Below are 72,089 nucleotides of genomic sequence, written 5' to 3'. Positions count from 1 at the left end.
TGCCGAAACGTTTACAGGTCAAATTGAGGCCGCACCGCTCCACACACAACAGACGGCGCCTGGACCCAACCCCAGGCCCGGCGAGGGACACCGGGGCCGCCACTCACCGGCGCTGCTGATGGGGGCAGGGAAGGTTCTCCACACCGGCAGCGATCAGGCAATCCGGATGGCTCCTTGATGACACAGCCTTGGTGCTGCTAGATATGCGCCGCAGCTGCAGGCACCGGAGCACACGTTCTTTCAGGCCCCAGCTGCCGGGATTGTCATGCGGGTGTCAGGAGCCCCACGGATCAGCCAAATCTAGGCCGCACGCCGCGCCGTCAGAAAGGCGGTGCTTCCCCAGCTCAAGCACCGCGTCGGCAATTTCTCCGTGATCCCCGAGTGCAAAATCACGGGAATAGTCTTGATGGGTCATCAGCTGCACTCAGGTGGAACAATGCACCAGCTGCCGGATCAGTTTATACCGGATAGTTATAGAAACGGGCGCGCTCAGATCGAGCCGCCTCAAGAAGCAGCCATTTCCCCTGGCGGTTGGCCATGCCCCCCCACTCCAGGTCTTGGACCACGCTGCAGGAGCCCCGGGCCTCTGACTGTGGTTACAATGTTCATCTGGAGCGCTGTGCATCTCACGGGCTGCCATACACAGAGCGATGTGGTCTGTGCTTCCATCTTGCCTCCTGCCTCGTCTCTGGGGGAACCTTGCTCCACTGCTCACCAGGGTGCCCCCAGGCTCCCATGTTCACAGGAACCCACTCCCACAGCACAATACTGTGGAGGGCCGCGACAGGGCCTCGCACGTGGTGTCGCTAGCACTGCAATAATTGAGGCAGACACTGAGAGTGGGTGCTAGCCGGAAAGACCCCGAGCGGTCTTCAGCCTTCTTTATTTATACCCCGGCACGAGCCCGCCCCGGGGTATGCGTGGATGCGTTAATAGTCGCAACATAGTAGTGGAGAGTCCGGGTGGCTCTCTACATCCCTCCTTCAATTTAGTCTTTTGTTCTCTCTCTATCGCACCCGTCTATCTTAGGGTAATGTCCATGCAAAATCTCGCAGCCTCTGGCTGGGAACTGGGTTGGGTCGTAGATTATATCTTTGGCTGCTTGCAGCTGGAGATGCTGATGCTCTGGCCGGGGTTGACTCCACACCATCATCCCGGGAACCCACCCCTAAGCCGCTGGACTCGGGCCTGGTGTCTTGCGGCGCCACAGAGGGTGAGTTTTCACCATCCGATCTGGCCGGAGGTGATCTTGGAGGTGAGACACCGCCATCCTGAGCGAACTCCTCCGCAGCCTCTGGTTCCTCTACTGTACGTCGGACTCCCCGGGGAGCCTGCGCCTTCTTGAAACAACAGACATTGCGGGTGAACATTTGTCCTCCTCGCCGGGCGGTGACCATGGTGCCTTGAATCTTGTCTACTACCCATACTTCAGGTTCATACGGGGTTCGGAATTTCCAGCCTGGATATCGATCTCGAATCACCACGGTGTCCCCTACTTGCAGTGTCGGCTCTTGGGCATGTCTTGCTTCACTCTCTTTACGATTGGTGTTTTGCCTCCGAGCTTGAATGGCTTCTTCGTTCCTGTCTTCGGGCCTCCAGGAGTGGACCGTCGGGATGCTGTCTCGGGGCGCCCTTTTGAATAGCACATGTGCAGGGGCACACTTGGTAGTACTGTCGATATGCCCCTAGGAATTGATCAAGGGCTGCTTCAGGGTCTTCTCCTCCGTCTACGGCAAACCTCAGGGCACGGTTGAGGGTCCTCAATAATCTCTCTACCTCCCCATTAGCCTGGGGCCACTGCGGAGTGATCTTCCGGTGGGCGATCTGGAGGCTCTGAAGGTAGTTTTGAAACTCTCTCCCTTGAAAAGGTGGTCCATTGTCTGATTTGATTTCTTCCGGGATTCCCATGGTAGCAAATACGCGACTGAGAGCTTTCTTGACGTGGGGAAATGCCGTAGATGACAAGACTTCCACTACCGGGAACTTGGAAAATGAGTCAACTAGGACGAGGGTATGTCGGCCATCAGGGAAACTCCCGAAGTCGATACTGAGGTGAGTCCACGGACTCAAGGGCGCTTCTTCTGTGATTACCGGAGCCGGAGCAGGTTCGCTGCCGGTGATGGTGCAGGCATGGCAGGATCGCACCATTTCGTCTACCTTGCTGTCCATGGCAGGGAACCAGACTTTACTTCTTAGGCGTGCTTTCGTCTTGGCCATCCCTTGGAGGCCTACGTGCGCTATCGCCAGCATCCTTGCCTGGAGGTTTTCGGGGATCACGATCAGGTGTCCCCGCAAGATGACTCCTTCGTCCCCTACACTCAGCTCATTCCGGACCTGCCACAGCTGTTGGCGCATGTGACTGACTTACGCTCGGAGGTTTTGCCCTCCATCTAGGAAGTGGGCACACTGGTTCCCTTCGAGAGCATGGCGGACTCTGGATAGGGTTTCATCCGTTGCAGTTGCCTGTCCTATCTCCGCCAGTGTCATCGTTTCTGGACACGCAGCCTGCGAGATCATATGAACGAACGCCTCCGCTCTCATTCCGTCTTCCAGCGGGCTGATCGGACTACTGATGTCCGGGTACCGGGATAGGTAGTCAGCAGGGTTATGTGCTCCGGGCCTGAAAATCATCTTGAAGTTATATCCTTGCAGATGGACCGCCCAACGCTCTATCCGTGGGGGTGCGAGTCTGGCAGACCCCGCAAATAGTGCCAACAGTGGTTTATGGTCCGTCACTACGCTGAATTCTTGACCGCATAGATAAAGGTGGAAGTGTCGGCACGCCCACTTTATCGCAAGAGCTTCACGCTCGATTTGTGCGTATCGGGTTTCCGTATCGGACAGAGCCTTGCTGGCATAGGCTACTGGCTTCCATACTTCCGGTCCATGTTCTTGTAATAGTACCACCCCTAGGCCCACCGGGCTGGCGTCGATAATGAGCTCCGTTTTGCGACGGGGTTGGAAGTAAGCCATCACTGCCGTGTCTAGGAGGCTTGTCTTTATGTCTTGAAAAGCCTTGTTAGCCGCTACTGTCCACTCCCACTTATGGTCTTGCCTCGTGAGCGCTCTTAGAGGTTCCGCCAGGGCCGCTAAGTTGGGGATGAAGCGGCCACAGTATGTGGCCATACCCAGGAAGCTCCGCACTTCAGTGGGGTTTCGCGGTGTGCTGGCAGCCTTGATTGCCTCTGCCTTCTTGGGATCAACCTTCAGGCCTTCTCTCGTGAACGTGTATCCCAAAAAATCGATGGACTCTTGGTAGAAAGAGCATTTTGATTGGTGTAGGGTTAGGCCACAATCTGCCAGCCTTTGTAGGGTTGCCCTCATATGTGCATGGTGTTCTTCGAGGGTGGCAGAGCAGACCAGGATATCATCACTTCGGTTCATTACTCCACTCAATCCTGACAGCACTTCACGTATTGCATTTTGGAACACCTCTGCAGCTGAGGACACGCCGAAGCTCAGTCGCTTGTATCGACGCAGCCCTACATGGGTAGAGAAGGTAGTTATGTATCGGCTCGCTGGTTCCAGCTCAAGTTGATGGTACCCCGAGTTGAGGTCCAATTTCGAGAACCATTTGGCCCCATTTAGGTCGGCCACAATATTGTCCATGGTCGGGGTGATATGTCGCTCCCTTTTAACGGCCACGTTGGGTAGCCTCATGTCCACACATAACCTGATGGCTCCCGGTTGTTTTGGCTTAGGTGCGACTACGAGTGGGGATACCCACGGGGTCGGGCCCGATACCTTCTCTATCACCCGAGGTCTTCCAGGTTTTGGAGTTCCGCCACTACCTGGGGTCTCAGGTTGAATGGTACCCGCCTGTGCCTCAGGGCGACGGGTCGCACCGACGAGTCGATATGAAGCTTGACTTTCTTTCCTTTGAGTTTTCCCAGGCCGTGGAATAGTCCAGGGAACTCTTTCAGTAGAGTGTCTGCGTGGGCCTGATGTACCTGGTTCGCAAAGAACACAAGTCCTAAATCTTCTGCGGTGTGACAACTCAGCAGTGTGCCCTTCTTCCCTTCGGTGATGTGAAAACGTGTCTTGGTGGAGTACTCAGCAAACAAAGGTTGTCCCAAGGTTTCACATGCAGTTATGTGAATACAGTTTAACAACAGACATGTATATGCAACCACAATATAACAACTAAGAACTAAAAGAACTCTACTTGCATTGTGTCAGTCAACACTAGAATAATACACACGTATTCCAAAGTTTGATGTAACAAAATTTACAGATTATTTATTTGTACATACATTTTAAAAACAATGTATTATTAAAAAACATAAAAATCATAAGTAATTAAAATACAATTCATTACAGAAAACAGAAGTCGACGCAGCGTTTCGGTGATATTTGATCGATAGTTCACCTTCTTCATGAATTACTGTATTATTGAAGATTATACAGTGTTTTGTTCGCAGGAATCCTTTCTGATAGCGGAATCTCTGACGCTGGATATCATTTAAAATCTTTTCACTTAATGGGGACTTTGGGTGTAGCCACCGTAATTAATTCTTTAAAAAAGCCTTTTCTGGATGTAATCTAAAAAGCGCGGTGCTTGCACGTAGCCTGATGGGGTCTACTATGCAGTTGCAATTCGATGCCTCCAAAAATCGCGACACCTCAAGGGTTAATGTCAACCTGAGTATCTGATAGATTTCCTTCTCTCGTCACACTGGATAGATATTACTTGTTTATCTTCCTTTTGACTCTTTATAAAGTCTTCTTGAGTAGACCTTTTTGAAATAATGCGGCCTCCGTGTGCATCCAAAGTCCCAGAATCCTCGGTGGAGTACTCCCCATTCACAACCGTTGTCTCTATGACACCTTTTAGTGGCAGCGGGTCCGTACCTCCATAGGTGTATATCCGAGCATTGGAAGATGCGAGAGGGGGTTTTGGTGACATTTTGTCGTACTGGTCTGAGTCCATCACGTTTACTAATGCCCCTGTGTCGATGAGGGCTCTCACTTCAGTGCCATCTATGAAGACGGAGCACATGGGTGGCGGTCTTTTCCTCGTCGATACCCTGCTAACATATGAGATGACATATACCTCATCATCACTGTCATCCTCGTAGAGAATTTAATAAATAAAACAAATTTCGTAGCGCGCGCTGCATCGCATTTTGCGATGCAGGGTGCGCTACGAAATTCATTTCATTTATTAAATTGTTTACTTACCTGCAATTATCCATATTCCGTTGTTTACCACCCTCCAACCTGCCCCTCCCCTGCCTCCCTGCCCCGCTGAACTCCCTCAACGGGCCGCGGCTGCTAGGGGCGCAATGAAATCTGCAATTGTGTTGAAAAAACAGGAGCCACGGGCCTGGGGGATGGTATGTGAGGGTGCCTCTGATGGTTGTCTTGTCCACGTGTGGCTTGAAGTTGAGATGTTCCATGGGGTGGTGGTGTTGTACGTGGTGGTGGTACACTATATAGTTTGTTTGTGGATGATGGCTGTTCCTCCTTCAGGCTTGTTGGTGCGGTCCTGGTGAGTGATTTTACATTTGTCGGGGAACGCTGTGGCAATGTCTAGGGTGGATGTGGGGTTGAGCCAGGTCTCACTGAGGAAGGGACAATTAAGTTCCATAATTCAGTGTAATGCTTGCATAGTGAGTTTGTGTTGAGAAGGGCGAATGTGATTTGGCGTTTTCGTTCAGGCAGTGTCTGTGGTGTGTTTGGGGTGGGGCTGGTTGGTGGGGTGGTGTATGTGCAGTGGCAGGTGAAGTGGCAGTGGGTGCAGGTGAAAAGTTCTACCGTGGAGCATGGGTCGGCATGGTGACAGTGTTTTTTGTGGCGTCCAGGGTGTAGAGATAGGCGATGGTGGATCTTTTGAGGGTGGGAGGGCCGGGGGTTGTGGCACTGGGCGCAATCCAAGCACAGATGGGTGCTGACAGGCTTGCCTTTGGTAGGCCTTCAGCGCACCTGCAGCATGAGTGCTGTGATGCAGCCTGCATTAGCTAGGTCCTGGAGCGGGCAGGCCTTGTATTGGCAGGAAGAACGCTGAGTGGGAAAACCGGGTTGGGAAAACCGGGTTGCGAAAACCCCAGCGGGAAAACTCAGGCAGCTCTGATGCCACTGGATCAGTCTGGAACAAGCAGGAACTGGAGGCCACAAGCAAGTGGCAAGCTAAGTGTCCAGGTGCATCTGCTAAACTATATAAGGCAACAGCAGTTTCTTGTCGAGGGTATTGGGCTTAATTTCTCCCCCAGGGCATGTTAAATTGAAGGAAAATGTTAATGGTAAATTGCTCCTTTTTCGGAAAAAAACACATGCACACACTTTTTCTGTCTTGCTGGGAGCCGAGGCTGCAGCATGCTGCACAGAGCCACTCACTGTGCTTGTTGTTGCAGTGAGCGAGTTACATTCGCATTCATTAAAACTGCTGCCCCTGGGCAGGCCCAAAGTGTAGAGTATTTGTCAGGCTGACAGGCTCACAGCCCTAAAGCCTGTGAAGTCATCAGCTTGGCAAAGACATAACCTTGATGTCCAGTCTCCACCCCCTGATGACATGAGGTTAAAATTAAGCATGGGAGTACTAGACTGAAGCCCTGTAGTGTTGTGGCTTCATGTCAGTCAGGGAGTGGAGAGCATGGTACCCCACCCTTTCCTAACTCATCACAAGGTGGTGGGTCCCACCTTGTGACGAGTCGCGAAACAGTGGGGTAGAGGCTGCAGGTGGGAAGTGAAGAAATTGAGTCTGCGTAGTCTTTCATCAGCACTTTTGAAAATGCACTAGCAGTGTTTGCTTCCTACGCTGCAGTGAATGAAGGACGCCATTAAGCGCTGGAATTTCATTACGAACCAGCAGACTCATGGTGTGGAGCGAAGGTAGTGCATGTATCTGCGGTACGTCACAACCCCAAACATGTGAGGGAAGTAGTAAAAATACACTTAGCAGCTGCTTGGGTCCGGCCTAAGTGGATGTATGATGTTATAACGCATACTTTTACTCCGCAGACCATTACAACGCGACTTTTACACCGCATACCGTTACAACGCATAGCGCCTTGGGGCGCTGGATAGTGGTAAGTATAATTTACTATTCTAACTCCAGTCCCCGTGGACCCTAGGGAAGGTGTTGGATAGTAAATTATACTTATTCCCTATCCTAGAGCACCCCCCAGCGCAATGCGTTGTAATGGTATGCGGAGTAATGGTCGCGTTGTAATGGGTCTGCGGAGTAAAAGATCCGTTGTAACGGGTGTATACCGGCCTAAGTAAATAGCAATTCTGGGCAAATTATTTGATCACTCCATACCTAAAACCAAAATTAATAAATGCCTTGCATAATGTTAAGCGCTCAAAACCCTTTGGGTTGAGTTTGAGCTATATAAAACTGCAAAAAAGCTAAATATAATCTTTTGTATCAAGAGACTTTTAGGAAGGTGTGAGCATGGGCGTCACGATCAGTAGTGATAAGGCCTTGGAAATGAATCACCATTTTTATTTTGGGAGGGGAACACATCCCCTATTTTTTCCAAAGGATTGCTATTTGAAAAACGCTCTGTTTCTCTAAAAAAGGAAAAACTGGTCCGCTCAAGTCGTGAGCCTAAATTGCCACTGCAGCAGAAGAGATCACATGCTCTTTTGTTCAAGCTGGGGGGGGGGTACAGGGCCTTAAATATTCTCAAGTGCTTCTCCTTTACAAAAAGGGTTACTGCATTGTACTGATGGAGCAGATTTAATCTGCAGTCAGGCATTGTTTTATTTTTTGTGCTACAGACAGACTGCATTTAAATTGCCACGCACATTTTGGTGCAAGTTAAAAACATGGCACATGAAAAACATGAAAGTGAGGCCTATTCAGTCTGAAATGCTTTTGCTGAATTAACATATTTTTTTTTGCAATGTAGAGAAAAGTGACCTTTTTAGCTTTGAAGATTAATAGAATGTGTTTCTCTCTTCTCAGCTCATCCTTGAAATCTAAATTCACTATTCCTGTCTTAAAAGACTTTGACTTGTATATTTTGATAAACATTTTCAGTTAATAACACCTCTTTTTATAATGTGTGTGAATTAATAATGCACCAAACATTGTGCAAAGTACCGTATAGCAATCAATATAAAGGTTGGGGGAAAGGGAAACAGCTGCTAACTTTTGATGTTAGAAGGAATAAATACATGGCGTGAAGGGCCCAACACCTTTTTCAGCGGTAAATTAGAGGTAGCATGAGGGTTTTACATTGAGAAATTACCAGAAGAAATTACTGCTCCATCAGTACTATTAATAATAATGAGCGACCTAGTGCACCATATTTCGAACTTGACAACTATGGGCGCTATGACAACGGGCATGGTCTTTAACCCCCTGAGCTATCCTATCAGTAAGCAGGTAGCAGAAAGACAAACTGTACAGTGTGCCGGGCACGGCATGCTTGGGGACACTTTGAGAGGTGCTTCATAGACAGCTTTTTACAAGGCTGACAGTTCAACCACCTTTCGGACCCTGCTGACACAGCTGTCTGCGACAGCTGCACTGAGAGTACTTATGCAAAGTGATTGAATTTAACATGGACCATCAGTGAACTATGAGGCAAGGCAGTTGTAGCATAAACCCAGTATGTGGCCCAGATTCTTATAGAGTAACATTACAGTCTAATAAATCAATCACAATAGCTTTTTGTGCAATTGGTATTCTGAACTCATAATTGAAAGTCCTTTCATATGCGATAATGACGAAAAAGGAGTGTTGGTGAAATAAAATATTTGCCAAAGATCATGCAATTGACCGGGGATGCCCTGATTTACCCAGGTTCCTGGTTTCACTTTGTACAAATCAGCCAGTAAGCGGGTATCCATTTGTCCTTATTTATGTTAAGGCTTTGATTTTAACTTTTTGCACAGTTTTTATGTAGTGCAGTGTGTGAATCAGAAAGAGGAAGCCAAAAAGCACCTTGAATTTATGACACCTAGGGCCAGATGTAGGTAGGCAAATACCGGTCGGTAACGGACGAAATTCGGTCATTTCGGCCGTTACCGACCGGTATTTGGAAAATGAGATGTAGGTGGGCATTTTACTGATTCGGTAATTTACCGAATTGGTATTTTAAGGAATCGGTAAATTACCGATTCCTTAAACTACCGAATCAGTAAATTACTGATTTTGGTATGTAGGGAGCACTCAAATGAGTGCTTTCCCCCTTTTAGGATTCGTTATTTACCACCAACTACAAGTTGGTGGTAAATAATAAAACCTCTGAAAAAGCATTTTTTTTGCTTTTCCAACAGTGCCATGTTGCAGACATACATGCCCTTAGGGCATGTATGTCTGCAACATGTGCACCCATACACAATTGAGGGGTGCAACAGGGTGTCAAAGTGACACCCTGCCACCCGTCAATGTTTCCCCCTTTTACCGAATCGGTAAATACCGATTCGGTAATTGGCATTCATTCCTGTGGGCCTCTAGGCCCATAGGAATGAATGGCAATTACCGAATCAGTATTTACCAATTCGATAATTACCGAAACCTACCGATTTGGTAATTTTTTCGGTAAAATTACCTACATCCCATTTGCCTGTTCTTAAATACCAAATCGGTCTGATTCGGTATTTAGGAATCGGTAATCTGGGATTACCTACATCGGGCCCCTAGAGTTAGGGCCCATTGCAAACCTTCCGTGCCAAGTGGGAACTGACAGTTGTTTGTACGTGCAGGTGAAGGATAGCGGTGCGAGGGGCAGAGTGGTGCATGGGCAAGACAGATACAAGTATTAGCTACCCCTGGGGTGTGGCAGCCTGGTGCAGCTTTAACTCAGTTTTTGGTTGAGTGTTAGGGGATTAAATTCATGAGGACATTGGTGAAGCATATGTGCAACATGCTTGTCAGTGGATTAAATAACAAGGGAGCTGAATCAGTCATTATTTCTTGCTCAATAACCTTGTGCCGCCAAGTACAGTGAGAGCTCCCAAAAATGCTGTGTCCTAACAGGAACCCCCAATGGTCTGCCTCCACTCACCACCCCTTCCCCCGTAAGTCTAGCCCCACCTCTCTCAAACTGCACCAGGCACCACTGATATAAGCCTCATTGTAAGTCAACATTGTAAAACGGCTTTTTTTCTACTCATGACTGTTTAGATAGGACTCTCGGTTTCTGTGCAATTTGTACTGTGAAAACTGCTATTTTTTCCGCCCGTGACTGTTTGAATTTGTGTCCTAGTTTCCCCTGTACTGTGCTTAGGCCTGAAGAGGCGAGCCCATACCCCCCCTCTTTTTGATTTTTAAAGTTAAAAAGGCAAAGTACACCCTCATAGGCTAATCAGAGTGTGTTTCAAAGACAGCTTCATCTACTTTATGGTTTAAACTGTGTTTGGAAAGTGTATGTAGCACTCACTTTTGGCTACAAAAAAAGTGATTTTTTTATAAGTGCGCGAAAGCAGTATATTAAGTGGCTTAGATTTGGGATTTACCTGCCGAGTTAAAACCTGAACCTGCATGGATTGATCATGTCTGTATCCAAGGAGATTCTTGCCTTCAGGAGCAGCGTCCCTGCCCCCAAGCCATCAGCCTGTACCTTCCTGATTGGCCCTCTAGATCCCGGGCAACCCTGGGCCCTCCTCCTCCTCTCACACCTGCAGAAAGAAGCCTTTTTAAGGTCTGTGCAGGGTGCCTTAAGACTGGTACCTCAATCGTGTAGCCCCAGCCTCCCTGTGCCCTAAACAGCCAAGTTAACAAACAACCAAGAAGGTGGTAAGAACACAGACTTGTGCTGTGAATTTCTGAAACTTAAAAACTGTTGCTTTTCTACTCCTAACTGTGTAAATAGAACTCTTGGATTCTGTGCATTTTATACTGTGAAAACATATGTTTTTTTCTTCCTGTGTCTGTTTGAATTAGTGTCCTAGTTTCCCCCCCCTACTGTGCTTAGACCTGCAGGGGTAAGCCCCCAGCCCCCCCTGTTTTTTTATTTTTAAAGTTAAAAGGCAAAGTACACCCTCAGAGGCTAAGAGTGTATTTAAAAGACTACTTCAACTTGCTTTATGGTTTAAACTATGTTGTGAAAACTGCTATTTTTTCCACCAGTGACTGTTTGAATGTGTGTCCTAGTTTCCCCTCTACTGTGCTTATGTCTACGTGGGCAAGCACCCAGCCGAACCCCTCGCCTCCCTTTTTGATTTTTAATGTTAAAAAGGAAAAAACAACACAGATCGCCAACTCACTTTCAACACCTACACACGCAGACCCATCATAATACCTTTTAAGCCTGCTGGATGAGGAATATGGTATAAAAAAGCAACACAATTACTATCCTCTTGCAGCTAATACCAGCACTAATGACACACCTGCTACAAGTTCATAAAATACTGCTCACTCTTGTACAAATCAAAGCCACCCCATCACCAAAACACAATCTCTAAACTGCCTGCTAACAAATACTTGATCTCTCTCTAAAAACAAGCAACACATCTCCAACCTACTCACTGACACGCAAGTTGTCTCACTCTTCATAACTGAATCATGGTTGGGAGATCACATGGCTCTAGCATTGCACAAAGCCGTTCCCCTAGGCTGTCAAACTATCACACAAAATCGTATAGGCAAAAGAGGAGGTAGACTAGCTGTTATATTCAAGCAAACAATACATCTCACTAAAGCTGATGATGTTTTCATTCCAGATTATGAGACCCTCTTCTCCAGATGCAACCCTACACCAACTTCCTCCTGTAACCTTCTTCTCCTTTAAAGACCTCCACGTGAGCAATGCAGCATTCCCAGACACATTTCTAGACGTAGTTTCAAACCTGATAACACTACACTCCAACCTATGCATTATGGTGACCTCAACATTTGATTTGACAAACCTAATATGCCCCATCCAAAAGCCATCATCACTGGCCTTGACACACTGAACCTACAGCAGATCGTACAAAAAATCACATACATCGCTGGACACATCCTAGATGTCATTTCTGCAAATCCAGAACTAGTTACTTTTCAAACTATTACACCAGTCAAATGGTCAGACCACCATTTGCTAGCTTTCCAACATAAAACACCACAAACCAACACACCTAAAACCACATTACATGCATCCACCTATTGACTGTGGAACAAACTCAATTTTGAATACTTAGAAACACAACTAACATCCAACACAGATTAGACACAATAAATTCCGTTCAAAAACTATATGAGTGGCTCCAGGAAGCAATTGATATCCTGTTACCACTCAGGAAAACATAATAGGACAAAAGAAAACTGGCACCCTGGAGAAATACAGAACTAAAAGAGAAAAAGCAGCAAATTAGAAAACTGCATAGCCCTTAGCTCAAAACAATGAGCAATCAAGCAGTGGCGTCACTGGGGTTGGTGTCACCCGGTGCGGGTAACTCATGGTGTCACCCCCTCACGACTTAACGCATGGACCACCTCTGTCGGAAATGTACGGCGCTAGGTACTGTCTTACTCCCTCTAGCTCCCTCTCTCTGTCTAGCTCCCTCTAGCTCCCTCTCTCTGTTTTACTCCCTCTAGCTCCCTCTGCCTGTCTCTCTCTCTGTCTTACTCCCTCTAGCTCCCTCTCCCTTTGTCTTACTCCCTCTAGCTCCCTCTCCCTTTGTCTTACTCCCTCTAGCTCCCTCTCTCTGTCTTGCTCCCTCGAGCCCCCTCTCTCCCTCTCTTACTGCTTCTAGCTCCCTCTCTCTCTGTCTTACTCCCTCTAGCTCCCTCTCTCTCTGTCTTACTCCCTCTAGCTCCCTCTCTCTGTCTTACTCCCTATAGCTCCCGCTCTCTATCTCTCTTACTCCCTCTAGCTCCCGCTCTCTCTCTTACTCACTCTAGCTCCTTCTCTCTCTCTTACTCCCTCTAGCTCCCTCTCTCTCTGTCTTGCTCCCTCTAGCTCCCTCTCTGTTTTACTTCCTCTAGCTCCCTCTCTCTCTCTGTCTTGCTCCCTCTAGCTCCCTCTCTCTGTATTACTCCCTCTAGCTTCCTCTCTCTCTGTCTTGAGCCCTCTAGCCCCCTCTCTCTTACTCCCTCTAGCTCCCTCTCTCTCTTACTCCCTCTAGCCCCTCTCTCTCTGTCTTGCTCCCTCTAGCTCTCTCTCTCTCTGTCTTACTCCCTCTAGCTCCCTCTCTCTCTGTCTTACTCCATCTAGCTCCCTCTCTCTGTGTCTTACTCCCTCTAGCTCCCTCTCTCTGTCTAGCTCCCTCTAGCTCCCTCTCTCTCTCTCTCTTAATCCCCCTAGCTCCCTCTCCCTGTCTTGCTCCCTCTAGCTCCCTCTCTTTCCATCTTAATCCCTCTACCTCCCTCTCTCTGTCTAGATCCCTCTCTCCCTGTCTTACTCCCTCTAGCTCCCTCTGTCTCACTCTCTGTCTTACTCCCTCTAGCTCCCTCTCTCTCTGTCTTACTCCCTCTAGCTCCTTCTGGCTCGCTCTCTCTTACTCACTCTAGCTCCTTCTCTCTCTCTCTTACTCCCTCTAGCTCCCTCTCTCACTGTCTTGCTCCCTCTAGCTCCCTCTCTCTCTGTCAAACTCCCCCTAGCTCCCTCTCTCTCTGTCAAACTCCCTCTAGCTCCCTCTCTCTGTCTTGCTCCCTCGAACCCCCTCTCTCCCTCTCTTACTGCTTCTAGCTCCCTCTCTCTCTGTCTTACTCCCTCTAGCTCCCTCTCTCTCTGTCTTACTCCCTCTAACTCCCTCTCTCTGTCTTAATCCCTCTAGCTCCCGCTCTCTCTCTTACTCACTCTAGCTCCTTCTCTCTCTCTTACCCCCTCTAGCTCCCTCTCTCTCTGTCTTGCTCCCTCTAGCTCTCTCTCTCTGTTTTACTTCCTCTTGCTCCCTATCTCTCTGTCTTGCTCCATCTGGGTCCCTCTCTCTGTCTTACTCCCTCTAGCTTCCTCTCTCTCTGTCTTACTCCCTCTAGCCCCCTCTCTCTTACTCCCTCTAGCTCCCTCTCTCTCTTACTCCCTCTAGCCCCTCTCTCTCTGTCTTGCTCCCTCTAGCTCTCTCTCTCTCTCTGTCTTATTCCCTCTAGCTCCCTCTCACTCTGTCTTGCTCCCTCTAGCTCCCTCTCTCTCTCTTACTCCCTCTAGCTCCCTCTCTCTTGCTCCCTCTAACTCCCTCTGTCTCCTTCTCTCTCTGTCTTACTCCCTCTAGCTCCCTCTCTCTCTGTCTTGCTCCCTTTAGCTCCCTCTCTCTCTGTCGTACTCCCTCTAGCTCTCTCTCACTCTGTCTCCCTCCCTCTAGCTCCCTCTCTCTCTCTTACTCCCTCTAGCTCCCTCTCTCTCTCTTCCTCCCTCTAGCTCCCTCTCTCTCTGTCTTCCTCCCTCTAGCTCCCTCTCTCTCTATCTTACTCCCACTAGCTCCCTCTCTCTGTGAAGCTCCCTCTCTCTCTGTCTTGCTCCCTCTAGCTCCCTCTGTCTCCCTCTCTCTGTCTTACTCTCTCCAGCTCCCTCTCTCTGTCTAGCTCCCTCTCTCTCTTACTCCCTCTAGCTCCCTCTCTCTGTCTAGCTCCCTCTAGCTACCTCACTCTGTCTTACTCCCTCTAGCTCCCTCTCTCTCTGTCTAGCTCCCTCTCTCTCTGCCTTACTCCCTCTAGCTCCCTCTGTCTCCCTCTCTGTCTTACTCCCTCTAGCTCCCTCTCTCTCTGTCTTACTCCCTCTAGCTCCCTCTCTCTCTGTCTTGCTCCCTCTAGCTCCCTCTCTATTATTCCCTCTAGCTCCCTCTCTCTCTGTCTTGCTCCCTCTAGCTCCCTTTGTCTCTATCTTACTCCCTCTAGCTCCCTCTCTGTCTTACTGCCTCTAGCTTCCTCTGTCTCCCTCTCTGTCTTACTCCCTCTAGCTCCCTCTCTCTCTGTCTTTCTCACTCTAGCTCCCTCTCTCTCCGTCTTTCTCAATCTAGCTCTCTCTCTCTGTCTTACTCCCTCTAGCTCCCTCTCTCTCTCTGTCTTACTCCTTCTAGCTCCCTCTCTCTCTGTCTTACTCCCTCTAGCTCCCTCTCTCTCTGTCTAACTCCCTCTAGCTCCTTCTGGCTCCCTCTCTCTTACTCACTCTAGCTCCTTCTCTCTCTCTTACTCCCTCAAGCTCCCTCTCTCACTGTCTTGCTCCCTCTAGCTCCCTCTCTCTCTGTCAAACTCCCCCTAGCTCCCTCTCTCTCTGTCAAACTCCCTCTAGCTCCCTCTCTCTGTCTTGCTCCCTCGAGCCCCCTCTCTCCCTCTTTTACTGCTTCTAGCTCCCTCTCTCTCTGTCTTACTCCCTCTAGCTCCCTCTCTCTCTGTCTTACTCCCTCTAGCTCCCTCTCTCTGTCTTACTCCCTCTAGCTCCCACTCTCTCTCTTACTCCCTCTAGCTCCCGCTCTCTCTCTTACTCTCTCTTACTCACTCTAGCTCCTTCTCTCTCTCTTACCCCCTCTAGCTCCCTCTCTCTCTGTCTTGCTCCCTCTAGCTCCCTCTCTCTGTTTTACTTCCTCTAGCTCCCTCTCTCTCTGTCTTGCTCCCTCTAGCTCCCTCTCTCTGTCTTACTCCCTCTAGCTTCCTCTCTCTCTATCTTACTCCCTCTAGCCCCCTCTCTCTTACTCCCTCTAGCTCCCTCACTCTCTTACTCCCTCTAGCCCCTCTCTCTCTGTCTTGCTCCCTCTAGCTCCCTCTCTCTCTCTTACTCCCTCTAGCTCCCTCTCTCTTGCTCCCTCTAACTCCCTCTGTCTCCCTCTCTCTCTGTCTTACTCCCTCTAGCTCCCTCTCTCTCTGTCTTACTCCCTCTAGCTCCCTCTCTCTCTGTCTTACTCCCTCTAGCTCCCTCTCTCTCTGTCGTACTCCCTCTAGCTCTCTCTCCCTCTGTCTCCCTCCCTCTAGCTCCCTCTCTCTCTCTTACTCCCTCTAGCTCCCTCTCTCTCTCTTCCTCCCTCTAGCTCCCTCTCTCTCTGTCTTCCTCCCTCTAGCTCCCTCTCTCTCTATCTTACTCCCACTAGCTCCCTCTCTCTGTGTAGCTCCCTCTCTCTCTGTCTTGCTCCCTCTAGCTCCCTCTGTCTCCCTCTCTCTCTGTCTTACTCTCTCCAGCTCCCTCTCTCTGTCTAGCTCCCTCTCTCTCTGTCTTACTCCCTCTAGCTCCCTCTCTCTGTCTAGCTCCCTCTAGCTACCTCACTCTGTCTTACTCCCTCTAGCTCCCTCTCTCTCTGTCTCTCTCTGTCTTACTCCCTCTAGCTCCCTCTCTCTCTGTCTTACTCCCTCTAGCTCCCTCTCTCTCTGTCTTGCTCCCTCTCTATTATTCCCTCTAGCTCCCTCTCTCTCTGTCTTGCTCCCTCTAGCTCCCTTTGTCTCTATCTTACTCCCTCTAGCTCCCTCTCTGTCTTACTGCCTCTAGCTTCCTCTGTCTCCCTCTTTGTCTTACTCCCTCTAGCTCCCTCTCTCTCTGTCTTTCTCACTCTAGCTTCCTCTCTCTCCGTCTTTCTCAATCTAGCTCTCTCTCTCTGTCTTACTCCCTCTAGCTCCCTCTCTCTCTCTGTCTTACTCCCTCTAGCTCCCTCTCTCTCTGTCTTACTCCCTCTAGCTCCCTCTCTCTATGTCTTGCTCCCTCTAGCTCCCTCTCTCTCTGTCTTACTCCCTCTAGTCCCCACTCTCTGTCTAGCTCCCTCTCTCTCTGTCTTACTCCCTCTAGCTCCCTCTATCTCCCTCTGTCTTACTCCCTCTGCCTCCCTCTCTCTCTGTATTACTCCCTCTAGCTCCCTCTGTTTCCCTCTCTCTCTTACTCCATCTGTCTTCCCTGGATTTGCATAAACAAGAGTGCGAGCAACAGGTGGCACTGTAGTGAAGAGCAATCTGAAATTTGGAACTGGTTCACTGGAAGACTGAAGACTGTGCAAGATACTGAAAAATAGGAAACCATGCACCCTCAGGTGAGCTAGGCTGCTATAGAGTTCACTTGTGAGCAAAGAAAATTGCAGTCAAGCATTGCAGATCTCCTGCGAGACGCTGGCGAGGGTGAACAGCATGAGGAACAAGCTTGCACAGGGAGCGACAGTAAAGGTGAGAGCAGAGGCGAGGCTGCAGTGCAGATTGGTGTCACCCCATGATTTGGTGTCACCCGGTGCACCCCCCTAGTGACGCCACTGCAATCAAGACAAACTTCACCTACAGAAACCTAACAGATTATACAAGTCAGCTATCAAAAAAGCTAAAAAAAAGGTACTATTCAGACAGAATTCAAAATGCTAAATGTGCAAATAAAGAATTTTGCAACATAAACCTAAATGCATAGATAGAACTCACCCCATTACTCAAGAATTCGGGGACAAACTGGCAAATCATTGCACAACCAAAGCAGACACGTTGGACTCCTATTTTAAAAAAAGGAAAACAGCCAGCACCAACCCATTTTCTAAAAAAAACATCCAATAGTAGGTTAACCCAGCCTCTCCATTCCTTCAAACAAATATCACAAAGTGAATTTATGGATCTGGTAAAGCAAGGAGGCCGGCCGGCAGCCCTGCTGACCATTGCCCACCACAAATATTCAAGAACATTCTTCTAACAACCTCTGCCACGTATTAAAGAAAAGTAAACTGGACCCGCTTGAACCTAACAACGACAGACCAATTACAAATGGGTCTTTTCTGGGAAAACTGAGAGAAAGAGCAGCATTCGCCCAGATGTCACAATTAATTGAAGATAACTCCATACTTTCCAACTTCCAAACAGGATTCCTTCCAGGAAAAGGCACAGAATCTGCACTCTTCGCCATCTGGCATGAACTTAATAATACAGTAGATCGCCATGGGCTTGCTGCACTACTTCTCTTGGACCTCTCAGCCGCCTTCGACACAGTTGACCATAACACTCTAATTCAATGGCTTTACGAAGCCGGCATAAAGAGGACTTCCCTCAACTGGATCACATCTTACCTTCAAAACAGAACAAATGTCATCCATTCTCCACCTTTCTCATCCAAACGATACTTCCCAAAAGCAGGGGTCCCTCAAGACTCTCTCATCTCACCCATGCTTTTCAACAATTTCATGAAGTCATTACCGTCAATCATCAATGAATTTCATCTCACATGCTATAACTTTGCAGATGACACACAAGTACTTCATAAACTTGAAAGTCCCAAAGATATCGGAAACTCATAAATCTTCAGTTGCCTCAAAGCCGTTGACCAGTGGATGACATAGAGCCATCTCAAACTGAATGCTTCCAAAATGAAAATTGTCACCTGGAAATTGGAAAAAGTATGGCCCACTGGCCTGACGATCTGGGACCACTTTCTAAATATCTATGGATGTAAAAAAACCTTGGAATTACCATGGACTCTAAGTTATCAATGAATGGTCAAGTGGACAAATTCATTACTATGAAAACTCTGTGACACATCTTCCCCCACCTGGCATTTCCAAACAAGTTCCAAGCCGCAACGTCTCTTGTACTGTCTAAACTTGATTACATCAATAGCCTATACCACGGATCATCTTTACCAACTATGAAAAGACTACACTGGATTCAGAAATCAGCTGCCACGCTACTTCTACATGTAAAGCCACAAGCTCACATCTTCATTGCCTTGAAGGCTCTTCATTGGTTACCGGTTGCCGGAAGATCCACATTCAAGCTGCTTTTTATCACCCAAAAAGCAATACATGGAACAGTACCACTCTTCGTCAAGAATAAAATCACCAAATACATCCAACAAAGGACCCTCACTCCAGAATGGCACCTCGCCTAAAAATCTCACGATACAACAACAAAAAACATAGTTGGCACATCTTTCACTATTCAAGTAGCAAAACTATGGAATTCATTATCCCCTAAGATAACTATCTTATCTCCAGAAGACTATTCAAGAGTTGGATCTTTCCTACTTAACCACCATACTCAATACAAATGTAGAATATATCCCTTTGTATATAAATCTTTAACTTAATTATATGTATGTATCTAGATATGTGTATTTCTTGATGTAAAGATGTATATTAATATGTACTTATGTATCTATATATTTATTATTTTACTCCTACTGTGGACAAAACCTTTGACCCTCTTAAATGCACTACCCACTTTCTCACTTTAATTAGTCTTTATTCGATATATTTCAATCATAAAAGACATTTTTCAGAAATAAAAAGCGTTGTTTTTTATCCCACCCCACCCCCCCACCCTACAGAAATACAGAATCCACGCAAGTTAATACAATAAATAAGCAGAAAAAAGCAAAATAATAAAAAATCTTCATATCTCATACTATTTACACTACTACTATGTATTCTACTTACATCTTTACACAATCTTACAATATCCTATTTACATTTTTACATAACCTTAAAATATCCAGCTAAGTTCATAGAAGCCAATCAAATAAGGATAGAAGAACAACAACTATAAGTTGAAAATTACATATTTTCTCACGTAGAATACGACTTAAAAGAAGTTTAAATAAATGCAAACTGTACGACATTAAATAGAAATCCTAACTTATTCCAGACAGGTTTTGCGTGCCCGAATTATCCACATCCAGTGAAGGAACTTTGCCATAGCTATAACAACAGGCTGGGAGGAATCTGTTCTTAAAATCCTGACAGCCTCATTTGACGTCTTTATACCTAACTGGATGCAAATTGGTTTGAGCCATGATTGTCTCGGTATTCTATATTCAGGGCAGGCAAATAACACATGACCAATGTTTTCATTATGATCCGGACAGAAAGGGCACCTTGGAGTTTGTGCTTTATGCCATTTCACTGTTAGGGCATTCAACGGGAGTGTCCCCACCCTCATCTGATGATACCTCTTCCGGTCCCCTGGGACCGTAATCCAATCCCAGTATAGTTCGAGGGCCGGTGAGTGCTTGAGCTCCAAAAAATCATATGTAAAGGAACGGTCAATATGATTCCTAAAGCACTTGATCTCCACCATACTCCAGTAGAGTTCACGAAGTATCTTTTTTGGTGGAAAAGCACTATTTAGCGGATCATCCCACATTTGGGATAAACCCAATGCCCTATATAGAAGCTTAGCCTCTTTCAACCAGACTATCTTATTAGCAGTATCTAGGGATCTCACCTCCAGGAAGCCTTGGGCATACTGGGAGAGCTCAGGAGTTGTCCATAGCCTTCTCCAGTAGGCCACAATTCTATACTTGGCTATGTCACTAAAGCTATAGATTCCCAGATCATACTTTAAAGGTATCAATGGGGTTGACATTGGTAGCCCAGTAATGTTGCGGAGAAATTTATTCTGTGCTACCGTCAATTTATTCAGATTACTGGACCCCCATAGTTCTGCTCCATAAAGAACAGCTGCTCCGACCTTAGCATTGTAGATTTTTAAGACAGGTCTAATCGGTTTAGTGTGAGATGAAAAAAGCTCCTTTGTGAGAACTCCTGCAAGTTGAGCATGCTTTGTGTCTAATTCGTTTATATGGTGTTTCCAATCTAGATTGTATGACAGATTGATACCAAGGTACTTAAAGACCTGGGTCTGCTCAAGCTGGACCCCATCCATAATAACTCTGCCTCTAATGTGTTTTCGTTTATGCATAACCATAAATTTAGTTTTGCTGGTGTTAATTACAAGACCATGATCCTTGCAAAATCCTTCAAACACCCTAATGGCCTTTTGTAGCCCCTGCTGCGTCTTTGATATCAGCAGGGTGTCGTCCGCAAACATCAACAGGGGGATCGGTCTTCCTGCCAACCTAGGGGCATCCGTGGGCTTTTGTTCAAAATAACCGATCACCCTGTTGATGTATAGCGAGAAGAGTGTTGGTGCAAGCACGCACCCTTGACGTACACCCCTCGCTACGGGGAACTTCTCAGTAGTACTACCCCGCTGATTCCATCGGACTTGTGCAAAACTATTTTCATGCATCCTAATCAATAAAGAGAGGATTTCTATAGGAATGCCCTGATCATGTAGGATATTCCACAGTTTGTGGCGGGGAACTAAATCAAAAGCTGATTTTAAATCAACGAAAGCTGCAAAAAGCATCCCGCCCTCTAATAAAACTGTGCGCCAATATAATAAAACAAATCTAAAAATTTGATCAATAGTGCTGGTATGACTACGAAAACCAGCCTGCAGGGGAGATAATATATCATAGTCATCTATCCACCCATGAATTCGCTGTAATACTAGCCTTGCCACAACTTTTTGCATACATGCGATCAGGCTAATAGGCCTGTAATTGCCTGGATCCGAGCATGCCCCCTTTTTAAAGATGGGGATAATCTCGGCTCCTTTCCAGGTCTCAGGGATAGGCGAGCCCTTTGCAATAGCGTTGGCTAAAAGCTGAATATAGGTGGCCCATAGATCCTTGTCATGCATAAACAAATCTGCAGGGATAAAATCTAAGCCCGGGGCTCTGGCTTTAGGTATACAGCTCAGAGTTTTTAGGATGTCATCTTTTGAAAAGACTAAGGGGCTCTCGAGGATATCTACAGAAGCTAGACATTCCTCTTCAACTTCGTCCTCAGCAGAAAAGTGGGTAGAAAAATGGGATACCCATGCTTCTGGTAACACATGGTTAGTGGGTTCTCCTCTACTAGACCCCCTTCCCCATTTGACGATGTTCCAGAAGGGTGTCATGGATCTTTCCCTACTGGCATCCAGTAGGTCCCTCCAATAGCCTTCCTCCCAATCCCTTTTTGCACTAAGTTGCACTTTTTTGTACATAACTCGAGCCTCCCTTATTTTAATTTTGTCTCGAGTTTTAACCGCATCTGACAGTAGTCTATAGGCAGTCCTGCAGGACTTGTCATACCACTGATCCTCCTTTCTAATTGGTCTACGTGGCTTTTTCTTAGCTTTCTTTACAAAAAATAATTTTAAATTGTTAAAAAATTTATCGTGGATCCTGCTAATTTCATCTATCGGGGTATTATTTTCAAGTATATCCTGGACTTCTTGAATGGCCGAAGTTGTTAGATCCCTTATGGCTATCAAGCTTTCCTCATTTGCTGCACAAATTGCCCATCTAATGTGTCTTTGATCGTTAGAAAGGTTTATCTGGACAGTTTCCATCTCTTCCTCTTTTGCCATCAGATCGAACAATTTAAAGGTTAAAATCAGTGGGTCGTGATCACTTTCCACCCTAGTCTCAACCCTCATATCAAGAACTTTCCCCCAATTCTCTTTATTAGTTAATATATAATCAATACGGCTTTGCGTAGTTCCATTAGAGAAAGTAGGGGCGCCCTGCTTGTCCGATGGCGTTCTTCCATTAGTGGCCCTCAGCCCAGACTCAGCACATAATACTTTTAACTGTAATGCAGCCTCAGTCCATCTTTTGATGGGTATCAAGGAAAGCTGTGGGATTTCCCAAATGAAGTCCTCCTCAGTAATGAGGTCAACATCCTGGTTGTCAAGTGGTTCAAAACAACAATTAAAATCACCACCAATAATAATATCAGCATTCAAACAGTGTTGATTTAATAGTACATCCAATAGCTCAACCGCCTTGGTGGATTTACCACCCGGAAGGCCCCTTGAGTAGATGTTAAAAATAAAGATGTCCCTACTTGGCGGTCGCTGTAGTTTGACCAGTAATATATCAGAACTATTGGTATCTATTTGTAACACTGTGTAGTCATTCCTCTGCTTAATCCATGTAACCAAGCCACCTTTTGCCCTTCCCCTTAAGCTCGGGGTGGCTGGAATAAAATAATGTAGATATCCCTGAATTGGATCCGGTTCTAACTGCCAAGTCTCCTGTAAAAGGACTATATCCTTAGAATCCAGGAAATTTAGCAGATCCTGTGATAAAATCTTGTTTTTTTAACCCTGCCACATTCCAGGACAACAAGGTACTTTGTATGTCAGCATTGTCACTGGTAGGTTTTGTACTATTGGTTAGACCCTTACCATGTTGCTGAGTAGAAATATATTCACATGCATTACCTTCTATAGTACCCAGTTCAGGGGAGAGAATCTCATATGACTCGAGTATATCATTATTTGTAGTAAGTTTGGGACATTCGATACGCTGTTCGACATTAATCACATTACCAGACTCGACCTGAGTGCTACTTACATTGGTCAAAGCATCAGCTAGTCCAGTACTTAACCAAGTGCCCATTTCCCTAGCCTCATAAGTGACATCAGGAATTAGAAAATTTTCAAGACTATTACCCAGTCAATCACAATCATTTAGCCCTGATAGGGCATCATATCTATTACCTAGAACCATACCCCAGTCTTTTTGGGGAACACCTTGGCCTCTGTTGTTTCTCACAGTGTTCCACATAGGTCCCGGGGTCCTAGGAAAAGTCACATTCTTTTGCTCACCATAGAAGAATTTTAACGTAAGGGGAACGACAGATCCTGCTCTTCTTTGGGGGGGATTGATGTGTTTTAGGAGATTTGGCAGAACACCTGGATGAAAAAAAGTCACTATAACACAATCTCCCTTGAAAACTTTCGGTCGATTTCCAATCCACGCCACCCTCTTAGCGGATTTAATCTCAGATGCAAGTTGATGTTTACCCCCTGGTGCCATTTGCATGTTATTTGTTAACCAATGGAGGGCTTTACTGGACAAAGATTCCGGGGTTTCGAGTTGTGCATCTGCTGGCGCGGGAACATTTGCCAGAACCAGGACCACAGGAGACGCTTCCTCAATAAATTGGAGGGGATCTGTTTCCTGACAGTTTAATGGCAAGTTTTTGGGTCCTGATACCCCGGCAATGTTTGGAGGTCGATTAATAGGATGAGTTTCGTTCCCAACTGTACTTTCTGGGAGCATAGGACTAATCTCCTTTTCTATGGAGCTCTTTGCCTTAGGTTCAATTGATTTTGCCATTTGTGTCACTAAAGTATTGACCGTCTCAGCCCCTTCCACAGCTTTGATTTGAAGAATAGTCATCTTTTTTACCTCCGCATTCAGTTTATCAATCTTGGCGATCAAAGGCTTAATGATAGTTTGGATTTTAGAATCAATAATGTCTGCTATTTTCTGAAGCAAATCATCTTCGTTATAGCTTTTTTCATGATTGCTTTTATCAAGGACATTAATATCACCATCATCTAGAGTTTTTGACTTGTTTTGCCCTATTGGAGAAACATTTTTCCTCCTGTTACTGGAACGTAACCCCATCCGTTTTTGATGAGTTCTCCTGTTTTTTCTCGTAGGTCGAGTTTCCTGCTCAGGAGAAGGTAAGTCATCAATATTATGCACCAGAGCCTCATGGTCATGTTCAATATTTACTCCTTGGTCTAGTGGCATAGCATTAGCGGCATCATCCAGATTAAGACTAATCTGATCATCCAAATTGGGAGTAGGATGAACCGTGATGTCTATTAAGTTTGGGGTATCATCCAGTACTAGAGAACCTGAATGCTGAGGACTTTGAATTGGGCTTAATAACTGTAAGTCAGGCGACTGACTTAATCCCAATGATTCTCTTCTGTCTTTATTTATTTTAGTTATGACTTGAAGCATGTAGTTTTCAATGGGCTTAGAGTTGACTATAGGCTTAGAGCTAGCAGGAGGCTGTTTTTTAGAATTCTTTTTAGACATGTTGAGATTATATAATCGATTGACCAGGGATTATATAAGCTTTACCAATACACACCGGATACTTGAATAGAGCCTTACGTAATGACACTATAAAGTAAAGTCAGTAAAGAAAGGGATTTTCTTACTTGCTTGGGTTGCAGACGTTAGAGGGGTTGCCCAGTCCAGTCCCGGCCAGTCTAGGACTGTCTAAGACTGTCCCGCCCTTGTCCCGGGCTTCTCCCGCGCGCGACTCGCGTGTGCGAGAGGCGTTCCCTGCTGATAAGGCGCCTCCTGGCGCGTAGGCGTCGTCACCCCCGCCGCGTCCACCCCCGGGGCAGCTGGGTGATGTAGTTCCCCAGCTGCTGCTGCACCGGGTGGATAGCGGAGGATGGCGGTATGGGCGCTGCGTTTCAGGCCGTTTCCCTCACGGCGCGGTTAGGCAAGGTTTCAGGCTGTGGGCTTCTGCAACAGGAAACGAGATGGCCGTTTCCCTCACGGCAAGTGCTGCGGCGTTCAAAGTGTCCCAGGAGCGCTTCGGCGCTCCCTGCTGATAAGGCGCCTCCTGGCGCGTAGGCGTCGTCACCCCCGCCGCGTCCACCCCCGGGGCAGCTGGGTGATGTAGTTCCCCAGCTGCTGCTGCACCGGGTGGATAGCGGAGGATGGCGGTATGGGCGCTGCGTTTCAGGCCGTTTCCCTCACGGCGCGGTTAGGCAAGGTTTCAGGCTGTGGGCTTCTGCAACAGGAAACGAGATGGCCGTTTCCCTCACGGCAAGTGCTGCGGCGTTCAAAGTGCACTACCCTATATTTCACTGTATACCGCTCTCAATATATCCTCTACCTCCATTCTCTGACTCATCCCAAACCCATTCTACTACTATGATCTCCAAAGTAACCTTTCTAGACTCTCCCCTCCTCTATCCTCCCTGGACCACCACGAACCTCATTTTAATACTATAATCTACCATTTAGAATAAGTGGTTTTCCTAAAATCCAGTCTTGGAATTTAGCACAATGGCTTTCTTGAGATGTCATCAAGGTCAGACATTCACAAAAGGTTGAATTTGCACTCAAGGGGTGGCTGCATTAAAAAGGCAAGTGGGTGGGCTCTTACTATGCAGCTGCAGTGTACAAGATGCAGTTCAGCTAGGGTACCAGTTCTTGTTAACTGTTTTTGGTTCCTCCTTACCAGTGGCTTAGCAAGGGTGGAAAAAATCTATTGCAATCAAGGAAAATGTGACTACTGAATGGGTAGCAAATGACAGTATTAACTGGGTTGCAAATGAGACCCTCAGGTCCCTGAGTCTTGGTGCTACGGCACCTCATGCTGCAATGATAGTTATGTCCTTGCTCTTTGCATCTCTTTTCTGTGGAGCTATCACCATGTACCTAATGCTGACAGGTACCACTTACTAACCTGGTGACCCACTGGTGACATCCAACTACACAGGCGCTCTATTGTAGGCAAGAAGAGATGGAGCCAAGTGCCATGCATCAAGGGTTAGACTAACGTATTCAGTGCTGGTGCCCACATCACCGCACTAAATTAAAATGGTTACGCTAATTGAAGAGCTCCTCTCTGCCTTCCCATAGCTTGAGGGGCTCTGAGCATGGCAGTGTTGCCGCCATCACAAGCTCTACTGACTACGATCCAGGAGAGGTAGATTGATATCAGTGTGATCATTTTTATGTGGTTCCGGGCTGGCACCGGACTCCCTGTCATATACCACTACGAGCTAGGACCTACCCCTGACTACAAAAGAGCAAAACTCAGTCTTGTGATACTCATTTGAGCTCAGGCACTGGCTAACCCAGTCAGTTGAGGCTAAAATCCGAGAGTGGAGTGAGTAAGAGCAGGAGGTAGGCCAGGGCTGCAACCACCTCATATTGCAAAAAAAGTAGAGGCAATATTTGGCATATATTTCATAAGGTAGCGAAACATGTCTGGCAGGATGAAAGGTTAGAGGATGATTTGGCTGCATGGAGACGTATGCTTATGGATCTCCATGGGGATGAGACCGGTCCGACTTCACCAACTGGAGATGCCAGAAACATGCAAAATGATGATGTTTCAAGCTTGTCATCCCAGGACACCTGCCCATATGGGGCTGCTACGAATGTGATTGAGACTCTTCTTGATGCCACAGGATATCTATCTGAGATTTGACATGACCCCACGACTGCCATATTACTGTAATCATTTAGATGAATTGTAGTTTATCTACACTTCACTTGAGCTACTTGCAGGGTTGGGGGATTAGGGACTGTTGTTTATATTGAGTATTATTGAATTGGTATAGACACTTCTCCTCTGAGGTGTTGTGCAACTGGCGATTGTACGAAACACATAATTAATTCGTGAAAGAAAGTTCTAGAAGCCTCTCCACGTCGGTTGGCACCAAATGGTCCAATCAGTTACTGTCGTTCTCTGGGGGCAGGTAGACTCCCTTGTTTGCCAGCGCAGGACAAAGAAACACACATCTGCGCAACCTTGGATGTATCACAGGTCTGATTTGCACCACAGTCTTTATGTCCACGGCCAATCTCAAATTAATTCCCAGCTATCTAAAAGTTTCAGTACAATAACAATAAGTCTATTTTAGCTAACGAGAAGTTCGATAAGACACCTGCAGAATGGGAGAGAGAACATGAGACTTGCAGAGCATGTTATAAACGTGAAAGGCAGTGTAATCCTGGCTTGGTTTCAAGTTAGGCCAACTTTAGAAAAACATGGTTTCTAAGCAGTTGGCGTTAGTGTGAGGAAATGCACTGATTATATTTCGTTAATATATGTATGATTCTTCCCTAAGGCAAATACAGCCCTCTACTGCACCTGAATAATAATATTTGCACACACATTAATGTTGTTAAACACACATTGAGTATAATTTACAGATACATTCGTAGAGCACTACATTGTACATTCTATAGGTACGCTGAAAACTTTGCAGCTATGGGGAATGAGGCCAATGCTCGTGCCTTTTGTGGACTGCAAAGTTCTTATCTGAAGATACGTATGCATCGAAAGCACCTGCAGAAATCAAGGCTATAATAGAAAATTAGAAACTGTGAATTACAAGCGGTAAAAGCATGTACTCTTCAAATTGGTAGCCGCTTTACTTTCTAAACCACTCAATGGTATTTTCGAAACACCAGTATCCACCACATGCCTAATTAAGGGCATTTAACATGGGAAACTGTAATGTGTTTGATTTTAAATAGTACAGAAATATGCACAACACCAAGCAGAAAATAAAACCTGATTTCATGTACCTGATTTTAGGACCATCAATCGCCAGACATTACAGGGGCCTTGAAACTGTCATAATTTTCAAGATGAGTTTTGGTGGTATTGCAGAATTCACATTTCATGCGTGCCTGGATATACGTTAGGTAAACTTTAGAAAACCAGAGTTTCCAAGCAAGTGCAGTTAGCATGAGTAAATGCACTAACTACAATTCGATAATATGAGTGGTTCTCTAAGGTACATGCAGCCACCTACTACATTTGATTCATAATAATTAATGATAATTGAAACATTTACCTCAGAAGCATCTTATGTTGAACCCTAAGGTCTTCCACTGAAGGAGCATGCGTAACAGACCTAGGTGTGGAGCTAATGGGACCGGTGTCAACGGAAGAACTTAACCTTGGCGGCGCTAGGTGGCTCACTAGCGAGATGGTCACACTGGCGTGAGGCTCCCGCAGCCCAGTGAAATTATCCTGTAATTATCCTTCTTATTGACCCTGAAAATCAGCGAAAAAGTAGTCAGCAGGGTGAGTATCATCATATGCAGACTAGGCGAAAGTTTGTTGAAGATCGGACTTGGGATGGCCGAGTTGAGGCGAGTGGACTGCTGACTGACTGCAGATGTGGAAGCCCCGAGGTGTGTAGGCGAGGGGGCGCGGCCTACTATAGGCCGCGGCTGCACCAACGGAGTATAGGCCTGCCGGCGGGAACATCGTAGGAGGAGCGGATGTCTCTACTGCGGGAGTTATAGCAGTGGGCGCAGAGCGGAGCGACTTAGGAGGCCCCGGAGGAAGACAGATGCGAAAAAGAGGCACCGCACAGCAGAGAGAGGCGAACCGGGAATGCGGACGGACTGCCGCGAGGAGGTGAGAGAGGAGGAGGCGCTGCCTCCCCGTGCACGGAAGCATCAGATGGTATGGGGAGCTGTAGGACAGAGGAATTGGCACTGTGGCTGCATTGGTGGGCCTGGAGCGTTGCCGCGGCATTGATAGAAGAAGCGCCCCCCCCTTCTTCCTCCCTTTCGTAACTCACGACATGCGGCAAATTCAGCGGCGAGTGGAGAACACTTGGCTCTGGCAAGGCAGGTGGACGAAGGAAAATTGGTGAGGGGAGAAATACCCCCCCCACCCCCGCCCCCCGTTCCACGCTATCGGCATTTGAAGGACACTGCAAACCCTCCGTTGCCACCAGTCATTACTGCTCGGGCTCTCGTGGGCGCCATCTTGGGGGAGTCAGAGGCGGGAAAAGAGCAGTGCATTGTCACCTGGAATGAATGCAGGGCATGACCTCGACTGCCAGTAGGTTCAAATTAGAGGTGCGCCCTGCTGCTGTGCAAGGATCCTTCAGGGAGGAATGCCCACCCCTCTTGCGCAAAGAGACAAGCAAGTGTAGTACATGACTCTTGGGAAGAACAGGTCTGTTGGGGTCACCGGCACTCGGGGAGCAGACTGGGTAGAGGAGCAGGTGAAATAGTACTATTGCACATTGGAGCACACGCGACAACTGGGCAGAGCGCACCCTCGCAAGAACTTCGCACCAGAGGGTTGACCAACGACACACGGGCAGTGGAGCTTATTCATTACTGAGACTAGGAAACACCGCAATCTGCACCAAGAACACAACTGCCCAAGTGCCAGTATGGGGAAGCCGGACACGAGACAACCCAAACTGAACTTTGACGCTGCAAAAAAGTCTAACCGCAACTTGCAGCCTGACCACGGTCGGGACAAAGGCGAAGGGGATCAAAGTAGCACCACGAAAACAACAGCAGATGTTCAAAGTATTCTAATGGAGGTTAGGCAAGGTTTTGCCACTGTCGTGGATAAAGTTGATCGCATGTCTTCGCGTGTGGACGCCATAGAGCACAAGTTAGAAGGGGACGAGGAGCGTATAAAGGAAACGGTGAGACGAATTTCAGACTCTGAGGATGTGGTAACAGGACACACTACGCAGTTGGCACGTATGGATCAGTTGTTACGGGTGATAGCGGCCAAGAACGAAGATTTAGAAGGACGCAGTAGGCGCAATAACATTCGCGTGATTGGAATTCCGGAATCCACTAACACGGGGAGGATGGAGGACTACATAGAGAAACTGTTGCTGACGGCAATAAGTGCTGAGTCTTTTTCAAGTCAATTTATAGTGGAGCAGGCTCAGAGATCACTGGGGCCGCGCCCGCCTCCGCGCGCCACTCCGCAGCCCATTATAGCGAGACTATTGAATTATAGGGATCGGGATGTGGCCCTGCGAGCAGCACGTAGTGCAAAGACACTGTCGTATGAAGAGAACACATTCTCCATATACCCAGACTTTACACCTATGGTACAAGAAGAGCGGCGGAAATTCCTGGATGTTAAACATAAACTGAGGAAGGCTCAAATAGATTACGCTTTGTTGTACCCAGCACTACATCAACATCAAGGCAAACAGAGATTTTTCACAAAGCCACAACAAGTGGAGTACTTCCTCAAGCAAGTAAAACGTACAAACCGATCGGATGGAACTGAGACAGCGTCACAACAATCTAGATCAACGGGAGCGGAAGTCGACTCGCAGTGAGATTTGAACTAATTGATCGGACACGTTTATCATGTTATTGTTTTTTTTCTTGAAAAATGTAATTATACAGAAGTAAGGATAACAATTCAGCATGGTAAGAGGGCTGACATAATTGGGTGAATAGGAAACTACTCCGGCTCACTGGACACCCCAGACTTCCAGTGGGCCCGTATACACTGTTCGCACGGGGGGCTCTCTGGGAGGAGGGTTTTTAGTGAAGCCACCTTGTAATGACCCCCAATGGGTATAACCCAAGTACTGTTTTTTGTGGGTTGAGATCGGAGCTCGTTGACTGGGATTGGTTACGGTCTGAGAAGTGGATAGGGAGGGGCGGGAGGGAGAATGGTACTGGCAAATTGGGTCTGCTTCAGTGGGAGGAGGGAGGGGTGTGGGCGATAGGGTCAGGGGGACAGAAGGGGGAGGAGGGAAAGGGACGTTTTTTGGTTGGAATGTGGGTTAACATGTCAAAATCACACAATGGCTCTTGTGAGAGATGCGAATTTCACAGATGAGTTGTTTCACAGTCATCGGAAGAATAGTCCAAGTTTTTGCTATAACGGTACGGGAGATGCAAGGGACAAATGCAATAGGTCAAAGCGACTAAGGCGAGCCTTCTAAGAGTATGCCGACTGGAGATTCTGGGGCACTGAATGTTCTCACGTGGAATGTTAGAGGCCGGGGTGACCCAAGAAAAAAAAGACGCACATTGGCCTATCTAGACAGGCATGAAGTTCATATGGCGTTACTGCAGGAAACACATTTTACGCCGCAGAGATCCTCCAATTTTGCCACTAAATGGGCGGATCATAGGCACTTCTCCTCTTACTCATCTTACGCGAGAGGTACAGCTATCCTAGTTAAGAAAGGAGTGCCATTCCACCTGGCGGGTACAGCGGGGGATATGCAGGGCCGCTATAGCTTAATGTGGGGGAGACTGGGGACTGAGTCCATCATGCTAGCTTGCTGCTATGGCCCGAATACTGACAACCCTGGCTATTTCGTCTCACTGTGGGCTAAGATTTTTGAACTGGGATCTACCCATATCATATGGAGAGGGGACTTTAATATTGCATTGAACCCCAGCGTGGACAGGCCACATCTTGCATCACACCACTACACAAAAGCGCGTACGGTACTGCATGACACTATAGACACCCATCACCTAATTGACACATGGAGATACAACCACCCACAGATACAGGAGGGTACACATTTCACTGCCCATGCAGCATTGTGGGCACGGCTCGACTATTGGCTGGTGTCACGAGGACTTGCTCCTGCGGTACTACAGACGCGCCATTTAGCCAGACCACCTAACCGGATCATGCCCCAGTTTTGCTGACACTCTCTTCCCGGGACTTTGACATGCCGCGAAAAAGTTGGTGGCTCAACGCCTCTATACTACTAGACACTGTTTTTCAAGAAGAACTGCGTGAGGAAATTCAGGAGTTTTTGCACAGAATAAGGGCTCGGTGAACAAGGTGGAGACGGTCTGGGAGGCATTTAAAGTTACGATTCGGGGGTACTGTATATCGAAAGGTGCAGGAGTCCTTAAAGACATAGTCAACTCCATTCGGAAGTTGGAGCTGGAGCTTAAAACTCTGGAAAGGGAACTGGGGGCAGGTCCAAATGGAGAAACCCAAGCCAAGTTTAGAACAATGCTCACGGAATATATGGACATGACGCAAAGGGAAGTAAGATTTCGGGGCAGATACTGGGTAGCCAGATGTTATGGAGAAGGTGAGAGAAAAGGCAAGGCACTGGCGCAAATAGTGAGGAAACCTCGCTGCGCTAATTATGTACTAGAAATTGAGGACCTCGAGGAGAAGGTTTATAGAGATACGGCCAATATACTGAACACATTTACGAGCCATTACCAGCGGCTCTACACCACAGATAGGGAGAGCGCTCTGGACCTTGATTCTTTTTTGGGGGACATGCACTAGGGTGGCTTAGCGATGTTTAGAGGACGTTCCTAAGTGCCCCTTTTGAATTAGACGAAGTCAGAGAAGCAATCATGGGCATGCAGTCCGGGAAGGCTACAGGGACTGATGGAATTCCGGTGGAATTCTACAAAACATATATAGACTTAATGGCCCCTATATTGCGTGAGGTATATGAGGAATCGCTAGAGGTGGGCAGCCTCCCCTCATCCATGAGGGAGGCCCTTATAATCTCCTTGTTAAAGCCAGGTAAACTGCCGCGGTATTGTGACTCTTACAGGCCATTATCTCTCCCTAATTGAGACGCAAAAATACTGGCAAAACTAATCGCCACCCGGCTGAGCTTACTAATGGAAACATTGATCCTTCCTGACCAGTCGGGATTGGTGCCAGGGAGAGCAACCTCCCATAATCTGAGGACACTGTTTACCATCCTAAATAATGTCTCACAGGAACTACCAATGGCGGCTGTTTTTTTAGACGCCACTAAGGCCTATGATTCTATTGAATGGGACTTCATATTTGGTGTTATGCTCAGGATGGGACCCCCGCCCCCCCCTCTTTCTTACATGGATCCAGCTACTGTTTCACCTGCCAGGAGCTAAGGTACTGATAAATGGGCAGACTTCGACACAATTTAACATCACTAGGGGCACCCGGCAAGGTTGCCCGCTTTCCCCGTTGCTATTAGCAATCGCAGTGGAGCCGCTGGCGGCAAAGCTGCGACAGCACCATAATGACAAGGCCCTGAAGTGTAATTTGCGTCAAATACTGATATCCTTATTTGCCCATGACATCACTATTTACATTCGAGACCCTCAGCGGAATCTAAACTCAGTATTGCGGGAATTTATAGTATTCGGGAGGCTCTCTGGAATCCAAATCAATCGGGGGAAATCATACATCTTCCCACTACCGAAGGCCACGGTTCACTTCCCACTTGATTATCCGTTAGAGTGGTGTGACGAAGAGCTGAAGTATTTAGGAATACGAATCTCTAAGGACAGAGAGGAACTAATGAGACTGAATTATGGTATGGCCATGACCCGTATAACAGATAATGTTACAAAATGGATTGCTCTGCCACTCTCAATAGCGGGCAGGGCGTCATTGATCAAAATGATAATACTTCCCCAACTGCTATATCTTTTTTTAAATATCCCATTTTATCCTGGAGCGTTCTTCTTCAAGATGTTGAGATCTGAGCTGATGAGACTTGTATGGGGGGGAAGGCAACCGCGACTGCAGTGGAGTGTGCTGACCAGGCCCTACTCGCAGGGAGGGTTTGGGATACCAAACTTTGAATTGTACTACATAAGCATGCAAGCCCACTACACCTGGTTTTGGATGACACAGCCGCGATATATGCCGCAGGTTACGGCGGAGCACTGGCTGGCACATCCAGTGCCCATTGATGGCGTAATATATGAAATGGTGAGGACTAGAGAAAAGATGCCGAACACCCTGACATGTACGATTTCAGCATGGCAACAAATAAGGCGCATACTGGACGCACCCATGCTGTACTCCCAATTGCTGCCGCTTACTTATCATCCGGGCATACCACTGCTGCAGGAGGTCATCTTCCACAACTTTAAGAAACGTACACATATTTGTAATTGGGGGGACTTGTACCATAACGGCCAGTTTCAAACAATGGAACAAATGTTTCACAATACACAACAGACCCCGATGGATATTTTTTTGTACATCAGGCTCGGACAATGAATAAGAGCTGTGACGCGGGATTTCCGTGCCGAACCACAGGCCTTGACACCACTGCAAGTGATGTTACAATGCGGGGCAGCTAGACGGCTAGTATCTCTAATATACCGAATAGTACACAGAGGGTAGCTCCGAATGTTGGGGCCTGCGCGAAGTGGGGGGAGGAGATGGGATTTGACCTGACCGATGAACAGTGGGAATTCTGCTGCACGCAAACTGAACAAGTATCAGCTAGTAGCAGACTGCGTATAATTCATTATAAATTCCTACACAGATTATATTATACGCCTGTTAGAATGCACAGATTTGGGTTGAGGGGCTCGGATAGATGTGATAGGTGCAGAGCTGAAGGAGCAGACTTTCTACATCTGGCGTGGGACTGTCCGGGGGTGAAAGAGTATTGGGAACAGGTCTTTCGAGCGTTAGCAGAGATGATAAACATGCATGTTAATCCCACCCCATGGATGGCCCTATTAGGCTATGTCAAACAGGTGCGAGCGGAACACCGCAAATTTGTGGCTATGGCATTACCCATGGCTAAGAGAAGAGTGGCATGCCGTTGGGGTAGGGGGCGGGCGCCTAAGTTTAAGACCTGGATTGATGATTTAGTGACTTGCCAAGAAAAGCTCCTAACATAAGCAGAACTACTACCCATGACCTCTAGGACCAGGGACATATGGGCCCGCTGACAGGCTACCTGATTACACACCCAAGGGATTCCACATAAACTGTCTTGACCATATCACTACTGCAGTGAAACAGTAGAATGCAGAACATAGGGTGGGGTTATATATGGCAACCAGAAACGGAGGGATCAAGATCGATAAACAAGAGATGAGATGGCGGAGAACGTAATAGTCTAGCTGCTCACGAGGATGTGACACACACAAACCGATGAGATAATAAAGGCATGGCATAGCGAATATCTGTATAACTTGTTAGGTACTGCTGAGACCCCATGGGGCAAAAATTATCGAAAGTATGCAATGCTTGTATTGTAATGACATGGAAGGAACCTAAGATTTTGTATTGAGTAATGTAAACTTGTAACTTCGTACGAAATATGTGGACTACAAACTGTGATAATAATTGTATGACTGTCCTATGACTATAATTACAATAAAAAAAGTTTTAAAAAAAAGAACTTAACCTTCATAGCAAAGCAGCATAAAATGATAGAAACAATTAGTATTACAGTGACCAGAATTTTACATTGGTTCTGGGTAAGGATCCCCATAGTTTCTTTACTGTCAGACATTTAGAGTAGAATAGCAGCAAGCAGACTTATGAATTCTGCAATATGTCCACTTGTGCAAAATAGCAACTGTTAAGTCAATTTAGGATTAGTTCACGTACAGTTGTCTTGGCGAGTCAGCTCTAAACTTACTTCATCTTCTTCTAAATGACAACCCGTACTTTAAAACTAGAGAATTTTCAAAATTCAGCATAAAGCAAAGTTCAATAAAGTTCAGTTAATAAGCACATTTCGTTATAGTGACTGTGATCAATTTTCAAAAACTTAAACTTTCGTAGTGATAGCCTTAATCATGGATGTTCTCTAGGTACTGCTCCCTCAAAGTATAAAGGATTGCATCAAATTCACTGTCGGCGTGCTATGTCCACTCAGGCTGAGTGCCTTCAAGAGGACACCCTTGCACTTTTCGACCTCCTGAGTACTGGCCATTTGTCTTCACTATCACTCAATCCATCAGACGCAGTCTCCAGAGTGACGGTCTGCAGAATGTGTTCAACCGACAGGCTCGGTTTCAGTCTCTCTCGCCTCCTTAGCCACTCCATTAGTCTTGGTCACATTATCTTGCCATTTGCTGGGATCAGTGTTGTCAAACCACTGGGCATAATGCTCATTCGCTGAGGCTAACACAAGGAGATGATGGAAGGAGCGCTGAAACTTTTCAGACACTCCCCCCCAGATTTGTGACTGGGGGTGAGTGTCTGAAAAGTTTCAGCGCTCTGTCATCATCTCCTTGTGTTTGCTTTGTTCGCCCTAAGTTGGCAGGGTATGCTCAGAAGTGGGTCCCTTGCTCACTTTGCCACTGGATTCAAGCTAGCCTGGCTGATGAAGGGTGCTACCCAGAAACCGGTCCCAGGATGCTTGTTTCCGGTTCAGGGAAGGCATGGCTTGGCAGTTCAGGCTGGACTGTTCCCATGAGGCACAGGGTCAAGACTGATTTGCATATCGCTGGGTCTGAACTGAGGTGGCGAAGTGAGCTAAAGAATGATAATGTATTTAACCCAGATCAGTGGCTGGGGTGAGTGTCTAAAAAGTTTCAGCGCTCCGTCCCTCATCTCTTTGTGTTTGTTTTGTTTGTCCTAAGTTGGCAGGGTTTGCCCAGACGTGGGTTTCTTGCTCACTTTGCCACTGGATTCAAGCTAGCCTGGCTGATGAAGGGTGTTACCCAGAAACCAGTCCCAAGATGCGTGTTTCCGGTTCAGGGAAGACCTGGCTCACTTTGCCACTGGATTCAAGCTAGCATGGCTGATGAAGGGTGTTACCCAGAAACTGGTCCCAAGATGCTTGTTTCCGTTTCAGGGAAGACCTGGCTTGGCAGTTCGGGCTGGACTGTTCCCATGAGGCACAGGTTCAAGACTGATTTGCATATAGCTGAGTCTGAACTGAGGTGGCAAAGTGAGCTAAAGAATGATGTTAGATTCAACCCAGATCTGTGACTGGGGGTGAGTGTCTGAAAAGTTTCCGCGCTCCGTCCATCATCTCCTTGTGTTTGCTTCATTCGCTGAGGCCACCCCTCATTCACTCACCACAGGCTTAGGATTTACCTCAATTCCACATTGTGTTGCGCCTGGAAATTGGACTATAGGTTGACTCTGGGGATGTGGAATGCTCATTTCACTCCTCTCTGCTCCTTTGGTGTGGTCTCAGGATTGTGGTTGCAGATCAGTGGCAGACATCACCACTTCTTCATTCAGTCATCTCACTCAAGGGGTGTGGGAGTCCTATACCCAGTTCAGTGGCCCATCAAACTTGACAGCTATATTAGTCATCAAAATAACCTGGATGGGGACCTTTCCAGTGAGGTTCCAAATGTGGTGAGCTTCCAAGCACAACAACTGAATACAATCTTTTTCACCAATACCCAGTCCCTTAGACTGAGGTCATGGCACAGCTCCAGATGTGGGAGGATGGTTGCAGCTTCAACCTGGTGAGAGAATGTACCGCATCAGCCAGTCCTTTGCAGTAGTTGAGAATCATATCATCTGATATATTTACTACACATTTGCAGGCGCGTGTGGCAATTTCATGGATTTCCCTCCCCATGAGAATCTCATGGAGCGACAGTCCTGTTTGATGATCAGGCATACTTTGGAGACTCATAAACACCGAAGGAAAGGTATCCAGCCACTTCAGAGAGGTAGACAAAAACACTCTCACCAGCTGGGACTTCAATGTCCCATTGACCTGCTTCACTGTGCCAGAAGCTACAGGTCGTTAACTATAGTGCAGTTCCTGTTCCACATGTAGAGCGACATGCAGCATTCTCAGGACCTCATTATTAAAAAGAGTTCCTCAGTCTCACCCCAGAGAAACTGGGAATCTGAACCTGTGGATTAATTCACGTAGCAACAACTTCACTACAGTGAGGCTGTCATTCCTCCTAGTCGAGTAAGATTTCACCCAAAGAAAGAGGATACACACTATAACCAGGGCATAGCACAGCCGTTGCCCAAAGGCATCTCGATGAAGTCCAGCTGCATTCTGTTAAAGGGACCTCCTGATCTGTGACTCATGGTTGCTGTGCTCCTTCTCCCTACATTCAGCTGCTGACAGGTTACACAGTGGTGACAAAGATTCTCGGCCATAACTCTGAAATGAGGATTAAACCAGTTCTGTCTAAATAGTCTAAGCATGGCATCCCTCCCTATGTGTGTGTGTGTGTGTGTGTGTGTGTGAGTCCATGAAAGTGTCTAGCCATCTGAGACATAAAACAGTCTGGCAACATATTGATACTCAAAGCTTATTATCGTCCTTCATACAACCTGCTCTAAACTCTGACCCGTCACTATTGTTCAATCTCTGATTCTTCTTCCTGCAATTATTTGACTTCTTCTCATGCATCTGCAACAGCCACCAGCATGTTGAAATTGGTCTCATTTTCAAAATATTTGAACATTCTCAATTAAATGCACAGAACCCATGAGCACAGTTCTGAGAGATCTCATGCACACACTGGTTACCAGCTGGCACGTAATAATATCAACTCCTGTGTGCTGTGCATTTCACAACCACAATTTCTCAGGACATCTGTAATGCTTTAAGCAATTTCATAACCTATTCCCCATTTCTAATGGGAGATTCAAATGATGTCATAAATCCCCTTTGTGACTACAACTGTCTGAAGATATGGACTAGACGGATGTATGACGTTACAACGCATACTTTTACAACGCCTACCTTTACATCGCAACTTTTACAACGCATACCATTACAACGCATAATGCTTTTAGGCGCTGGATAGTGAATAGTTTAATTTACTATTCCAACTCCAGTCCCCGTGGATAGTAGGGAAGGTTATTGGATAGTAAATTAACCTATTCCCTATCCTAGAGCCCCCCCCAGAGCAATGCGTTGTAATAGTTTGCGTTGTAAAAATTGCGTTGTAATGGTAGTTCGTTGTAAAAGTTTCATTGTAAAGGTTGTTTCCCGGACTAGACCAAAGCCATACTGACTTTCTGTGAAGATGGTAACGTTCAGTTGGTCTGAGACACAGCAGGGTCTAGAAAGACCAACCAATTCACCCACTTGGACAGAGGTTACATATATCATGGAGAAAGAAGACTTCACTACATCCTCTACAGTGCAAACAGAATAAGCAGCTCCCAAATTTCCCCCATTATCTCTCAAGCAAGATCCGTCTACAAATAATACATAATCGGGCTCTGCAAGGGGTTTACCTTTGATATTGGGTCTGGGTTTGGTGCACAATTCCATAACATTGAGACAGTCATACTCAACTTTCTCTACATCAATTTCAGTTTCCAGAAGGGGTAACAATTCTATTTGGATTGAGGCTACAACAGCGCTTCAAGGTAATGTTTTCAGCTGATAGTATGATCTGCCCATGCAGTGTGATCCTGCTACTGGTCAAATGCTGGGATTTAGTACAAGTAAGAAGCATCAAGTGCAGAGCCACCATTATAAGAGAATAGCCAATAACTATGTTCCCACCTTGTTCGATGCTGACACTAATGTTAGTTTTTATGCATTTTTATCCTTTTCTGTATTGTAATGCTTTTATGATATGCTAATATATCGAATAAAGCTATTCAACAACTAATGGCAGCAACAGCTTTAAGGCAGCCGGGCAGTCCTGCGGCTTTGGGATAATGTGTAACAGAGAAATAAGCAACAGGTCTCTGGGAATCAACATGCATTTGAGTAAGCACTGAGAGAGCACAGCCCTCCTCTCACTGCAAAATAGTATATACTCCTTACTGTAATCTGGCATTCCTAGGGCAAGGCCTTGGCTGGGACTTTTTCTCAACTCGAGGAAGGTGTTTATTTATTTTATTTTAAGAGTTTTATAGTGCCCTGGCTAGACCCGGAGGTATCAGAGGGCTTTACATGAGGTTTAAAACAGTATTACAGCGTTACATCAGTTACCTTTACATCAATTACTAGTGCAATTAGAAAACACGAAAAACAAGACCAGTGGAGCAAAGAGGGTAAAAGGGGGAAAAAGAAAAGGGGGCGCTTTACATAAGGTTGATCAGTGTTAAAAAAGTAATATCAAATTACAGATACATCAGTTACTAGGTCAGTTAAATTACATAGAAAAACAAGACCAATGGAGCAGGCCATGAGGTAAAATACTGGAGGGGACTCCAAAAAAGTCAGATGTTAACAAACCGGTGGTGGTTCCCTTGACCACCCACTACAAATAGGTCACCCTCACAGCGTATCATCGCAAATAAGGACGTAAAGGGTGCCTCACTGAGAAAATGCCATGAAAGAGGGGTGGACAAGATTCAAATAGGCGATGGTCCGAATGGTGGTATAAAGGCGCTGATCAGCAGCGAAGATCAGTCCGTGAGACAATCGCAGCTGAGAGATGACGAATCCAGGTAATGGAGGCAAATACCTCACAACAAAATTGCAGGCAATGCGAGCAAAAACAAATCCATTAAAAAAAATCAGAAAGAACACCTACCCCAGGAACAGGGCTGAATGGGGAGGACAAGTCACCAAAACTGGAAGGAGGAACGGGTGGATGTCGTTGATCCCTCGCAAGTCATCAATAGTATGGGGAGAAGTCAGCACAGGCTCCAGGTCCAGAAGGGAAAGGCAGCTCAGGAGGGTGCAACAAAACCAAAAGGGCAAAACAAGCTTGGTAAAAAGGGCTTCGGCTTTGCGGCACTCTCCAGGAAAATCTGTCAGGGACGCAAGATCCAAATGACTCAGCTGAAGCCCTAGAGAGGCACCACAGGAAGATAGGAAATCACAGCAAAGGTCGGGAAAGGCAAGCATTAATCGCCGAGCTGCCAGGGCAGCAAAGTCAGGCATCAGCAGCAATGGAGCAGAAAAGCAACTGGCAGCCCCACAGGAGTTCATCAGAAGGCGAGGGAAGAAAATAGAACCAGCGGAGTGATGAAGAGCACTGTGCCCGATGTCCGGCTGGGTAGGTGATCTCCTCTGTAGCTGTCGGGCAGCTCCACGGACATAGGCCATGTTGCTTAGATGCCACCGCCAGAAAACATCGACCACGATTCCACGGGAGGCCTCGAGTCCAGATGCAAGTTTATGCTTTTGTTGTCCCATAGTATCGGATCAGACACATCCTTGTGCATCAACCTCAGAAGAGGCTTTGCCACTTAGGAAAAGCTTGGTATCCACTCATCACAGCAGCCAACCATTCCCAGAAACAACCTGACTTCTCTCTGCGTAGTTGAAGGATTCATTTTCAAAATGCCAGAGATTCTCTCTTGTGACACCTTCCTTGCTCCTTTCTCTATGTGATGCCCCAGATATAGGACCTCTTTCTGGCAGTACCGCAATTTGCTGGGAGACACTTTGTCTCTATTTTTGGCAAAAGTCTCTTGTTTGCATGCCTCTTGCAACAATGACACTACCAGCAGGTTGTCGATGGACTGCACAAGGAATTAGATGCATGATCATTTCAGAGCCTCCATGTTCTTTATCAAGATCTGGCTGAAGGTCTTTCTGTATAATCAATCACAAGAGGGGGGATCAATTAACGGTCCAAAACCCATGCTCCCATTTTTGAATATCTGAAAAGAAGAGGGTAGCTTTTCCTTTGAAGAAGTACGAATGGAGTCTGTGAAAAGTGTGAGTATCTTCCTTATTGGAAGACATGTGGGTGCATGCTTCATCATTGGGCTTAGCTCCTTGTAAGGGCTGGATCTGCAATGCCCAACGGGCCCCTATAGAGGCCTCTTTTAGCCATAATGAGTGCAGGTATATGGGGATTTAATGGTGTATTAAAACTACCTATGGGGTGCTGATGCATTTGAATCTGTGGTCCCTTTCGTAGGGTTAAAATAGGTGAGTGTACATTCGAAAGGGAGTGCTACTAAACATGACAATCTCACGGTAACTGGTCGACATATTTCATGCCTAGTCCCACAAGGGTATAAAAGACCTAAACAAATAGAGGGTAGCTATTCCACTGAAGAAGTATGAATGGAATGTATGGAGCATAGAACCTGGACGAATTACTGTCAAACTCAATGCTAAATATACCTAAATACCACAGTATAATGCTACACCAGAAACCATAGCTGGAATTGCTCTGTACTTCAGAGGAACAGCTACCCTCTTTTTGTTTAGGTCTTTCTGTATACCCTTGTGGGACTCGGCACCATGCCAGAATCCTAATCTGGAAATGGAACACAAAGAGAAACTGACACTCTTCGTGAAGTGGGATGGAAAATAACTCTTGACACATATCACCAACTGTGAACCATTCAGCTTCACAAGGAACCTGAAACAATATTACCGCAGGACTCGGTACCACAGGACAACAAAGGACAAGAATGTTATTCATCTTTCTCAGGTCCTGCACAATGAGGTACTTGCCATTAGGTTTCTACAAGCCCATAATAGGAGAATTAATGGATTTCCCATGATCTCTTTAAATATACCTTGTTGTATAATGGATGTGATCACTGGAGCAATTCCAGCTATGGTTTCTGGTGTAGCATTATACAGAGGCATTTGGGTATATTTAGCATTGAGTTTGACAGTAATTTGACCAGGTTCTAAGCCTTTAATGAGTCTGATATTCTTGCCTGAGAAATCCCAAACTTCTGGTTTTACAGTGTCTTTCAGGTCAGGCGGTAACTCGTCTACAGTCATTAAGAAAAACAGCCCTCTGTCTGTTCATTGCGTAGCTATTTTAAAATCAATATCTTCATCATGAGCTTGAAATGGGACACCCTCCGGTATACAGTAAATTGTGCAATTTAACATGTACAACAGGTCACGTCCTAACAAATGGACTGAACTAGACTCGCCTTTCACAAATCTGAAGCCTTCTTCAAAGAAGACTCTCCCAACTGAGAACTTCTCTGACACAGGATTTGTATCCTGTTTATTTGCAACACCTACAGCTTGGATCTGTTTCAAGAGAGGGGTAGGTTAAGAGTTTTCACTGTTCTAACAGTGGACAGGTAGCGCCAGAGTTAATAAAAAGGGCGTTTGGTAGCCATTCACCTCACTTTCCACTAATGGACCAATCTTGTCTACCTCCAAGACTGTGCCTAGTATGCATTTCTCCTCCTCCCTAAGACACCACCATTGTGATTGATCAGAACTGTAACCATCAGAAGCATCAAAGACCAAAAACTGTTGGAACGTAGCTTGATTTTCAGAAGGGTTGGTATTATCTCTCAGAATCTGGATTGCATTAATCCTAGGATTCTTCATATTCTTCGAAGTCATCATGGCTTGGGGGACTTGCATTATTGGGACATGTGACATATTAGAATCTTGTGCTCTCTGCAGCTGTACATGTTGCATCTGCATAGAATTAACATTCAGTATTTAGCCCCTTACCCAACACTCGGTTAGGATTTGTTGAGTCTCAATAATCGAGTCCCTCAGGATCGGCATGCTGCTCAAAATGGTCCACCTCTTGATAGCCTTAAATATGATTGATATAACAGCACAGATTATTAAGGTGATCAAGTGAGGGAAGGAAGGGAATGGCAGGGAAAGGCAGGGAAGGAGATCTGTAAAACATAACATATGAACTTGTTATATATATATATATATATATATATTGAATGATTAATATATATATTGAATGATTAATGATCATCAAAATTCTATGTAAGGACCCGAGGCTCTGATTATGCTATTCTTACTTCGCTTTATTCATTCCATAAAACCACAGCAGCCAGAAAAAACACAATAACTTGATCTTTTCCAAACAACAAGGAAAAGCGATCATTTATGCAAAGAACGAACACAAATTCACGTTATGAAACTTCAAATCCCATCAGGCCATAGAGGACTGCTACATCCTTAGTCCTTCAACAGTGTCCATGCAGTGTAGATAGCCCCTCCATCTTGTCTGACCCTCCTCTTTCTTCGCTGCTTCGCAGCCAGTTAAGTACTCCTCTTAGTTTTTCTCACAAAAGGATTGTATATTTTGCCTATTGTTGCATATCTGGGACCAGAGCGTATTCTACCGTTTTCGGGCTCCGAGGTATTCAATTATTGTATATTGTTGCATTGTTTGGTGGTTCTATTTATCCCCACAGATTCCCCTCGGCGACGGGAGCGATCTCGCTCCTTCCGCTGTCGTTCCCAACTTGACGCAGCAGTTTTTTTTGCCGTTAGGGGGAGCTCGCTCATCTCGCAGGTCTCGCGGTGTGGCCTCCTCAGTTGAGGAGACAAGCTGCGAGACACGGTTGGACCGTGAGCCTTGTCCCCTCTGCCGCCACACCTTGACACCCTACGGGGTAGCATTTGCCCACATTTATTAGTTTGTACGCCCCACTGGGGGTCCGTATCGCGGCTCTGCCGCTTTAATCGCTTGCAGGCACATTGGGCACGGTTTCTGCTTGACAGGCCTTACAGGCCATACTGAGTGCATGCTGGGTGGCGAGCCTGGTCCTGGTCTGTAGAGAGGGACCAGCGTGCACTGGAGGCTGGTGCCACCTTGATTAGTGCTTCTTTGAACCACATGTAAAACCTGCAGACCTCTGGCCTGCCCATATTTTTGTCTGTCACAGCAGACTAGTCACATCTATTGGGTTACTCTGCCTGCCCCCTCAGTGACTCTTGATTCCCTTTCTTTGTCTAGAGGGCAATTCACGGTACCTGTCATGGACCAGGGAGAGTATTATGAGGAGGAAGAAGTACAACAGTACCTTCCTTTCGATTATAGTTTTTTCGATGCAGTGGATGACTCCATTTACAGATGAGTGAATGAGGTCGTTGGCCCTATGGAGGAGCGTCTTTCTAATCGCATCGTTGTAGAGTGTGCAAAACTAGCGCAAGCCTACCTGTGTACCCCGGTCCCTACACATACCCCAACCCCTTGGGAGGGTCCCCCAGCCCCAAAGAAGCCTTAGAAACGCTTTTTTGGTGAAGGCGGTCACGCCCAACCCTGAGCCCCTTCTGACCTCGGAGTCTACGACATCCCCTCCATTGCCCCCGCCATCTCCTGAAGGAGATATGCCGGCGGACACGGATGATGAGGAAGGGTCTTCGCGATCTTGGCATCCATCCACCTCTTCGGCCACATTGCCGCAGGACAGCACGGGCATGCTGGACCCGGATGAGATAATTCATCCGCGGTCGGCAGCCTGGGCACCTGGGGACAAGGTAGCCATATTTGTGGTGGGTCGCCTCCGCAAGATCCTAGAAAAGGAGGCCAGGGGATGCTTGAGAGCGGAGTGCCCACGCCCCATGCTTGAAGGAAAGGTAGGACTGACTCCAGAACTAGACTCCAAAATGGCCACCTTCCTGACCAAATACATGACGCTCCTGTCATGACAAGCTTCTTGACACCATAGGGCTCCTGACAAAGATTCTAGATATGGCAGAGGAGGCGAAAGCGACGGGCTCCGCCATATCCCCTGACGTTCTCTCGAACTGGGCACAATGGCAGTCATATTTTTGGGGAATGCCAATTGTGCCTTATCGATGGAGCGTCGGTGCCCCCTTTTGATTAAGCTCGACCCAAAATTGGGCGACTTGGCCTCTCCGGAGGCCGGAGCAGTGGCACAAGGGGGCCTCTTTGGCGACCCCTTCGTCAAGGAGTTGGGGAAGTTCGTGGCTACTTTCACCTCTTTAGATAAGGCCCAGTCTAACATAAAAAGGGTCTTTCAGTCACGTTTCACCCAAGGGGCCGGTCATGGTAGGGGCTGAGCGATCGGCGGTAGCGGTCAGCACAACCCTGGTAAGGGACAAGGCTCCGGGCGGGGGCAGTATCATACCACCGTAAACTACAACAACTTTTATCCTACCAGAGGACAGTGTTTCCGAGGACGCATCGGCTTCAAACACAATTCAGGTGGCAATGGAACCAACGGTAAGTGTTATCCCTGCAGGACAGGTGTGTGTTTTGTGGCCGTCTAGCGGGTTTTCAAGATGCATGGCTCAGATCACATCAGATGCTTGGGTTTTGAAAGCAGGGCAAGGATTCCATACAGAATTTTACGACCTTTCCGGTCAAACCAGTTACCCACACCCCATCACCTTTTCAGTAGCGGATGCGCAGATGGTCGACAACAAAGTGGCCAAATTGCTACGAAAAGGAGCCATTTGTTGGACGGTTCTGCACCCCAACAGGTTACTCATCAACATTTTCTGGTGGAAAAAAACGATGGGGGGAGATGACCACTAATAAATCTCAAGGAATTCTACGGGTGGTTAGTGTATCGACATTTCATTATGGAGGGAATCCATCTCCTCCTAGACATTCTACTCCCGGGCGATTGGGTGGTCCGAATGGACCTAAAAGATGTCTATCTGGTAATTCCCATTCATCCCCCACATCGGCGGTTCCTCCAATTTTGCTGGCAAGGTCGGGTATATGAGTTTACCGCCCTTCAGTTTGGTCTTTCATCAGCACCATGGTGTTTCACCAAGGTGCTTCATCCGGCAGTGGAACTCCTGAGGAGCCTGGGTATTCGGATGATCGTCTATCTGGACGACATCTTACTGATGGCACAATGCCCCAATAAGCTGACTCTGCAACTGCGGCAGACGGTCTCCCTTCTACAGGGACTGGGGTTTGTCATCAATGGGGACAAGTCAGTTCTCACCCCAACTTAGAGTATAGTGTTCGTGGTGGACTCAGTCCATTCCATTCCATTCCTCCTTGAGTCTACCATCCCGGAAGATGGTCAAAATTCGACATGTGCTAAGACAGACCTTCACGAAGACTCAAACCTCGCTCCGGTAGATTGCCCGGGTGGTGAGCCTTCTCGCCTCGTCCATCCAGGCAATCTTCCCCGGACCCCTTCATTATTGAGCCCTACTACACCTAAAGGGGTACCACCTCAGGAGAGGTTTATCGTACGATCAATCGGTGCCCCTCCTAGAGGAAGTAAAAGAGGGGATGTCTTGGTGGCTCACCCACATGGAGGTGTGGAACGGCCGGGCGATCTTTGGATCGGTTCCGGAACTGGTCATAGAATCTGACGCCAGCAGGTCAGGATGGGGCGTCTGTTGCGGGGAATTCTCCACCAGAGGCGTCTGGTCATCGGACAAGTAGCACTTACACATCAACTGCTTAGAACTTCTGTCAGGATCATTCACTGTCTGATGCTGGACCAGGGACAGAGTCACCTCATATGTCCTGTTAAAAATGGACAACGTTTCGGCAGTTCGCTACATCAATCACATGGGAAGCTCAAGCTCTCGAGCCCTAGTAAACGTGGCGAAGGAGTTTTGGGACTACTGCCTGGGCCATCGTGTGTCTGTAACGGCAGAGTATCTGCCGGGTCAGGCCAATCAAGTGGCTGACTGGCACTCCAGACATCTGAGGGATTCCAGCATGTGGAAATTGAACTCACAGACCTTCCAGTGGTTACACGATTTATGGGGCCCGTTCTCGGTGGATCTGTTCGCGTAGCGACTGGACCACTAAGTCACACATTTTTTCAGCTGGAGGTCGGACCCTCTAGCGGAGGCAACGTATGCCTTCCTTCAAGACTGGGATCAGGAGATGGGTTACGCTTTTCCCCCATTCTCGATGGTGGTGCGGACGGCAGCCCAGATCCAGCGACAGAGAGCGGAGGTTGTAGTGGTGACCACGTATTGGCGGTCCAAAGTTTGGTTTCCAGTTCTTCTGGAACTTTCCTGGGATTTTCTAATCCTACTCCCCCTGTTTCCTCACCTCCTCCTAAGTCCGAACAGGGATCGTAACCACCTCGTCACCGAGGGGTCTCTCCGCCTCATGGCATGGCGGCTTTCAGGCGTCGCTGGTCGCTCCCAGGCCTTTCGGGATCGGCTGAAATCGTCTTGTCCAAGGCCTGGGCAGACAGTACTTCAAAGAGCTATCGATCAGCCTGGACTAAATGAATGCGTTGGTGTCTTCGACGGGATTTGGATTCCATGGTCGCAGGCATTGTACCTGTCTTGAATTTTTTAGCAGATTTGGCAAGTGATGGCTTGGCATACCGGTCTATTAACGCAATACGATCCATGATTTCAGCGGCCCACTGTCGATTGAGGGCGCCCCTATCGGGGAACATCCTTTAGTTTGCATGCTCCTTAGGGGTATCGCCTTTCGTTGCCGCGTTATTCTGTCCTGAGGGATGTCAATCTGGTACTGAATCTCTTCCATTCTTGGCAACCCAATAAATACCTTTCATTTAAGGAAATACTTTGCCTTGTTTCTTGCCGCAGAGTGTCGGATGTTTGGGCATTGGACATCTCTGCCAGGGTTTTCTGCCCGGAAGGGGTTACGTTTACACTAGGCCGCCATACTAAGTTATCATCAAGGACGATCTCATACCCAGCCTTTACGGACGTGCGAAAACTGTGCGTTGTGAATTGCTTAAAAGCATATGAGGATATGACACTTGAATTTAGCCCTCCGGGCGAACAACAACTGCTAATTGCTCTAAGAAAATGCCCCAAAGCTGTCTCCTCTCCCATCATAGTCAAACTCTCAATGGGAGCTCAGAGGGAAAATCAGACTGGGTCGCCCTCCACTCAAACATAGACCGACAACAAAAGACCCTGTCCAACGGACGTCAACATGTGTCAGTTACTGAAGAAATAGAACAGTCTATGTGTACTGATACCTATTCCGAACCCCTGCAATTTATGAGGGGACGATTCACTGCACTACGCCCAAGTTTACATTAAAAAAGGCCCGTCTTCCTTGACAGATACACAGAACAACAAATACAAATTGTCTGAACCATCTAGGTCAATAACAAGGATCCACCCCTACAATGTTGGACCAAATTCTATTTAGAAAAAATGTGCGAGGAACAAGTGACACCTCACGGAAACACCACCAACGGGGTAACTGGTATGTAATTTCCAGACAAGCCCCTGTCTCATCATCGGTAGTCACCTGATTCTCAAATAAAGTAGAAGGAAAGTGTCCAAAACAAACAACCAAAAGCGTGTAACAAACAGTGGAAAGCAGAAGCATCTGCTAGTGACAAACACACAACATAAATAGGTGCATAAAACACAGCATCCAGTTCCGTTACCCAACTTTATTCATAGGGAAATGAGTGCATGCTGTACATATAAAAAGGCTGGTAGCTATTCATGCATACCATTACCTAATGCCAATGCCGACATGTTTCACTGCCACATCAATTTTGGCAGTTTCATCAGGGCTGCACTATATGTTGCCACTCCACTCTTGGACACTTGTTCTGTGTTAACCAGAGCCAGCCTGGTTGCTCATACCGGCCGCCCAGGGGTTGAAAGGGATGCAGGAGTACTCCAAATGTGAGTTCTCGCCTTCACTTAGCTTGTAGCATTCGTGATGTCGCCTCCTTAGCGCTTCGTCTCCTTCACGCTGCAGATTGGTCATCGGATTCCACTTTTAAGCGGTTTTATTTCAAACCGGTAGTGGACGTGGCTCAGTTAGTGGTAAGTAAGCTTTGAACTAGCATAATAGGAAACTCTGGTCCTGACATAGAATTGAAATTTGCTAGCATAGTAACGGTAAGTTTTAATTGTATTAAGGACACGTAGGCGAGGATTATCCCTCCGGATGCACGTCATAGTGTGAACCTTCCTGTAACTGAGTAAGTAATTAGGTTTTCAAACGTTACTTAGTAGGTTAGATGTTATAAATTCCATATTGGTCTATCATAAGTGATGGCTTGTGTTTCATATTCCTCACTCTACCGAGTGGTATCACCCATCTCTTTATGTTTCCGGAAATGACGGTTCAAACCAGGATCGGTGACTTTTTGGTGTGACTCGCGCGCAGAAAGTGGGGGGTCAGACAAGATGGAGGGGCTATCTACACTGCATGGACACTGTTGAAGGACTAAGGATGTAGCTGTCCTCTATGGCCTGATGGGATTTGAAGTTTCATAACGTGGACTTGTGTTTGTTCTTTGCATAAATTATCGTTTTTCCTTCTTGTTTGGAAAAGATCAAGTTATTGTGCTTTTTCTGGCTGCTGTGGTTTTATGGAATGAATAAAGCGAAGTAAGAATAGCATAATCCTCACCTCCGTTTCCTTAATAGAATTGAAATTTACCATTACTATGCTAGGAAAATCTAAATTCTTCTATACTAGTATATGTATATTTTTACCTGCAAAAGAAAATAACCCTGGATAATCTTGTGTCCAAGAACAAGAGTCCAAGTACTCAACTAGCCTCTTTCCTCAGAGTAATAATGTAATATAAAAATACAATTTATCTACCTAAACTTGTACTGGTAGATTTCCCTCACCATTCCCATAATCATGAATGCCTACCAAATAGAACAAGAAGACAAGCCTCACTGGGATTGAACCAACCAGGATTCAAATGATGCCCTTTTAGGATTTCGAAAAGAGAATACAAAATAACTAATATATGTTCCAATAGGTAAAAGATTCATGTCAAAGCAATCAAGAAATCAGTGATTTTTCTTTTTCATAACCGCAACTTCCTTTTTTTTTTATTGAAAAAGACCTGGTATAGACAGCAATAAATAAATACATATTATCCAATCATATGACTTATTTAAAATCCATCCAATATCTCATATAAAAGATGTATGCAACAATTCTTTACAAAAGACGAGTACCATAGTAAAAATAATAATTTCTCAAAAAAAGGAACAATAATAACAGGGGGCAGCAAATAATTCATAAATAGTGGATCACAATTCCATTTTCCAGTCATATTATCCCACATACAATTAGACATATGATAGACCCTATATATGCGGGTCACCCAGCTAGTAATAGGTCCCCAGATGGCCTGCCCCCAAACTCTCATTTTTTTACCCCTGCATGAGTAAAGAGCAGATTCGACATTATAGATCCCTAAAAGTCTAGCCAACCACATCTGGTAAGAAGGTGGTACTACATCTTTCCAGCCAGCAGCTAGCAAAAACCGAATCACAGCTACACTGATAAATATAAAGGCTTCATTCTCCTTATTAAGATTCAAATTGTTATCCGTTCCTATTAACATTAGGGTAGGGGATAGATTGACCTTAAAACCTAGCAGCCCCTCCCAAAATTTCTCAATCTCTCCCCTAATTAAAACTAATTTATCACAATGAAAGAACATATGTGACAAGTTGGCTGGACCTTCGTGTCATCCTCTCTTTTCCCCCAATTAAATAATTTAGCAGGGGTAAAATACAAGTTAAAAATCGTCTTGTAATGTTGAGCTTTCAGGTTTGATGTGCGGAATACTCTATTAGCCAGCTGCAAGGATTTATATAAATCCACCTCCGGGTCAGCCAATTTAGATACCCATGTCATTTCAAATGTTTACAGGTTATCCTGCATACTTGCCAATAACGTGCCATAGATCATTTTAATTTTAATACAACCTCTTAACAAATACTCCATCATATTAATCTGACTTCCTGGAACAAATCGAGGCCTAATTCCATTTAAAAGGCCCGAGATTTATATAAACTTGAAGCTCTGACTTGAAGGGATTCCGAATTTCTGCTGCAATTCTTTAAAACCCAAAAGTTTATCATTTTCATATATATCACATATTCTTCTGATCCCTTGTTGCTCCCATATTGTTCCCATACTACTATAACTGAGTTGCGGAAAGATGTTAGAGTGCCATAGGGGTGTGTAGTAATTAATCTTAGGAATTCCCAACACCTTCCGTGCTTGTTTCCAGACTTCCCAAAGGCTGTCGGAGACCTTATAACGCATCTTCTTATAATATTGCCTAGTATTTTTCCTTAACAGGAGTCCAAGGGCCTCTCTGCCTAGCAACAGCTCGTATATAGACGGGATTTCCTGATTAGCATACCGGGTACCAGATACTTTCGTCGCAGGATCAAATACTATAGCCATCTGGCTCAGGAGACAGGCCGCAACTTCCTTTTGTATAGTTCATAAGTTCCTTGGGCTTTTTTTAATCTCAGTAACAAAATTGATACACTGAAATTCTCTCAAAATGTTGCACTCTGTTGTTTTGTGTTTTCTTTGGTACAATTCACAGCTGTTTCTCTCCCCCAAATACCAAAGAGTTCAGATACGAACAAGTTATCTGGTTAAGGTGAAGAATACTCACCGAACGTGAATTTTCTAGGAATAACAACGGCAAATACTTCACCACAAAAAATGTTTTTGGGGAACACCTTCTCAACACAGAAAGCAATGTCTGCTTTGTTAAAGTAGACAAAGCCTAGGGGTAATTAGAGAGTAACCTTCACAGTTTTAACAGTCTAAACTTTGATTGGCGCACTGCACCCTTACCCACAAGAAGACTCTGGTACAAATGCACAGCAGCTCTGCTTCAGAGATACGGCAAGAATAATCTACAGCATGCTGAACCCGGAAGCTGCTTTTATACTTCCAGTTCAGCAGGAATCATGGGAATTGTAGTTCAGTCTCTCAGACAGTTTCCTACCACCAAGTCATCAACGGAGGATACAACTCCTACATGGCTGAATGACTCTGGAAGACAAAATAGGTAACAAGGAACATTCTCCACTGGCACACAAACGGTTTGTTACTCGCCTCGGATGTCTTCGCGAGAAATGTGTAAGAGGATTCTATCAGCACTCCTGGTTCCAGTGGCCAACTTATTCCAAATACTGACATGGATTGGACCACCTCAACGTCGCCACATCTATCCCTGTGGACAGGTTAATTGAAACACCACAATTTCTACCTTGAGGAATGCCATTTCCACTCTGTATCACCTGTCCTCCACCTTGAAATCCAATGCCTTGCATTCCACCACAATTTCCTAAATATGGACCATTCTGAGATCCCTTCTGCACAAACTTAATTTGAGCCAGCATAGACTTTACCTTGGGCTTTTCCTGTTCCATCTTCTACTCATCACTGCAATACTTCGCATATCAAAGTATCTCATCCAAAGACTTACTCTGCCAACAATTGACATTCTGCTGAATATTAAACTAAACTCCGTGTGCAGCTCAAGAACAAACTGTGACACAAAATTATTAATGTCTCCCGTTTCCGGATTATCGACACTGCATGCTGTTGAAACAGCTGCAACAATCTCTCATAATAAGCCTGCACCAATTCTGTTGCCTCGCTCATAGTCTGATTTATCTATAACCAATCAATTTCCTTCAGTAGAACCTTCCCCTTCAGGAAAGTAATCACTTGGTCATACTTCTGCATCAATATGGGAGATGGCGCATTTGCTGCAACTACTCTCGGAAGCTCAGCATTGGGCCACTGTACCAAAACCTTGCATTCAGCCCACAAAGTACTGGGGACCTCAATGTTGAAAGAGGTATTCAAATCCTCCCATGAACAATCAGAAATCTTAACAAATCGTTCATCCTGAGTGTACCACAAGCCGGGATTTTCCCTTAATTTGGGACCTAATTTAAGTTATTATGACTGGGCCCATCACTGCAGGCGCTGGAAAGACTGGGCAATTATTAATAAGGACTGTCACAATAGGGGCCACGTCTGATGTGGAAGAATCACAACTGGAACTAACTGGGCAGGTCCCCCTGTCTGGGTTGCAGTGAGGCCAACAGGTGCAGTAACACCTGTAATGTTAATTGGGGTACCTCCACCCCCAATGGGCCGGATAACGTTATATGACGGCGATCTGAAAGACAACAAATCCTTCAAAAAGTCATCACTAGAATTACTAGCAATCAATAAGGAAAACCCCACTGCCTAAATATGGTTTAAAGTAAAGCTATACATCAAGAATAAAACACAAAACCAGCAAAATCACATCCCCTCAAGGTAGAGGTAGAGTCTGCTAAAGTCCCAAAAGGCAACAGATGCTAAAGACACTGGTAACCTGAGACCATAGTTATTAGGACAAATGTGTCAAATTTATTATAACAATTCTCTGGGTACAAAAAGCACAGAATCACTGTCAGAGCTAGCTTTCTTGTGCTATACTTCTCTTTTTAGGCTTCTCGTTTGTCAATTTGGGGTACAATCTAACTCCTTCAAACACGTCTCTTCACATTTGCTGTTCTGCACCCCACTAAGAGCCTTCTCAAACAAGAACAGCCCTTTTTCTCTATTATGATTCTTTTCTTTGTCCTTTTCGTGTGTACCACACTCCCAAGCATTCAAAGAAGGGTGACCCCCTGACATGGAGGCTAATTCTGGACAGGATTGTAAAAAAGTCATGAAAAAGGTTCACAATTCAGGACAAAAACATAGGACAAACGGTCAGTTTTACAGAGACATCCATGGAGAGGCCATGCGCCTCTACTCTAACAGGGCCTGTATTTACTATATTCTTCATAGCACTATTTAGTCACTATGGTCCTTATGTGATTGCCTCTAGGTATGCTACATTCAGGTGACACATTATTTCCTTGTTCAATAGTAAATAATGCCCTTGAGCACGGTGTCAAGGTCATCACCCCTATCCAGATTTACCCAAACATTCTTGCAGAGAAAGCAACAGCAAAATTTAGATTATGTTTCTAAACCTTTTCTAAACCAATTGCAAAACAGTTTGGAAAACATTAAGGTAAGTGACCGTATGCTAGTTTAAACAAGTTGAACTAAAACATCTGGCTCACATCAACCTCGAGTTAACGTTAAACCTAAAAAAAAATAATGAGGCAGAGAATATAGTGAGAGCAACAGACTGACATCTAATATTGTGATGTGAGGTACCCACAACTTGTCTGCAGTCTCACAGTACTAGAGTGTGCTTCAGGGACTGTTCATTTAGCTCAGAACTGAGAGCCCAGAATACCAGACAAATAGAATTAAAGAGCAGGATGAAATCAAGATTAGATGGGAGGTCCACAGCAACTGATTCAAATGCTTGTTGCCAAGAACCGGACAAAAAAGGAAGAGAAGAACAAGATGGGACAATTCCTAAAATCAGACAAGATAGGCCCACCACGAGTATCAGGATGTTGTATGTACTTGGGGATTTGTCTCAGTAGAGAGGAGAGAAACAGAAGAGGCACTGTCAACTCGTCAAAAAAGCAGCACCCACCCACACTGGCAAACTCTAATAAATAACATCGCCCGGATTATCAGGAAAGGCAGGTTGGATGGAGCACCCGAAACCCCAACGGACTTCCTCAGGCCTTGTTTAAATCAGACGAAACGTTGTGGTCAGGCCTCCTCGCACCACTCTTCTTACACTGCAGGCTTAACAATCACATCCCGGATTATTGGAGAGGTGCCATCATTCATCCCATTTATAAAAGTGGTAAAAGAGACAACCCAAAAATTATAGAATGATAGCTCTGCTGGACATCGAATCTAAATACTATGCCAGCATTCTACTAGAAGAGCTGACTTGATGGGTTGAATCAACACAGCGCCTTCCCTTTAACCAGATCGGCTTCCTAGCCAAGTCAGGCACAACCAGTAACCTACTCAAAATAGCCGTATTGACGGAGAAGGCCGACGTCCGTCGCATTCAACTATACTGGTGCTTCGTTGACTTCAAGGCGGCCTTCGATCGAGTGCCACGCGGTCATCTGTGGCAAAAATTGGCCCGCTGGGGTATACCTCCAGCCCTCTTACAAGCCACCATCCAAATCCACACACAGACCTGGATAAGGATAAGGTTAGGCGACGGGTCCCACGTTTAAAAAAGATTCAAACAGGAAGCGGCGTCAAACAAGGGTGCGTCTTGGCGCCCCTTCTCTTTAACCTGTTTATTTCCGACCTATCCTCCATACTTGACAAGGTCAATTCGCATCCGCCTCAACTGGACGGGACCCGCATCAGTAACTTGTTATACGCTGACGACCTCGTGTTATTGAGCCACACAAAGGTTGGTTTACAGAGGCTCCTCGACGAACTTCTATCTTATACATCTGAAAACGCCCTGGAATTGAACCTGTCAAAAACAAAAATAATTCATTTTAGCAAACAGAAATAGCAGAAAAGAAGGTGGTTTTTTAACAACAAAATCATCGACACAGTGCCACACTACAAATATTTAGGAATTTTTCTCGATTCAAGAGATTCCTTTATTAGACAAAAAGACGCCATCAAGGCTAAGGCACTGTCCCTGGAGGTCGCGTCGGAAAAACTTTCAAAACATCTACTAGGACCAAGCCTAACCCCCTTGCTCAAGGTGATGAAGGCCAAGATCACAAATTCTCTATCATATGGCCATGAGATTATGATGGGCTTGACAAACATCGTACTTAATAAATCAATCTTCAGAATCCTCAAGCCAGCATGGCGTCTGCCGAGGTCTTCATCTCTGGCACAAGTCAGATTAGAGCTTGGTCTGTTAGACCACAGCGGTGTTGAGGTTGGTGCTTTCATTAGGTTTTGCAATAGACTGCGTAATTCCCCGGAAAACAGTCTTGAGATCAAACTCTGGAACGAAATATCGACCAGTACATCAAGCCAAAAACATCGGCTCCACTTGGACCAATATCTACAGCTCCTCGGAATTTCAGAATACTGGGGGACAAACCCCTCACAACAGGCACTGAAGAGCGTAATCAAGTGAAGCGTTCGGCTCTGGTCCTTCCATTCCGACAGAGCAAAATTATCCAGAAGGAAGCACGCTTGAGCCGTTGTCTCAGACTACAAACTGGGAGTTAAGTCAGCCTACCTATCAAGTACCTATTCAATCTTTTGGAAAGTCAAATTTATGGCCCTAAGGCTAGGACAATGGCCTTTTTTAAAGCATTTACCTGAACGACGGCGCCCTAATCAGAAAATCGAATGCAGAGAATGCTGCTACCACTCCGAAAGCATGGAGCACATATCCTGCGCATGCCCAGCTCTGCTACAAGACAGAAGGACCTTACTGAGAGCAGAGTGGATTGAATTAGGCGTTCGTACATGTCGTCAGGCAATAATGCCATCTATGAATCAAGAAAATAAAATCCTGAACATCCGGTTTACCAAATTTGTTGCCAGAGCTGTAAAAACGTTGGGAAAAGAAAGGGCAGCTTTACTTTTGCCGGGCGGCCCAGACATCACCCTGTAATAAAAACTCAAGAGGCCACCGGCCCCCCTCCGCAAGGCCTACATGGACACCATGTTCAGCTCTCCAAAACCAGCTGTCATATTGACTTATTTCCCCTACTTAAACATTTTTTTAAACCACTCTGTGACTGTCATGTTATTTAACGAGCTGATCTGTAAAAGATAAACGCACACTCGGACAATTTTTAAATTTCATTCAAAATTACTGTTAGATTATTGCACTGCTGTTGTAATAATCAAAGTTCCCCTTTCTGCTCCTTTTTAAATTCATATATGTATATGTGAGTCATACGGTTTTAACATTTTGTAATGATTTTAAGTAATCAAACAATAAACTTAAAACTTGACTTCTAAGTTGACAATTAAAAAACTAATTAAAATATGAAATATTCAATTCATATTCAATTTGATATTCTGAACTGAGCCTACCTTACACCTGCCTGAATTAACAAAATATACCAGGGAGCTGTAGCTGCATGTCCTTGCTTTATGCAATTAGATGCCTATTTATTTCATATGCTTAGGTCCTCCTTTCATACTGGCAAAGAGTTCTCGAGGTGCTGTCGATCACAATGGGCCATGTACTAACAAATTCCTCAGAAGTGGGTCCCAGGCTCACTGCGCCATTGATTTCTAGGTATCCTGGCTGATGAAAGGTGAAACCCCGATGCCGATCCTAGAATGCTTGTTTCCAGTCCAGGGCGGACCTGGCTTGGCAGATCGGGCTGGACTGTTCCCATGAGGCATACGGTCAAGACTGATTTGCATATGGCCAGGTCTAAACTGGGATGGCATGGTGAGCAAAAGAATTATGGATTTAACACAGATCTCTTGAGTGGGGGTGAAATGTTTGATTTGTTCTGCATTGCATCCATCAACTGTGTGTTTTTTGCTCTCTCGTCCTAGATGCACCAGATATGCCCAGACGTGGGTTCCAGGCTCACAGTGCCACTGGATTCAAGCTATCCTGGTGGCTGATGAGCGGTTAAACCCCATGGCCGGTCCTATGATGCTTGTTTCCGGTCCAGGGAGGACCTGGCTGGACTGTTCCTATGAGGCACAGGGTCAAGACTGATTTGCATATGGCCAGATCTAAAGTGAGGTGGCATGGTTAGCAAAAGAATGATGGATTTACCCAAATCTCTTGACAGGGTTGAATGTTTTGATTTGTTCTGTATTCCATCCATCAACTGTGTGTATTTCGCTTTCTCGCCCTAGGTGCACCGGGTGTGTCCAGACGTGGGTCCCGGGCTCACTGTGACACTGGATTCAAGCTATCCTGGCTGTTGAGAGGAGAAACCCTGAAGCCGGTCCTAGGTGCTTGTTTCCGGTCCAGGGAGGACTTGGTTTGGCAGTGTGGGCTGGACTGTTCCCATGAGGCACAGGGTCACGACTGCTTTGCATATGGCCAGATCTAAACTGGGGTGGCATGGTGAGCAAAGGAATGATAGATTTAACCAAGATCTCTTGACTGGGGGTGAATGTTTTGATTTGTTCTACATTCCATCCATCAACTGTGTGTCTATTGGACATGATCCACTGCCCTAGACTCAAGAAACCCTCCACCAAATTCCTTCACATGGCTCTTCTCCTAGCAAAACCCAATATTACACTGCTCTAGAAAGATTTACTTCCTCTGGTTATCAGAAGTTGGACCGAAGTCTCGCTCTCTTGGTTTCGATCTGAGAGCACTCTGTTACACAGGGAGGAATGAGACGGTCTGATCAAATATTTTTTTGCACAGGTGTGAGGTATTTTGGTAGAGGGCTTTAAAGACTGCACCAATTATTAAACTTTCCCCCCCATAATCCCCCCCAATACATGTTCTCTTGGTTCCTATATAGTAGTTGTTCTTGCCACAACTAGGCAACTACTCAGAGCAATGCTTTTAAGGCACCTATCTTCGAAACACTGTCATGATTTCCCCTCTAGAACACTTCCTTCTAAGCATTACAGGGTTCATTGCTTTTCTTCCCTACGCTAATAGTGGCGGTAACTAGACAGGGGGGTGGGGAGGGATAGTTTATTATGGACCAGTTTGTTACACAGAAAACTTTAACAATTGTATGCTAACTCTTCATACATAGTCCAGCACCGTTCTTCTGTACTTGTACCATGAAATCTACTGCTACATAACTGGCTACTATCATGATATATAACATATTTTGGCATAAAACAATAAAATCTTTTTGAAAAACATCTGATAGTTTTTCAGTTTAGTGCATTAGATCACAACATTGCAATCACATTTATTTGAAATGAAAGTTTCTAAACATGAACTTTAAAACATTAATTAACCCTGCCTCTTAACAACACAGGGAGTAAACAAAGTGATTAAAAATATATGGTGCCCCTTACATCTTGGCCAATATAATTGCTATGGATGGTGGAACATTCCTGGCTAATAAAACATACAAATGGGTTTTGCTGCACAGTCCATCTTAAACTAAATTACTTAAAAATGCTCTCATCTGTCAATATCAAGTAAATTAGACACATGAAGTAAATTGATTTGACTAAGATCACACAATTTAGCCATTGAGGAAGTCTGGGATTTGAACCCAAGCTTCACGGATACACATAGTGCACTTAAACCCCTGACTAGATTAATGTATTTTTCTCAATCACCTTTAAAAGCAGAAGAAAATGTTTTTGTACAGACCTGTAAGATGAGTAGTAAACTGTGTTAAATAAATACAGTGCACAGGCTAATATGACACAATATCTCAAAATAAAAAGGTTCATAATGAAGGGATGGAAGGCAGTACACCATGTGCTAATATCAGTGATAGACATTATATAGCTATTCTATACATGACCTTGTGTAATGTAAGTAGTGCTCATGTATACTGCTCCAATTCCTTTGGGTCAAGTGCAAACTATATAAAACCTGCAGAAAAATGCACAAAGAAGTAAAAGCAAAGCCCTTAACATAAGGAAAGACAAATACCCATTTCCTGGCTGATTTGTGCAAAGTTACATTAGAATACCAGGATCAATTGTGGCTTCCCTACTCAAATTGTGTGTTCGCAGGCAAATGTTTTACTATGCCAAAATTATTTTTCTTCAAGAATGCATACGAAAGCACTTTCAAATATGTGAGGTCCAATTACTAGTTGTACAAAAAACGAATTTATTTGATTTAATAGACTTTAATCTGACTTATTACCACCAATGATTCAAATACAGTACTCTTGAATTATATTGTATTTTACATGATGTTTGTTACATGATTTACACAGCAAACATATCTATGCTTAGCTCGTGCATGGGCTCTGAGATCTAAGCAAGACCATTGACTAGCTCTCCTTCTTAATTTGTTGGCTCGACCACCTCGTAGATATTCAATGCAGTGGTTGAAGTGCATTAAAAAAAGTAAAGACACTGCCTTCGGGACAGGGTCGGTAAGTGCAGAGGCGTAACAAAGGTGTGGCTAAGAGCAAAATATTCTGTAAATTTTTAGTTGACCTCTCACCATCAGGTGACTACATGACCTGAAAGCACTGCGATAATGTAAGTTATTATTTTAAACATGGATTAAAAACAGTAAAAAGTGCCTCTAAAGTATGCATTTGAATTCATATGCAGACTATACCTAGTGCAAACATATTTTATAACTGCTCTTTAAAAGCATGCAATCCACAGCTCAGCTTGGAACACTCTTACAGTAGCTCGCAAAAAGAAAATATCTTGTCATCGGGAAGTTTCAAGTGATTCCGTCAATTAAGGCCTCCCAAGCAGCCTTTACGTTTACCAAGTAACCAATTGCAAACCTTTGCATTTCTTTGGGGAAACAGAAACCCTGACAAAAAGGCTTATTTATTTTTAGCAGTCCGACCCTCCCTCCGAAATGCGGCACAGAAGACTCCTTCCCTTGCACATCAGCTAGGGAATCTAAATTGTGGAAATACACTTTTGTCCTTTAGCTGAGAGGCTACAATTATGGACAAATGCCATCTGTTAACACATTCATGACGGACAATGGACAGTCCTTTCGTTCATCCTGAGTGTACCACAAGCCGGGATTCTCCCTCAATTTGGGACCTAATTTAAGTTATTATGACTGGGCCCATCACTGCAGGCGCTGGAAAGACTGGGCAATTATTAATATGGACTGTCACAATAGGGGCCACGTCTGATGTGGAAGAATCACAACTGGAACTAACTGGGCAGGTCCCCCTGTCTGGGTTGCAGTGAGGCCAACAGGTGCAGTAACACCTGTAATGTTAATTGGGGTACCTCCACCCCCAATGGGCCGGATAACGTTATATGACGGCGATCTGAAAGACAACAAATCCTTCAAAAAGTCATCACTAGAATTACTAGCAATCAATAAGGAAAACCCCACTGCCTAAATATGGTTTAAAGTAAAGCTATACATCAAGAATAAAACACAAAACCAGCAAAATCACATCCCCTCAAGGTAGAGGTAGAGTGTGCTAAAGTCCCAAAAGGCAACAGATGCTAACGACACTGGTAACCTGAGACCATAGTTATTAGGACAAATGTGTCAAATTTATTATAACAATTCTCTGGGTACAAAAAGCACAGAATCACTGTCAGAGCTAGCTTTCTTGTGCTAGACTTCTCTTTTTAGGCTTCTCGTTTGTCAATTTGGGGTACAATCTAACTCCTTCAAACAGGTCTCTTCACATTTGCTGTTCTGCAACCCACTAAGAGCCTTCTCAAACAAGAATAGCCCTTTTTCAATATTATGATTCTTTTCTTTGTCCTTTTCGTGTGTACCACACTCCCAAGCATTCAAAGAAGGGTGACCCCCTGACATGGAGGCTAATTCTGTACAGGATTGTAAAAAAGTCATGAAAAAGGTTCACAATTCAGGACAAAAACATAGGACAAAAGGTCAGTTTTACAGAGACATCCATGGAGAGGCCATGCGCCTCTACTCTAACAGGGTCTGTATTTACTATATTCTTCATAGCACTATTTAGTCACTATGGTCCTTATGTGATTGCCTCTAGGTATGCTACATTCAGGTGACACATTATTTCCTTGTTCAATAGTAAATAATGCCCTTGAGCACCCCTATCAAGGTCATCACCCCTATCCAGATTTACCCAAACATTCTTGCAGAGAAAGCAACAGCAACATTTTGATTATGTTTCTAAACCTTTTCTAAACCAATGGCAAAACAGTTTGGAAAACATTAAGGTAAGTGACCGTATGCTAGTTTAAACAAGTTGAACTAAAACATCTGGCTCACCTCAACATCGAGTTAACGTTAAACCTAAAAAAAAATAATGAAGCAGAGAATATAGTGAGAGCAACAGACTGACATCTAATATTGTGATGTGAGGTACCCACAACTTGTCTGCAGTCTCACAGTACTAGAGTGTGCTTCAGGGACTGTTCATTTAGCTCAGAACTGAGAGCCCAGAATACCAGACAAATAGAATTAAAGAGCAGGATGAAATCAAGATCAAATGGGAGGTCTACAGCAACTGATTCAAATGCTTGTTGCCAAGAACCGGACAAATAAGGAAGAGAAGAACACGATGGGACAATTCCTAAAATCAGACAAGATAGGCCCACCATGAGTATCAGGAAGTTGTATGTACTTGGGGATTTGTCTCAGTAGAGAGGAGAGAAACAGAAAAGGCACTGTCAACTCGTCAAAAAAGCAGCACCCACCCACACTGGCAAACTCTAATAAATAACATCGCCCGGATTATCAGGAAAGGCAGGTTGGATGGAGCACCCGAAACCCCAACGGACTTCCTCAGGCCTTGTTTAAATCAGACGAAACGTCGTGGTCAGGCCTCCTCGCACCACTCTTCTTACACTGCAGGCTTAACAATCACATCCCAGATTCTTGGAGAGGTGCCATCATTCATCCCATTTATAAAAGGGGTAAAAGAGACAACCCAAAAAATTATAGAATGATAGCTCTGCTGGACATCGAATCCAAATACTATGCCAGCATTCTACTAGAAGAACTGACTTGATGGGTTGAATCAACACAGCGCCTTCCCTTTAACCAGACCGGCTTCCTAGCCAAGTCAGGCACAACCAGTAACCTACTCAAAATAGCCGTATTGACGGAGAAGGCCGACGTCCGTCGCATGCAACTATACTGGTGCTTCGTTGACTTCAAGGCGGCCTTCGACACGGTCATCTGTGGCAAAAATTGGCCCGCTGGGGTATACCTCCAGCCCTCTTACAAGCCACCATCCAAATCCACACACAGACCTGGATAAGGATAAGGTTAGGCGACGGGTCCCACGTTTAAAAAAAGATTCAAACAGGAAGCGGCGTCAAACAAGGGTGCGTCTTGGCGCCCCTTCTCTTTAACCTGTTTATTTCCGACCTATCCTCCATACTTGACAAGGTCAATTCGCATCCGCCTCAACTGGACGGGACCCGCATCAGTAACTTTTTATACGCTGACGACCTCGTGTTATTGAGCCACACAAAGGTTGGTTTACAGAGGCTCCTCGACGAACTTCTATCTTATACATCTGAAAACGCCCTGGAATTGAACCTGTCAAAAACAAAAATAATTCATTTTAGCAAACAGAAATAGCAGAAAAGAAGGTGGTTTTTTAACAACAAAATCATCGACACAGTGCCACACTACAAATATTTAGGAATTTTTCTCGATTCAAGAGCTTCCTTTATTAGACAAAAAGACGCCATCAAGGCTAAGGCACTGTCCCTGGAGGTCGCGTCGGAAAAACTTTCAAAACATCTACTAGGACCAAGCCTAACCCCCTTGCTCAAGGTGATGAAGGCCAAGATCACAAATTCTCTATCATATGGCCATGAGATTATGATGGGCTTGACAAACATCGTACCTAATAAATCAATCTTCAGAATCCTCAAGCGAGCATGGCGTCTGCCGAGGTCTTCATCTCTGGCACAAGTCAGATTAGAGCTTGGTCTGTTAGACCACAGCGGTGTTGAGGTTGGTGCTTTCATTAGATTTTGCAATAGACTGCGTAATTCCCCGGAAAACAGTCTTGAGATCAAACTCTGGAACGAAATATCGACCAGTACATCAAGCCAAAAACATCGGCTCCACTTGGACCAATCCCTACAGCTCCTCGGAATTTCAGAATACTGGGGGACAAACCCCTCACAACAGGCACTGAAGAGCGTAATCAAGTGAAGCGTTCGGCTCTGGTCCTTCCATTCCGACAGAGCAAAATTATCCAGAAGGAAGCACGCTTGAGCCGCTGTCTCAGACTACAAACCAGGAGTTAAGTCAGCCTACCTATCAAGTACCTATTCAATCTTTTGGAAAGTCAAATTTATGGCCCTAAGGCTAGGACAATGGCCTTTTTTAAAGCATTTACCTGAACGACGGCGCCCTAATCAGAAAATCGAATGCAGAGAATGCTGCTACCACTCCGAAAGCATGGAGCACATATCCTGCGCATGCCCAGCTCTGCTACAAGACAGAAGGACCTTACTGAGAGCAGAGTGGATTGAATTAGGCGTTCGTACATGTCGTCAGGCAATAATGCCAGCTATGAATCAAGAAAATAAAATCCTGAACATCCGGTTTACCAAATTTGTTGCCAGAGCTGTAAAAACGTTGGGAAAAGAAAGGGCAGCTTTACTTTTGCCGGGCGGCCCAGACATCACCCTGTAATAAAAACTCAAGAGGCCACCGGCCCCCCTCCGCAAGGCCTACATGGACACCATGTTCAGCTCTCCAAAACCAGCTGTCATATTGACTTATTTCTCCTACTTAAACATTTTTTTAAACCACTCTGTGACTGTCATGTTATTTAACGAGCTGATCTGTAAAAGATAAACGCACACTCGGACAATTTTTAAATTTCATTCAATTTTACTGTTAGATTATTGCACTGCTGTTGTAATAATCAAAGTTCCCCTTTCTGCTCCTTTTTAAATTCATATATGTATATGTGAGTCATACGGTTTTAACATTTTGTAATGATTTTAAGTAATCAAACAATAAACTTAAAACTTGACTTCTAAGTTGACAATTAAAAAACTAATTAAAATATGAAATATTCAATTCATATTCAATTTGATATTCTGAACTGAGCCTACCTTACACCTGCCTGAATTAACAAAATATACCAGGGAGCTGTAGCTGCATGTCCTTGCTTTATGCAATTAGATGCCTATTTATTTCATATGCTTAGGTCCTCCTTTCATACTGGCAAAGAGTTCTCGAGGTGCTGTCGATCACAATGGGCCATGTACTAACAAATTCCTCAGAAGTGGGTCCCAGGCTCACTGCGCCATTGATTTCTAGGTATCCTGGCTGATGAAAGGTGAAACCCCGATGCCGATCCTAGAATGCTTGTTTCCAGTCCAGGGCGGACCTGGCTTGGCAGATCGGGCTGGACTGTTCCCATGAGGCATACGGTCAAGACTGATTTGCATATGGCCAGGTCTAAACTGGGATGGCATGGTGAGCAAAAGAATTATGGATTTAACACAGATCTCTTGAGTGGGGGTGAAATGTTTGATTTGTTCTGCATTGCATCCATCAACTGTGTGTTTTTTGCTCTCTCGCCCTAGATGCACCAGATATGCCCAGACGTGGGTTCCAGGCTCACAGTGCCACTGGATTCAAGCTATCCTGGTGGCTGATGAGCGGTTAAACCCCATGGCCGGTCCTATGATGCTTGTTTCCGGTCCAGGGAGGACCTGGCTGGACTGTTCCTATGAGGCACAGGGTCAAGACTGATTTGCATATGGCCAGATCTAAAGTGAGGTGGCATGGTTAGCAAAAGAATGATGGATTTACCCAAATCTCTTGACAGGGTTGAATGTTTTGATTTGTTCTGTATTCCATCCATCAACTGTGTGTATTTCGCTTTCTCGCCCTAGGTGCACCGGGTATGTCCAGACGTGGGTCCCGGGCTCACTGTGACACTGGATTCAAGCTATCCTGGCTGTTGAGAGGAGAAACCCTGAAGCCGGTCCTAGGTGCTTGTTTCCGGTCCAGGGAGGACTTGGTTTGGCAGTGTGGGCTGGACTGTTCCCATGAGGCACAGGGTCACGACTGCTTTGCATATGGCCAGATCTAAACTGGGGTGGCATGGTGAGCAAAGGAATGATAGATTTAACCAAGATCTCTTGACTGGGGGTGAATGTTTTGATTTGTTCTACATTCCATCCATCAACTGTGTGTCTATTGGACATGATCCACTGCCCTAGACTCAAGAAACCCTCCACCAAATTCCTTCACATGGCTCTTCTCCTAGCAAAACCCAATATTACACTGCTCTAGAAAGATTTACTTCCTCTGGTTATCAGAAGTTGGACCGAAGTCTCGCTCTCTTGGTTTCGATCTGAGAGCACTCTGTTACACAGGGAGGAATGAGACAGTCTGATCAAATATTTTTTTGCACAGGTGTGAGGTATTTTGGTAGAGGGCTTTAAAGACTGCACCAATTATTAAACTTTCCCCCCCATAATCCCCCCCAATACATGTTCTCTTGGTTCCGATATAGTAGTTGTTCTTGCCACAACTAGGTAACTACTAAGAGCAATGCTTTTAAGGCACCTATCTTCGAAACACTGTCATGATTTCCCCTCTAGAACACTTCCTTCTAAGCATTACATGGTTCATTGCTTTGCTTCCCTACGCTAATAGTTAAAGCGGCGGTAACTAGACAGGGGGGTGGGGAGGGATAGTTTATTATGGACCAGTTTGTTACACAGAAAACTTTAACAATTGTATGCTAACTCTTCATACATAGTCCAGCACCGTTCTTCTGTACTTGTACCATGAAATCTACTGCTACATAACTGGCTACTATCATGATATATAACATATTTTGGCATAAAACAATAAAATCTTTTTGAAAAACATCTGATAGTTTTTCAGTTTAGTGCATTAGATCACAACATTGCAATCACATTTATTTGAAATGAAAGTTTCTAAACATGAACTTTAAAACATTAATTAACCCTGCCTCTTAACAACACAGGGAGTAAACAAAGTGATTAAAAATATATGGTGCCCCTTACATCTTGGCCAATATAATTGCTATGGATGGTGGAACATTCCAGGCTAATAAAACATACAAATGGGTTTTGCTGCACAGTCCATCTTAAACTAAATTACTTGAAAATGCTCTCATCTGTCAATATCAAGTAAATTAGACACATGAAGTAAATTGATTTGACTAAGATCACACAATTTAGCCATTGAGGAAATCTGGGATTTGAACCCAAGCTTCACGGATACACATAGTGCACTTAAACCCCTGACTAGATTAATGTATTTTTCTCAATCACCTTTAAAAGCAGAAGAAAATGTTTTTGTACAGACCTGTAAGATGAGTAGTAATCTGTGTTAAATAAATACAGTGCACAGGCTAATATGACACAATATCTCAAAATAAAAAGGTTCATAATGAAGGGATGGAAGGCAGTACACCATGTGCTAATATCAGTGATAGACATTATATAGCTATTCTATACATGACCTTGTGTAATGTAAGTAGTGCTCATGTATACTGCTCCAATTCCTTTGGGTCAAGTGCAAACTATATAAAACCTGCAGAAAAATGCACAAAGAAGTAAAAGCAAAGCCCTTAACATAAGGAAAGACAAATACCCATTTCCTGGCTGATTTGTGCAAAGTTACATTAGAATACCAGGATCAATTGTGGCTTCCCTACTCAAATTGTGTGTTCGCAGGCAAATGTTTTACTATGCCAAAATTATTTTTCTTCAAGAATGCATACGAAAGCACTTTCAAATATGTGAGGTCCAATTACTAGTTGTACAAAAAACGAATTTATTTGATTTAATAGACTTTAATCTGACTTATTACCACCAATGATTCAAATACAGTACTCTTGAATTATATTGTATTTTACATGATGTTTGTTACATGATTTACACAGCAAACATATCTATGCTTAGCTCGTGCATGGGCTCTGAGATCTAAGCAAGACCATTGATTAGCTCTCCTTCTTAATTTGTTGGCTCGACCACCTCGTAGATATTCAATGCAGTGGTTGAAGTGCATTAAAAAAAGTAAAGACACTGCCTTCGGGACAGGGTCGGTAAGTGCAGAGGCGTAACAAAGGTGTGGCTAAGAGCAAAATATTCTGTAAATTTTTAGTTGACCTCTCACCATCAGGTGACTACATATAAAATAATGCACTGATAAATAAATAAAAGTGAAACTAATCAGTGTGCAATGCACTAGTTTTTCTTTTGAAACCTGTATTGGTTACTGCAATCAATACAGATGTGTATGTGTACAACCAGTGGCCCACAGAATTGAATCCTGTTTGATGCAGCAAGAAAAAGCGACTTGTGTATTTTTAGCACTTGGAGGGACCTGAAAGCACTGCGATAATGTAAGTTATTATTTTAAACATGGATTAAAAACAGTAAAAAGTGCCTCTAAAGTATGTATTTGAATTCATATGCAGACTATACCTAGTGCAAACATATTTTATAACTGCTCTTTAAAAGCATGCAGTCCACAGCTCAGCTTGGAACACTCTTACAGTAGCTCGCAAAAAGAAAATATCTTGTCATCGGGAAGTTTCAAGTGATTCCGTCAATTAAGGCCTCCCAAGCAGCCTTTACGTTTACCAAGTAACCAATTGCAAACCTTTGCATTTCTTTGGGGAAACAGAAACCCTGACAAAAAGGCTTATTTATTTTTAGCATGGAATCTAAATTGTGGAAATACACTTTTGTCCTTTAGCTGAGAGGCTACAATTATGGACAAATGCCATCTGTTAACACATTCATGACGGACAATGGACAGTCCTTTCGTTCATCCTGAGTGTACCACAAGCCGGGATTCTCCCTCAATTTGGGACCTAATTTAAGTTATTATGACTGGGCCCATCACTGCAGGCGCTGGAAAGACTGGGCAATTATTAATAAGGACTGTCACAATAGGGGCCACGTCTGATGTGGAAGAATCACAACTGGAACTAACTGGGCAGGTCCCCCTGTCTGGGTTGCAGTGAGGCCAACAGGTGCAGTAACACCTGTAATGTTAATTGGGGTACCTCCACCACCAATGGGCCGGATAACGTTATATGACGGCGATCTGAAAGACAACAAATCCTTCAAAAAGTCATCACTAGAATTACTAGCAATCAATAAGGAAAACCCCACTGCCTGAATATGGTTTAAAGTAAAGCTATACATCAAGAATAAAACACAAAACCAGCAAAATCACATCCCCTCAAGGTAGAGGTAGAGTGTGCTAGAGTCCCAAAAGGCAACAGATGCTAACGACACTGGTAACCTGAGACCATAGTTATTAGGACAAATGTGTCAAATTTATTATAACAATTCTCTGGGTACAAAAAGCACAGAATCACTGTCAGAGCTAGCTTTCTTGTGCTATACTTCTCTTTTTAGGCTTCTCGTTTGTCAATTTGGGGTACAATCTAACTCCTTCAAACACGTCTCTTCACATTTGCTGTTCTGCACCCCACTAAGAGCCTTCTCAAACAAGAACAGCCCTTTTTCTCTATTATGATTCTTTTCTTTGTCCTTTTCGTGTGTACCACACTCCCAAGCATTCAAAGAAGGGTGACCCCCTGACATGGAGGCTAACTCTGGACAGGATTGTAAAAAAGTCATGAAAAAGGTTCACAATTCAGGACAAAAACATAGGACAAAAGGTCCGTTTTACAGAGACATCCATGGAGAGGCCATGCGCCTCTACTCTAACAGGGTCTGTATTTACTATATTCTTCATAGCACTATTTAGTCACTATGGTCCTTATGTGATTGCCTCTAGGTATGCTACATTCAGGTGACACATTATTTCCTTGTTCAATAGTAAATAATGCCCTTGAGCACCCCTATCAAGGTCATCACCCCTATCCAGATTTACCCAAACATTCTTGCAGAGAAAGCAACAGCAACATTTTGATTATGTTTCTAAACCTTTTCTAAACCAATGGCAAAACAGTTTGGAAAACATTAAGGTAAGTGACCGTATGCTAGTTTAAACAAGTTGAACTAAAACATCTGGCTCACCTCAACATCGAGTTAACGTTAAACCTAAAAAAAATAATGAGGCAGAGAATATAGTGAGAGCAACAGACTGACATCTAATATTGTGATGTGAGGTACCCACAACTTGTCTGCAGTCTCACAGTACTAGAGTGTGCTTCAGGGACTGTTCATTTAGCTCAGAACTGAGAGCCCAGAATACCAGACAAATAGAATTAAAGAGCAGGATGAAATCAAGATCAAATGGGAGGTCCACAGCAACTGATTCAAATGCTTGTTGCCAAGAACCGGACAAATAAGGAAGAGAAGAACACGATGGGACAATTCCTAAAATCAGACAAGATAGGCCCACCATGAGTATCAGGAAGTTGTATGTACTTGGGGATTTGTCTCAGTAGAGAGGAGAGAAACAGAAAAGGCACTGTCAACTCGTGAAAAAAGCAGCACCCACCCACACTGGCAAACTCTAATAAATAACATCGCCCGGATTATCAGGAAAGGCAGGTTGGATGGAGCACCCGAAACCCCAACAGACTTCCTCAGGCCTTGTTTAAATCAGACGAAACGTCATGGTCAGGCCTCCTCGCACCACTCTTCTTACACTGCAAGCTTAACAATCACATCCCAGATTCTTGGAGAGGTGCCATCATTCATCCCATTTATAAAAGGGGTAAAAGAGACAACCCAAAAAATTATAGAATGATAGCTCTGCTGGACATCGAATCCAAATACTATGCCAGCATTCTACTAGAAGAGCTGACTTGATGGGTTGAATCAACACAGCGCCTTCCCTTTAACCAGACCGGCTTCCTAGCCAAGTCAGGCACAACCAGTAACCTACTCAAAATAGCCGTATTGACGGAGAAGGCCGACGTCCGTCGCATGCAACTATACTGGTGCTTCGTTGACTTCAAGGCGGCCTTCGACACGGTCATCTGTGGCAAAAATTGGCCCGCTGGGGTATACCTTCAGCCCTCTTACAAGCCACCATCCAAATCCACACACAGACCTGGATAAGGATAAGGTTAGGCGACGGGTCCCACGTTTAAAAATAAGATTCAAACAGGAAGCGGCGTCAAACAAGGGTGCGTCTTGGCGCCCCTTCTCTTTAACCTGTTTATTTCCGACCTATCCTCCATACTTGACAAGGTCAATTCGCATCCGCCTCAACTGGACGGGACCCGCATCAGTAACTTGTTATACGCTGACGACCTCGTGTTATTGAGCCACACAAAGGTTGGTTTACAGAGGCTCCTCGACGAACTTCTATCTTATACATCTGAAAACGCCCTGGAATTGAACCTGTCAAAAACAAAAATAATTCATTTTAGCAAACAGAAATAGCAGAAAAGAAGGTGGTTTTTTAACAACAAAATCATCGACACAGTGCCACACTACAAATATTTAGGAATTTTTCTCGATTCAAGAGCTTCCTTTATTAGACAAAAAGACGCCATCAAGGCTAAGGCACTGTCCCTGGAGGTCGCGTCGGAAAAACTTTCAAAACATCTACTAGGACCAAGCCTAACCCCCTTGCTCAAGGTGATGAAGGCCAAGATCACAAATTCTCTATCATATGGCCATGAGATAATGATGGGCTTGACAAACATCGTACTTAATAAATCAATCTTCAGAATCCTCAAGCGAGCATGGCGTCTGCCGAGGTCTTCATTTCTGGCACAAGTCAGATTAGAGCTTGGTCTGTTAGACCACAGCGGTGTTGAGGTTGGTGCTTTCATTAGATTTTGCAATAGACTGCGTAATTCCCCGGAAAACAGTCTTGAGATCAAACTCTGGAACGAAATATCGACCAGTATATCAAGCCAAAAACATCGGCTCCACTTGGACCAATCCCTACAGCTCCTCGGAATTTCAGAATACTGGGGGACAAACCCCTCACAACAGGCACTGAAGAGCGTAATCAAGTGAAGCGTTCGGCTCTGGTCCTTCCATTCCGACAGAGCAAAATTATCCAGAAGGAAGCACGCTTGAGCCGTTGTCTCAGACTACAAACCGGGAGTTAAGTCAGCCTACCTATCAAGTACCTATTCAATCTTTTGGAAAGTCAAATTTATGGCCCTAAGGCTAGGACAATGGCCTTTTTTAAAGCATTTACCTGAACGACGGCGCCCTAATCAGAAAATCGAATGCAGAGAATGCTGCTACCACTCCGAAAGCATGGAGCACATATCCTGCGCATGCCCAGCTCTGCTACAAGACAGAAGGACCTTACTGAGAGCAGAGTGGATTGAATTAGGCGTTCGTACATGTCGTCAGGCAATAATGCCAGCTATGAATCAAGAAAATAAAATCCTGAACATCCGGTTTACCAAATTTGTTGCCAGAGCTGTAAAAACGTTGGGAAAAGAAAGGGCAGCTTTACTTTTGCCGGGCGGCCCAGACATCACCCTGTAATAAAAACTCAAGAGGCCACCGGCCCCCCTCCGCAAGGCCTACATGGACACCATGTTCAGCTCTCCAAAACCAGCTGTCATATTGACTTATTTCCCCTACTTAAACATTTTTTTAAAGCACTCTGTGACCGTCATGTTATTTAACGAGCTGATCTGTAAAAGATAAACGCACACTGGGACAATTTTTAAATTTCATTCAATTTTACTGTTAGATTATTGCACTGCTGTTGTAATAATCAAAGTTCCCCTTTCTGCTCCTTTTTAAATT

This window comes from Lissotriton helveticus, chromosome 12 (genome assembly GCF_964261635.1).
Source record: "Lissotriton helveticus chromosome 12, aLisHel1.1, whole genome shotgun sequence".
NCBI lineage: Eukaryota > Metazoa > Chordata > Amphibia > Caudata > Salamandridae > Lissotriton > Lissotriton helveticus.
The sequence above is the reverse complement of the archived record's forward strand: the minus strand, read 5'-3'. Positions refer to the sequence as shown.